Source organism: Anomalospiza imberbis, chromosome Z (assembly GCF_031753505.1).
Source record: "Anomalospiza imberbis isolate Cuckoo-Finch-1a 21T00152 chromosome Z, ASM3175350v1, whole genome shotgun sequence".
Classification (NCBI taxonomy): Eukaryota; Metazoa; Chordata; class Aves; order Passeriformes; family Viduidae; genus Anomalospiza; species Anomalospiza imberbis.
The window spans coordinates 53,275,531-53,345,153 of record NC_089721.1 but is presented as its reverse complement, the minus strand read 5'-3'; the positions used below and the strand labels follow the sequence as shown (position 1 = coordinate 53,345,153).

At 42.1% G+C, this 69,623-nt stretch overlaps 1 protein-coding gene across 1 annotated transcript; it reads left to right on the top strand.

Annotated features, from left to right (window-relative positions):
• The first annotated feature begins 62,510 nt into the window (after positions 1-62,510).
• On the top strand, positions 62,511-68,177 carry LOC137464553 (maestro heat-like repeat-containing protein family member 6). Its single transcript, XM_068175963.1, has 10 exons — positions 62,511-62,616; positions 62,967-63,114; positions 63,391-63,578; positions 63,666-63,803; positions 64,291-64,405; positions 64,588-65,144; positions 65,266-65,418; positions 65,576-65,677; positions 66,087-66,189; positions 67,804-68,177. The coding sequence occupies exons 6-10, from the start codon at positions 64,977-64,979 to the stop codon at positions 67,809-67,811; spliced, it is 534 nt and encodes a 177-aa protein (XP_068032064.1). The 5' UTR covers positions 62,511-62,616; positions 62,967-63,114; positions 63,391-63,578; positions 63,666-63,803; positions 64,291-64,405; positions 64,588-64,976; the 3' UTR covers positions 67,812-68,177.
• Positions 68,178-69,623: the final 1,446 nt, after the last annotated feature.

Sequence of the window (69,623 nt, the reverse complement as noted above, 5' to 3'; positions counted from 1 at the left end):
GACAACTCAGCAAACTCCCACACTGATCCCAAGTCTGTCCTACCTGGGAGGATCAGCACTGGTATATATAATGCCCCCAGCACTGCTCAGCAATAGGAGAGGAGGAAACTCTTGACCTGCAGATACCTTCAGCCTCTGCTAAGGATTGTGATGTCTGAAGCAGCAGCAGGAGTCACTTTGAGCTTCACTTGCATCATCACTTTTTCTGTGGCCTACTTCATGATCCTTCAGAAAAAAATGAAATAAATTAAAAAGAAACAAGAAATTCAAGGGGCAGCTCACCAAAGGCTGACCTCCAAAGGCCTTGTGGCACACAGTGGGAATTCCTACTTATGTCAATGAAAAAAATTGAGAACATACCTGAATGCAGTACAGAATTCTCAGGGAGAATGTTTCTTCATTATCTGTATGTTTCTCTGAAACCAAATAAATCTAAATGCCTCAAAATCAGATAACAATCTTCTGCTAATAGAGGTATTGCAAAGCTAAAAATGTCGTCAGGGAACCTCACACAAAATCTAGCCCCACTTCTTTCTTTCCCTGTGCTTCATGCTCTGTGAAGATATATGAACTACCAAGCATTTGTACTTGTTTGATTTCAGAGTATAAGTCAGAAATTAATTAGCAGAGAGTCTTTGAAAAGTTCCTTGTTGAAAAGCAGCAGCATTAGTTCAGAATAAGAAGGCCTCACAGTAAGTTTTGTAGCTTAAACCCAAAGCAGCTTCCCATATCAAGAAATATACAGATAATGAAGAAGGGAAGCATTTACCCTGACAATTCTGTGCTGCATTCAGGTATGTTCTTGATTTTCTGTATTGACATAAGTAAGGATTCCCACTATGTGAATACTTGGGCTTGTGACTTTAATCTGCAGCACACATGTGTGATGATTTAATGGGCCTCCTGTTTAGTTTATAGCCTATCTACTCGCCCAGAAGCAGAGAGTAATGATCACAACCCAGGACAGTTGCAAAGCATATGTGGAAGGCTTTTCAGCCCTAAGGCTCTAATCTCTGCTGTTAATCACCACTGCCATGTGGCAAGGCTGTTACCATCCCTGACTCTGAAGCACAATTCACAAACTCCTTACACATGGTTTATGAGGCAAACCTCAACAAGGCTGTGCTGCTTTGTTCTGCAGGCAAGAAGATGCATCAGCCTTTACTTCCCCTCTTTTCTTGCTGTGCCCAAGAGAAAATTATTTGTCAATGCTCATTTATGAAATAGTAGTTGAATCCTTCTTCTGGTGATTAAAGAAATTACAGATGTTGACAAGTACATCTTAAATGAAAACAAAATGCTGACCAAACCAGAGTCATGTGGAGGGACCACTGTTACCTCCTGATGCAAACTACAGACTCCAGATGAATCCCAAATGCTTGCTGGAGTTTGCACAAAGAGGACTGTGTTTATTGTCACTGCATGGTTATCTCAGCGGTATGTCCAATATAAAATGATGAAACTTGCTTTTAAGGTATTTATCAGATGAAGAAGCAAACCAAAAAGCTTAGGAGTCTAGAAGGTGTCTTGATTGACAAATGAGAATTTTAATAGGAATTACATTGAAAACTCTATGAGTCTAGAATAATTCTTTTTGATGAGGCTTTTTGTTTATTTTATTTACTTTTTTGTTGTTGTTGTTGTTTCTGTTCATTCTCTGTCGGTCTTTCTAACTAGGCTCTAGCATCCCATTACAAGAAGAGTATGACAACTGTGAGGAGGAATCTAAGTTGTTATTTCTAAGGCGCACTAACTTTTAATGTGAGATGGTCACTTTGAGGAGAATTCAATTCTATTTCAGTAAAAAATAGTTGATTCTCTAAGTTTGCACAGGAAATAAATGTGTTTAAATTTAAAACATTATTAAAGCTAACGACTGATTTTTGTCCTATTAAAACATAGCTTTTATAGAATTACAACCTACAGAATCTGGGCACATTATTGTGAACAAGTCAAATTAATTATGGGAGCTGTAGTAAGTTATCTGGAAAACAGGATTTTTGATAATATAAGTCAACAAAACTTAAGCAATACAGGGTCAGGCCTCCTCCTTGTTATGACTGAAGAGATCTGCTGATTTACACTAGCAGGGAATGTGTTCTGTAAATTTCTCAGTTATTTTTACTAAACAGAGAAAACAGTCACAATTTTTTCATTTTTATTATTCTTTTTTTTTTTTTAATTAACACTCTACACAGATCTCCACCCATGTCTTGAAAATCTGCTGGCAATACTTAAGCTGGAGCACACACTTAGGCACCAGGAATGTATTTTGGAGAGTGAAGCTTTTATACAGGAAAGGCTGACATACTCTAAACTATTCACAGCAAATGCAGTGGAATAAGGAAAAAAGAAATCATGCAACGAACAAAATGTATTCTTACAAGAAACTCCATGAGAAACTGCATGCCAGTTAATACTGGGTAATCCCAAGAAAAAGAGATTTGGTTTATTATTCTCTTGCCCACTGATACTTTAAAGTTAAATGTCACTCCAATGTTTGGGGTTTTTGCAGAGATACCCTTTAGCAGAATGATCGTCTTAGGGTTTATTTTCCATTAACAGTATGCCTGGAATTTGATTCTTTCTTCCTGTTGTGGGATTTACAATCAAGCTGCGGATTTTAGCCCAGTTAATCTTCCAAGATTTCTGGAGTAAACCTTACCAATAAGAAGACTGGAATGCTTTCTGGCTATGTTTTATCTTATTTCATCTTCAACTCCAAGGTGCTCATTCATCGGGTAGAAAACTACAAAACTGCAGCAGTGTCCATTTAGAGCTTGACTCAGATTTTTAAATAAAAAATGTACTAAGAAGTAAGTGTGCAAATGTTTGTTGGTAGCAAGAACTGAATAATACTCAGAATCAAGGATTCAACCAGAAAAAATATTTAAAACTCCAGCCTTCTGTTCATTGGCTGGTTTGAGTCATCAAGACTGTATTAAATAGAATGGCAAAAATGTAAAGATTTGTAGATTTACTTACTTCATCCTCTGCTTCAGCCTGTGAGCATTCACACTTAGCCTGAGGAAGAGAGTAAGGGCTACAATTCTGTTAGAATTTTAAATCAGTATTTCAAAAATAATCATTCTGTATGTTTGCATCTTGTATTTTAGGATATTTTATGTGTATTTTTGGATATTTCAGTTTATTTCTACAGAGATCATAAATTAAATATTTAGTTTGAGGAATACATTTTGCATGTGCTAGTTCTTCCCAGGGGGATAGTCCTATTTATATTTCTACAGTCTTTTACTTCTATGAAAGGAGTGAACTAAATACAACAAGGGGGAAGCATGTTCCAGGCATTGTGGATCTTAGCAAATTCGCAGCTTCCAAATCATTGCAAACCCTTGGGAATGGAAAAGCCTGAGTTAAAGTCAGCCTTACATGGATGATTTTGAAAGCAGATTATGGGTCAACAGCCAACTACAGCTGCGGGAAAAAGAAATCTCCAGGAGTTTATAGGACAACAGAGTCTTAGCTGGAGAAAAGTAACATGGTAGTGTTCTGCCTTGCTGTGAGGATGGGACTAGACCTGCTGGCAAGTCACTGCTTGCTGATCCCCTCTTCATGATTGTGCTGTGTCCAGCTGGAGAGTCACCTATGCAGGGTTTTGGTTCTCCCATCACTGGCAGGTAACCCAGCCCACAGGATGTGACACCAACAAGCAAACTTGGACAATGCTGCAATGGCAGTGGGAAAGGAAGTCAGAAGATAATGGATTAGCAATTCCAAGGAGAGGTTACTCCCATCAGTCATAGAAACTATTTTCCATAGCATTCAAGGCCATTAATAACATTATTAATTACACAAATTAACAGCCTTCCATGGTAATATGAATTATAATTAGTATGAACATTTTGCTAATTAAAACTTGAGTTAACCCCAGTATCAGCTAATTAAATTAGAACCATAATCAGTTTACTTTAGAGAAAAACATATAAAGCTGTTTCTGCCCATCTGACCTTGTATCCCTCCTCCCCAGCTCACCCCTGCCCCTAAGTTTGTCACTAACCATGACTCTCCATGGTGCCATTTCATAGCAGACCTGTGCATGGATTTCTTATGCTTAGAAGTTGTTCTCAGATGATTGGTCTGCTTAGCTGTACAATCAGCTCCTTGTTGGGAATACAGGGCATGGCATGAGATGATTTTTCTGGTAAAGAGGGATATCTTCAGATGGAACAAGGTGAGCAAACAAGAAATGCCTTCTGTTGGCAGAGATACATTAACAATTCTGGTTTTGTGTTGGTTTACTTCATGTCATTGTTGTTGTTTTTGTAAATTGGAATAGTGGTGTTAGCCAAAGGTGTGTATTTACAGCCAAGATCAAACTTCATGCTATCGATGAACTTTGTAGCATTGTTTGGTACTGAGACCTCCTTTTGTTCATCAAGCCAGTGGGCACAGTTTCTTTTCTCTCAATACTTTTCCACCTTTGTGTACTTCTTCCTTTCATTGCTATCCTCTAGGAGCAGTATTCAGAAGCATCAAGGGAAAAAAATCATTCACGTTGTATTCCCATCCTGGTTCTGCCACTTACAGCATTCTCCCTCACTACTAATTTCATCATACTTGAATCAAGACAGTAGTGACAAACACATTTATAAAATGTATGAATTTGGACAAAAGTGTTATTTTCAATTTCTCTTTTCTCAACACTTTAGAAATAACCACAGAATAATAATTGCTCTTTATGTTGAATTAGATTTTTTTAACATTAAAAACTGCAGAATATTTGGATATGCTTATTACACAGAAGCAAAAAGAGCAGTTTGAGACTCATATCGTTAATATTAATTTTAATAATCATAATCAGTCAGCTTCCACAGCTGTTGGTTCAGAGAATTAATAGCTGTTGGCTCAGTGTCACAAATAAAACAAATTGTCCCTTTTTATTTAGTTGAGGTCAGTAAAAGAGTACAAGTATAGTCTCTAAAATACTGCAGCTATACTGCATTTCAAAAGAGTATTGGAAGTGGAGAAGTCTCATATTTTTCAAAGATAGATACTTTTTCCTTATCCAAAAGAAAGTAATTTCTCCCATTTTTAAAAAGAAAAATCAACTGATGTTCTATCTTCTTGTGATCTGACCTGTTCTACTGAGCTATAGTGCTTGAAATGAAGTGCACAGTGAGTGAAAGTATGAGGAAAAAGAATGTGTTGTTCCAGGAGCTCTGAAGTGAGGAAGATTTTAATCTTAGAAGCCATTTAGATGCCACGGAGATAGTTACCATAACACTGAGACAGTGTCAGGTGTAATAAGTGTTTCTCCTAGGTGATCAGGAAAACACTTATCTCTTTTCCATCATGCCAAGAAAGCACAATAAAATCACAGACATGCCTGAGCAGATCCCTGTGTGTACAGTCATGGGTCTATAAGCACAAACAGCTGCCCAAGCACAAAGTTTTCCATTGAAGACAAGGCCTTGAGGAGGAGCAAGGACACGGGACTGCTGCAATGTATTACTGGGGGAACTCGATGTGGAGGGCATGCTGTCCTTGAGGGACAGAAAGCTTCTGTGTCTGAGCATTATTCCTCTGTGAGCTTCACCCAAGTTTTGATCATATTAATGTCACCGTCATTTTGTTCAAGGAAATTTTTCATGGGATGTATTGAAGTAAAAGTCTCATCTCACACTGGGTGTACCTGAGGAATAACTGGCCTGAAGGTGTGGTGTTCTAGGCTGTCTCTCCCCTACTGACTTTGAGAAGAAATATTTAGAGATCATTATCAATGTTTGTCAGGGAAATTGCTCTGATTTCACATTGCACCAATGCATCATGGCTTGAAAAAAAAACAGCCTTGAAAGGATTTTTGTGTGCAGTTGCCTTTGCTTTCTGAGTTGGATAAACAGTTCAATGTATTTGCATTGGGATATTAATATCTTCTTTGTCTTCCTTTGCCCATTTATGCTAAAAGCAGTGGAATTTAGAGCTCTCACACAAAATAGAAACTCTCTCTGGGTGAGAACTGGCAGATCTGAGTATGACTTCCTTGTCATTTTGAGCATATCTCACACTGTTCATCCTGATGACAAACACAGGTTTTCAAGCAATTCCACTTGCTTCTGTCCATTGTCCAATTTAACAGCCATTAAGAAGAAAAGAAGAAAAGTCAAGAAGAAGAAGAAGAAAAGAAGAAAAAGAAGAAAGAAGAAAAGAAGACTTCTTCAAAAGAAGAAGTCAAGAAGAAAAACTCCTACAGATTTGACTGATCCCAGCACCCCAGCCCTTCTCTTGTAAACACCTACTCCCTCAAGTGTTTTTAATTCTGAGTTAAGATTCCTTACAGAGTGTTTAATGCAAGGACTTAGGCCACCTTAACTTTGGACAGCATAAAATTTGGGTCGTGATTGTGAAAATGGGCATGTAAGTTGGGAAATCAGATATATTTATCCATTATAATTATGCTCTTCACCAGCTCTATAAAGTTGGCAGAATCTTCCCTTAAATGATAAAAGGGAATTAGAAGTAAGTATTACTCAAAACAGTGAACTGTTTCAAAGCAAAGCTGAATTCCTTGAGCTTAAGAGGCAGAAAAACTGGCAATAGGAACACAGTTGAGAGGTTTAGATACACTTGTTGTTTTGGCTGGTGTCCAATTATAAAAAAACACTGAAAACTGAAAAAACTGAAAACTGAAAAAAACTGAAAACTGGTGTCCCTGAAACTTGGCAATTAGTGATGGTAGATGTAATTCCACAAAGAGATGATGAGATTTAGACAAATAGTGGGGAAATGGGGAGGAGTAGGGGAAGGTTTTGAGCTAAACAACCTGCAGACAGACTTCCTTTAGTATACAGGTATTTATTTTTTTGCAAGGATGAAGTAAAAAGTAAAGGACTCATTCACTTTGATTTACTTCTAAGAGCATATACAAAAGTTGTAAAGCTGTTTTAAATGTTCATGGTGGTAAAACACCCCGGTGCCTCTGTTTGAGACAGCCATAACTGCACCTCAAAGAAAAAAATTCATTTCACAAAATCTCAGGTAGTGACCAGACTGAAGAGTTATAGCACAAGTCACATTACTGTTTTAAGTTGCAGAAGAGGTGTTGAGAGCCATCATTAGTTCAGTGCAACCTGTCCCCTGGTGGGCAGGAAAAGCTGGGAAGCAGAGGGAGGATGGTCATCACAGGAACAAATAACCTGCAGGGAAAGGATTTGAGGATTTGAGTTTTCCAGCCCAGGGAGCCTGTCAACACAGTATTGAAGCATGCAATCACTTTGTTAGCCACTCCAGCAGCACCACTCGTGGGTACCATATTGTAAGATATACTATTAAAAGGAAAAATTAGAACCTGCTTCTCTCACAGGCATCAGTTTGGCTTTCTAAGTTGGCCTTTATAGAGCAAAAAACTTATGACTGCAAAGAGAGATGACTGGAGAGTCAGTGACAGTGTTCTCTTTTGCATCTCTTTATCATATGTTCAGTAAAATTACAAAATGTGGAAAAGACCTTGGAGTCTTTTCTGTCATCTGTCATCTGTCCTTTGTTAAGATACAGCCTCCCAGAGCTGGCTGAATTTAGGCTATTGGTTAGGTGAGATTGGAGGACTGGTTGGATCAACTTGTCTAAGAGCTGTCAAAACACATGTCTGTTCAGGCAATAGAAGGAACCAGATAGAAGCTCAATAGAACTCAGGAGGAAGTAAAGGGAAAATATGGACCTTTTCAGGTATTTCCATATTTCTTTTCCCATCATGGCGTCCTATGAAAGCTTTGTTTCCCTAGGTATGAGTGTTTGCCCAGATTTTAGTTCAGTTGTACCTTATATTAATATATTTTTCTTCCTGCCTGAAGAAAATTGTTGTTATTGTTATCATTATAATAGCTTTTTTTTCCCCCTACAAAATGTGCAAGACACATCAATGAGAAGGACCTTGAGCAGGGTGTGCTGTCATAGAAAATGTAGTGTGTGACTGCTGGTCTGCTGGGACTCAGGGTCCTCCACAGGACTGGACTCTGTCTCTTTTACCTATAAACATGAATATATCTGGATACCAGTATACAGCTGAAGATATCCAGAGACAGCAAACTTTACTGGGCAAGAGAAAAGCCACATGGATATTGAGTATTGGAAGCTGAAACAGATCAGTGAAGAAAAGAGGAACACTACATTTGTTCAGTTTTTAAAATATGCGTACCTAGTTAAGACTTGTCTCTTCTGTGATGTAATCTTCCGTCTTTCCTACATCTCATCTACTCTGATTTTAAATTCTATGAGAGGTTGTAACACAGGAGTGCAGGAGAGCCTGGACTACATCAGACTGAAGGTCCATCTACTCTGCTATCATTCAGTGGGGCCCTACATGAGAGTGAAAATAAATACAGGAGCAAAGGTCATTTACAACAGCAGCCTCCCAGGCAACATCTACTTTCAGCTCAAGTCAAATGCAAACTGTCTGCTTGTGGCAAATCCTCTGCTTCCATGAACCATGAACAATCTGCCCTTGAAACCCCACCAGCTTTCAAAAGCCATGTTTTTCAACTTTCTGTGTGCATCTCACAACTTCATGTTTTGAGGGAAGCCTCACAGATACCCTGGTGAGGCTTCTTTCATAGCACAGGTGTGTGCCAACATGTGACCTGTCTCCTCTGAGCCAGTCTGCCTGGGAAACATCCATTCATTAGTAGTAGCCTGAAACTGTACCTTCCAAAGATAAGGAAACATCCTGACATTGTCACAAAGCATGAAAGCGGAGATACTTTGATGCTGCTAAATCAATTCCCCCTATGCCAATGGTGTGTCATGTCTTCTACTCCAGATGGTGTGTCCCATGGAAAGAAAAGATGGGAAGAACAAATTCCTCAGACTGTGACAGAAAGGGTGTAAAAACCTCCTTGGTATCCTGGTCTTTGGACTTTAGGGACCTAAATACAAGTGGATGAAAAACTGCCCATTAGAGAATCTGGATCATTAGGCTTAGAGGCAAAATGGTGGAATCCACACAGGGAATTTTCTCCTATTAAATGACTCTTACAGGAAGAAAAAAGCAAAGCTGGATGCTGTGGATGGTTGTTGTCCTGGTTGACACATGCAAACTTTTTTTTGTAGAGAATCAGAATTTATTCCCCAAAAGGCTACTGGTTTTCATAGCTAAGGGAGGAGGAAGGTGTTGTATGTATGGCACAGCACATTCTATTAAGGCTTTGGGGAGCAGGGAAAGGCTAGCTATGTGCTCAAGAAGGGTCTTACACCTAAAAAGACGCAGAAAATGGGAGAAAATATATAAATGTGACTCTCTTCTAAGGCATAGCTACTGTTTGCCATGTGCTTCCAGAAAGGAAAGAGAGTGAAATTGCAGGAAGGAAGAGAAAGCAGGTCTCCTATTACTTATTTGGAAATTGTTTTAACTTTGTGTGTTCCTGGCAGTAGCCTGTCACATATCAGATCTCAGGTTTGAATTTCTTCAATGATGTGCTTCTCACGGTCTTACACCAAACTACACCAGACTTCTGGGTAAATTTAGGCTGTAGGCTTCCAGTGCTGTCAGCGTAATGGCTTTCACTGGCACTGATTTAAATTTAAAATATCACACTCGTGATTTACACACAATTTTATACATCTGTATAGGTTGAAGAAGTCCTTATGTTTAATAGAATGCTGTATAAAGTGTATTTATGTGAACTATTATGAAGCTAGTCCCATTTTATGACTTCAAATACTTTCCACGTTATCACATATTTTGGACTGCAAATCCACAGGAAATTAGTAATTATTTTTAACGGTTGTAGTTTCCCCTCTTCTTTTCTTTTTTTTTTTTTTTTTTTTTTGCAGGGTAGGGGGAGGTATGAGAGGGGAGGGGGGGAAAGAAAAAATATATACTTCCCCTCCTCCCCCCCTTGAATTATATGTAGAAAGCTTTTACATTGTCCAGGAACATAGAGCAAAAAAGAGTTGAAAAGCGTTAAAACTGCTACTGTGAATTCAGCACTTATATGCTAAAATATCTGGCAGAAATATCAACATCTGGAAAGAAACATGTCTTTTTTTTGTTGTTAATCCCTTTGAAAGAAGTCATTACATTATGTATCTTTCCAAAGATTTAATATAGTTCAAAAATGAATCAACACATGATGGAGAAATTACTAAATTACTTAGGTTCAACATCTTATGCTGCATGGAAATTTGGACTACATGATCATAAAAGCTCTTTCTGGAATTCAAAATTTATAAATAGCTATCTGCTTCTAGTAATTTCTTAGGAGTGAAATTTGGCTTGTTGAATATGTGTGTCAGCATCAGAGTAGATGGCCTATTCAGGCAGACACATATGTATCTGGCACTGATTGAATATTGGCTCAACTACTGGGCTCAAAAAGAGCTTAAAATAATGGTTTTGGTCTGCTTGAGGTTCTGTATAAGTTAAATGCCAATTACATAAATCTGTACTACTAGACATTAAATCTGCCATACTGTGCAGTGTATTCTATGGTAATAGTTGTAAAATTATATTGTATTCTATGGTAATAGTTGTAAAATTAGACACTATAATCACGGTATGGTATGGTATGGTATGGTATGGTATGGTATGGTATGGTATGGTATGGTATGGTATGGTATGGTATGGTATCGAATGGAATGGAATGGAATGGAATGGAATGGAATGGTATGGTATGGGTAGAAAAGCATGACTAGAAAAATGCTGAGTATATACATATATTTTCTATTAAAGACATTATAGCAGTCTTCTCTTAAAAGCCCAGCAGTTAATTATGGTTATAGTGTCTTAAGTATTCTGGGATTACACACCACTCTGGAGGGGAAGACAGCTTTAGGTGACTTTGCTTGTTTTTCTTTCTCTTTCCTGGCGGCGGAGAAAGGATGAAGCTAATTTCTTTAAATGCTGTAGAGATAACCAAGCTATGATTAAATTTCAGAGCCATTTGCCAAGCTCTGCTTATGAAACAGTGCAAACAAGACTGACTGCAAATTAATTCTATTTATGTTTTATCACAGAGAAAAAACATTCTTAGTAAGAGCAGAGTCAGGACTGAAATAATACTTCTGGTCTTTTAGAAAACAGCAAATATTTTATTTCTTCTCCATAAGAAAATTTTTAAATATAGTCATTTTGAAATGCAAGAAAATTTTAGAAGGAGATGTAAAAATTTTTGTGGCTTTGCAAGTGAAGAAAACCTTTCAATTCTTTTCATATATGTATTTTCCTGAAAGTGAAAGCCCAGTTTCCATAGGACTGATGTCACCTACATCTCTCATGACTCATACTTCTGCAAATACAGAGGTTAGTTCAATTTTCCCATTGATATGTATCCCCATATTGAAGTTCTGGCTTGAAAGTGCCTTCTTAGTAATAAACCACAACTGTTCTTAATACCTGTGGTTGAAACACACCTAAACTTAGAAGAGCTCAGACACCTGGAGCAGGAGATTATAAAGCTGCATCTAAAGTTTGCAGTGCACCAAAGAGTGAAACTGACTATTAGAGGCTTATGGTGGAGTGTAGGAAAATGTTTTGCTTCCAGAAATTGCACAGAGATGGAAATTCACTGGCATGTAGGATTGCCTTAACCTAAATACCTTCACCACTCTTTTCCTGTCTTTCTTTTCAGTTTCAGAGGATATAATATTCCTCAGATTTGGAGACATTTTGCTCTCTGTGTGGATACTCAAGAAAGATTTAAAGTTAGTCCCAGAGGCAATTTGTAGCAGGCTTCCTGAATAAAGAGACAGGAGCAAAGATGAACTGAGCTAAAAATCGAAGTTTGTGCCTCCTCTTCCTTTTTATGCAAAATGGAAAAAATAATAGCTGATTGGTGACTGTAATTTCACCTCTGAAATTCACTTGGATTTTATATAATTTTAGGAATGGGATTACTGGTTAAAATTAATTACCTTGCTGATTGGAGAGGAGGAATTTCTCTAGAGATCTGGAGTAATGCGTCCCCTCTGTGCACTGTGACAGAGTCAAGCCTGAGTTTTTCCACTGAAGTTGGGCTGTGTTTGTTCTGATGGGAAGCACTTGTGTCTTGCAGGCTGCTAGACACACTGGAGGTACAGGGCCAGGGAGTAGTGGCAATTAGGGAAGAGGGCTGCTTCTCTTGGGAAATGTTTCACTGAATGAGAATGTTCTGTTCAGCCTGCAGACATTTCTCTGAGTTAGGGCTTCACTGTTACATTAGGATGGAGGTCCTGGCAGAGATCTCATGTCCTGGCTCTCTTTAGGTGCACATTTCCTGGGGCAGACCAAGGATATGATGATTTCAACTCAATCTCTTCTCAGACTGTGACTTTTCTTACTGTTAGTGTCCAGGAGACTGCATTCCTTGTCCCTAATCAGCTATAAAACCTGTGACCCAAGATAATTGAGAAGGGAATTTATCTTCAAACTCTTCTGTTACATACCTACATTTTGCTACAGGTTGTGGTGAATGTTTTTAGTGGCTTTGGCTGTTGGGAAGTTATTTTTAAAATACATACCAAGCATGTCACATGTTCTCAAATAAAACCTTCAAGCCTCTTCTGTAGACCTGAACATTACTCTGGAAAGCAACTGTGACCTGCTCAATGGAAATCACAGCTCTTGGCTCTGCCTTGAAAATGGACTCATTGAGAAACAAGACAGAATGCCAGTGTCTGTGTGTGCAGGCACTCCAAGACTCCCCTGGTTTCTCTTTACCCCCAGGTTCTCAGATAAGTGCTTGTGCTAACACAGAACTGCTTTCCCAAATTACTGGCTTTTTAGGTAATGCAGCATCATGATCTATGCATACAGACCAGCAAGACACCATAAAGTTAAAGGAGCACCTTGCTCTGCACATGGATCTGACCTCTGGATTGCAAGAGAGTTTCTCACATCAAGCCATTTCAAATGCACTGAGAACAACTTCAGAGGAATCTTCTGTTTGGGCTCTCTCAAAATGCTGTACAAGTAGGCCTGATCCTGACCCTTACTTTCAAGTACTGTTTGATAAGGTGCCATGCAGGTCTAACTGTCAAACTGTGATGATAATTAATCATATAATGGTATACTTCTAGACATTTATAACAGCCATGGAGAAGAAAAAGTGAATATGTTGCCTAAATGAGACAAAGATTAGTGTACTGTCAGGCTTTCTAACCAGTTATCCCAAAATGCATTTAATCTTAAACAAAATAATCTCCATTATAAATCAATACATACCTCATTAGAACAAAATGAACAATTGCACTAATGACTTGCATTTAATTGAAGTAAGTGGGTGAAGGAAATTAACAGTGTGCCAAAGAAATATTGGATTACCTAATGTCATTAATCTCTTTTTTTTAGAAAAGGAGCTTTGGAAAACAAATTTTTTAGGAAGAAAAAAATTACCATGTTAGGTTTACTCACTGTTCATACTAATATAAAAGATCAGGTTGATTGGCCATTATTGTTAAATAAGACAGGCCCAGAATTCCTGGCAGAAGTGATACATAGAGGGGTTAGATGGAAAGATTTTTTCTGTCTGTGGGAAGAGCTGGGATCGTGACACATACACAAAAAGGCAGCTGCCAAGCAAACCGTGAGTTTAACTCTGCACTGTGGGCTATCCCCAACCTTAGCCGTGGGATTGCTCACATTGCATCTAGTTAAGGTTTTACTTTTGCCTCTGTGGGAGATGGTAGTTCAAGTGTTATTGATGACATAATACAGATGTCTGTCTGAGGCACAGGAAACTCGTGTTTTACTTCTGGGAAGTATGAAATCCAGTTTTAAGCTGAACACTAGTGGGGAATTCTGCTGCAAGTGCATTTTAAAATATTTTAGCACCAGTGGTCTGGAAAGTTACTAGTAAAAGAGTTAGTGGGACAATGTCAAGTAAGGAATTGCATTTTAAAAGTTTTTTCTTTAAGTTTTTCTTTATCCCACAGTAGATAATCCACCATAAAACAAATACTGATGTGGCTGACAAAACAGTTATAAATATATTAAATATATTTCCTTAAAGATCATCTATCAATTTAATTATTATTTTAGAAAGCTTTTTCTCTAAATCAGCTCACAAAAATTGCTCATTTTCACTTCCTCTCAGTGGTACAGGTTATACAAGCTTTGTGAGCAGGAGGCTTTTGAGTTTTCTGTCTGACAACCTTAACTGAAATGTACCTCATAAGGAAATGATCCCTCAGGAGATATGCTTCTCTGTCAATGGCCTGTTTTACATCCCAAGCTCATGCATTGGCCTTGCAGTTGTGCAATTGTTTACATCAATGTGGACATGTGCAATGTGTTGATTAACAGGAATAGTTCGTTCTGGCCCTCTCCAACTCTCCATGTTGATGCAGCTACCATATGCTTGAAGTCTTAGCAAGGTTAAAATGATGGATAATTAGAACATTGAAATTAAGATGTATATGTTTACTGTTGGACTCAATGATCTTAAAACTGTTTTGCAACCTAAATGATTCTATGGTTCTGTAAATCTATATTCCACAAAGTGGGAAAGGGTTTGGTGCTGCATTCCCAGCCCAATCCCACTCTTTTACCTCACTTCCCACCCATGCCATACTGCACATGGCAGAGGGGCTGCACAGCACAAGCTGTTTGTGGCCATCCTGCTATGGATGCAGTGAAAGTTGAAGTCACTTCCCTGCTACTGATCCCTAACTACAGAGCTACTGCCTGTCACTCACCGCTCTACGCATCACGGTGGACATTTACTCTTAGTTTCAGGGAATGCTAACCCATCTAGCAATAGTTGTACCGGATGTGTATCGATTATAAGGAGATGGAGTAAAAGCCACCGAGGAGAACACCTGAGAGCCTTCATGGATGAAGTAGATCCAATGTGTGCTACCTGATTTCAGGCAAGCTGATTGGTAAATGAGGTTGAAGAGCAGGGAAGGCAGAGTTGTCCACACAGGTTACCACCCATGCACCCTCCTCTTCAACACTGCCATGCATACTCCTTAACAGATGTAGTTTGCAGACCCCTTTGAACTAGACAAGGGCTCCTTAATCCCAAAGAAAGACAGTAAATGAAGACTCTGGCTATGCAACTGGAAGGGGTTTACAGATGCATGTGGAGTATACCTGACTTGGGGAAGAAATGCAAAGAAAGGTAAAGCAAATTGTGGCAGGTGAAAGTACTACTCTTCCAAATTTAATATTAACATGGGACAGTGAGTTTCTCGAATTTATTTCATTTATTACCCCAAATCCAACCCTACCTGAATTGCATGTGTTACTATTATATTGCAAGATAAAAATTTTGGTTTTGATATTAAGAGGTTGTTCTATTCTTTTAAATTATTTGTGTGTTGTGCTCATGAAATACCAAGATAAACAGAGTTGCAGGCTGATAGGTAGCTGAATCTTTTGCTATAAAGTATACCAATGTTTAATTCCATTAATTCTTTTAAAAATTAAGTTAATTTTAAACAGTAATATTTCAAAATATTTTACTTCCTGTTTTCTATTTCTTTTTAATTGTTAAAATAACAATTTGTTGATACTTTAAGAATTTGGAATTTGTGAAGTTTTTTGGAATTTGTGAGGTTTTAAGAGCCTTCATAATTAAAAAGTAAGATTTTTGATGCTTTCATAAAAAAAAATTGAAACTGAAATAATTACTGTTTATGATACAACAATGTCAATAACAACTGTATTTTTCCATAAGCATTCATCTTAATTGAAAAGGGTGTGATGTTATTCTGAGATTTGGTATTTAAAAGAAAAATGTAACAGGTGTGGTTATTACAATACCAGATCAAAGATTCAGAAGCCTAAAATACCACAGTATGGTCCTAGGAGATACAACATTACAATATTCAGTTAGTAAGGCAATCATTAGACAAAATCTTTGACTGCTGAGAATTTCTTACCTATTATATTACATTTAGGATGAATTTTTTCATCATCTGAGGTATTAAAAATGCAGGCTCTCAGCAGCACAGAGTGAAAAAAATTATATATTTTTGTCTAAGTGGATGAAGTCTACATCAGGAAGTCTCTTCATGCACAAAATTAAGATTTTAAAAACTCATGTTTTTTTTCCCTCTATGTATCCAACACCATATCTCACGCACTCTAACAGGTGTAGACAAACTTTGCACAATTACAATTTGGTGAGTTTGCATTCTTGTTAAAAAGAATGCTTACTCAAAGCAGACTTCTTATTGGACTGCTGCTTACTCGGAGAGCTCCAAAAGAAATATATCCTAACATGGTCTCATAGTTGATGTTTTATAACAGTATCAAATGGATGAAAAAAATCCACTGTTTTGATTTGATTACAGTTCTTGAAAATAAAAATACCCCTAAGACTTCCCTGTGTTTGCTAATCATGCTCAGAGCTTTGCCCAGTTTACCAGGCCAGACTGAGACAGGCATTGATTATACTAAGTAATTTGCAAGTAATGCTGTAGTTGAAAGGCAGACAGCATGTGAAGCAACCGTCACAAAAATGACACTAATTTAAAACTGGAAAAAAGTTGAAAACTAAATTTTATGATCTGTGACTAACTCAAGAAGAACCTGAAACATGTTTCTCAGCTTCCATTGTGTCATGAAATTTATATCACTAATAATGTAAGTATAAGGAGATCTTTAAGTAAAACTTCTTTCTTGTTTATCAGGCTAAAAAGTTCTTAGAGCATTGCTGTTACTTTTTCTGCCATTCACCACTTCCAAAATATCATTAATCACGGCCCTGGTTTTATTTTACTGGAAGACTGATGGAAAAATACGCTAGGTATATTTATTCCAAGCATTGGCATTTAAATAAGAAAGGACAGAGGGATGCAAATTTTTTTGGGGTGACTATCTGGTGAATAGGGAATGGCTTTTTATATATCCAGAAATCAATTAAGCAGATCAGCTAAAAGTGTCTTTCTCTCTTGAGGTTTTTAGACTCTGACTTCCAGTATTTCTCCCACTCCCCATTCAGCAGAAACTACACCCAAAGAGCCTCGAAAATTCTGCCTTCCACAGCAGGGTCAATGCTCAAAACATTTGACCAGTACAGCTATAGTGGTAAAGACTGGGTTTGTGTACTGACATAATTTGGGTAGCAAATCCCATCCAGTAAGGCAGGATTATAGTGACACAGGGCACTCCTGAGAGCCAGAGAGCTTAGTGATCCCTCTATACTAACACATGGAGCTTGACAGTGTGCTACCATGCCTAAAACTGGTATCTTTTTGGGGCTAAGCTCAAACTTACTTTATACCACAGACAAAACACAAATGCGAATGAAGCAGCCTCTTCCTAGAAGAGTTCCAACTAGCTGTAAGTCACTTTTTAGTCAAGAAATTTTAGCAGCTACTCACTTATAAGACATTAGATGCACTTTGGCATATAGCAGGCATATAGCTTCAAACAGAATATTAGAAGATATTTAGGGCTATACCATGCAGAAATATCAAAATCAGAAGAAAATTCAGGGGGAATCAAAAGTTTGCATAGCTTAACCCATGTATGCAGACAAAGGTCTAACAAACAACTTTGCCATCACTGAAAATGTGCTTAATTCAGTGTATGCTGCTGTTAAGATTTTAATGGCACTACTACAAGGTCTAGGCTAAATTTCCAACAAACTAAGTCAAGCAACCTACAGGGTTTAATTTCTGTGTATTAATGAGCAAAATTACCAGAAACATTGACAGAGCCTTCCGTGAGTTTTTGAGTCATGGTTATGTGGTACTTTGACACCTCCCTGCAGAACTGGCCTGCATAACAAGGCTAAAATGGAGAAAAGTGGGAAAAGTTTCCTACACCCTCCTACACACAAGAAGGCCCATATAGAAAGGGCTGCAAATAGAAAGGATGTAAGCAGAAATGGATGGCAGGGTACCAATTTGGGCAGCAATGTTCAGCCACTGTAAAGCTGCTCCAGATCTCTGTGTTCTGTTCTGTGCATTAGAAAAGGTGCAAAGAGGGAATATGCATGCCTTTTCACACACATATATATGCTTCTTCACCTCCAGAAATATTTGGTAGTGCACATACTTCTGCAGTATTTAATTCTGAGGAAAAATATTAGTTAAAAGATAACTTGTCAATGATTGACCACCTCCCATGTGAGATTGGGAAACAGTCATGCTTCCTCATCCTTTTGGAATATTTAGGTATTGACTACCATTGCTAGGCCAGCAAAAAGTACAAACCCTCAATCTTCAGCAAAGTTAGCTAGTCCAATACAACCTAGAGAATTTTTTCCACAACGACTGCGTATCTACTTTTAACACACTTTCAGGCTCTGAAAAATACTGGATGAATAGTAACCATATGAAAATAAGTGTCATGAGCAGCCAAAAAGAGAGGAAAAAGTGTGCAAGATGCAGATTCACTGGGTGTTCTGGAACAGTCAGTGTATAACAAAACCAGCCTTGGCTGTCTCATCAATATCCCACTGCAAATTAAAAGCTTGTTTTGCCATATTTACTGAAGAATTCTCCTCTTTACCATGCGCAAGGCATTTGTACACAGTAAACTTTTTTCTGAGGTAGTTCTCATTCATCAGTAACAAACCTCAGTGCAAATACTTTTTCCCCTCTGGAAAGCAGGGCTGGAATTGTAGCCGTTTCCTTTTTTTCCAAGACACACACTCAAAAACATGCTGGAAATTCAATGCTGTGTCAGATGACTTTTAAGGTTTTTCCAGCTCTTTCCATTTCCATGCAATAATACATTAAATAATTTATTTCAAGATAAGATCAAATGTGGTTAGAAGCTAAAATTCTGTGTTTAAATTAACCCTGACCTCCTTCTCTTTTTGTCTTCAAACAGTCTGCCAAATTCTTCTGAGTCGTACATTTAAAGGTCCATTTCTCATCAGTATAAAGTGACATAGCCATGAATTTGTACTGCTTTCATCTTCTCTCTTAAAGGAGACACGAGACTATGCTGATACTGACAAGAATATGTGTGCAATGTAAGACAAGGGGGGAAAGCTTGTTATCTGTATAAGACAATTAAGAACTATTCTCTTCAACAGATTGAAAACCCTTATGTCATCTGAGGGTGCCAATCCTGTATAACATATTTTTTCCCCTAACTTTTTAAAAATTAGTGTGTTTTCCTTTTCCGTAAGTCTAAAAAAGATTTTATTGCTTTTTAAGGGTTTTTCCTTATTATTTTTTTCTCAAACCCTGCTAAGTAGGAACTATTTAAGGTTTTGTGGAAAATTTCCTAGAAATCTCAGATATATTTGTCAATGAGATATTGCATCTTATTGAAGAAAGTGGCAATTACTATATTTAACAATCTCCTTTTGCCCCATATTCTCTTGTTACAATGAAGGTAAATAGAGAGCAGCATCAAAAAAAAACCCAAAGAAAACAGTTAAAAATTGCAATTTAAACCCTTTATTCTTCATTGCTTAACTCTTGCCCTCATGCTTTCAACAAATTACAACTTAAATGATGAAAGAACACAAACCCACACCCTTCCTCAATCCTCTCTCATAGCTACGATAGAAAAAGGATGGAAGGTACAGTTTGACATGTAGTTTTAAAAGTCAATCCTGGAGAAAAGAGACCAAATGATACACATCCCAAGGGAACTGTTGAATTTGTATCCAGCAGATAGCTGATACTTAATGCAATGAGAGGTAGATCCTTGAAATCAAAACTTTCAGTTTTAAGAGAAAATCTTCATGTTATCAAGCTTTCTGGTAAAGAGTTGTGTGTGTTCATGACAGCAGAAGTGGCAAAGGTTTCTACATAATGTAGAAATATTTTGTTCGATTTAAATAGGATGTTCAGATCTTTCAGCTAAAAATGAAAATGGAAAATTGTATTGGGATAAAATCAGACGGTTTTAGATCTTGAGTGCATAAAATTTGAGGCCAAAAGTAATAATTTTGTATTACACCTTTCTTACTTGCAGGGCAGCTATTTGAGGCTCTACAGCCTGATTGATAAACTAAATTAAATTCAGGGGTAACTGAGAGAAAAATAACTGACTTTCATTTCTGCTTCACAGATAGTTCAGTCACTGCTGTGAAAATAATGCCACCTGATAGGTGCAATAGTTTTGCTAGGTATAGTGTTGTTAAATCATATGTAACATTCAGAAAAGCAAGTGTTCTTGAAGCAGCCTCTCTTCTCCTTGTTATTATCCATAGGCCAAGCCAGAGGCTCTTTTACAAAAGAATCAGAAATAAAACATTTCAAAAAAGAATCAGAAATATACTTGAGAATGTAGAATAATGTGCTATTAAAAGCTAATAGACAAAACCCTTATGTGACAGAACTGGTCAAAAAGAGCATTGATGCTGCAATTAGTTATTAATATTAGTTTGTCATATTATAGGAAATAGTGTAAGTTGCTTCTTTTTCATGCTGTCTTATATCTACTTTAAACTTAAGAGGCCACTTCACGGACCCACAGAACTCCAAAAGAAAACATCCCAACCCCATCTCTCTGCATGGAAAATGTGAAACTATTGAGAAGAAAAACCTCAAAAATTTATCCCAGTCTTCAGATAGATTCTCTTTGTAACTCTCCCTGGCTACAAAATTATGCTTCTTGGGGACTGCAGTGGGAAAATCCCACAATTAATCTTCCCTCTCCCTTCTAGCCATTTGTGTCCTCTGTCTCTGACGGGAGGAAGGCTGAGCCTTCATCTTTGTCAGGAAGAAAAACTGGTCAAACTAAGGTAGACTCAACATCCCCTTCATGTTCTGCCACAGCTCAACAGCAAGGCAGCTCCTACATAAACTGAGGCTGGCCTCTATTCTCAAAGTGCATGCTAGAAAGGGTTTGAGCTTTTAATTTTTAAAAACTTTTTTTTTTTTTTTTTTCAGGGGAGCAGCATTTTATCAACATAAAAATATATTCTTTACCACTTGCATGTTTTACCATTAAAAGTACATAAAATATGCCTGTATACAAAGTCAAAGTTATTTCTTACAGATAATTTTATTGTATTATTCAAAGTGATATTTATCGTATTTAATGGAGAAGGAAAAAGAAAAAAGACAAAATATAAAAAGGAGAAAAGGGAGTAAAGAGAGAGGATCAAAGCTGGGCAAATATCCTTTGGAACCCCATTTAAGTAATACGTAATAAAATTGCTCTTCTGGCCACCTTTACAATATAAGCATTTAAATCTTGATATTTTCTCTTGGGACAAGAAATCTTTCTGACCAGTTCTAGATGGGATATCTTGAACAAGGACTGTAAGCCCTGGTGTAGAACAAATCACAGTAAAGACTCTGTAAAAACAGATAAGGACAACACCCTTCAGAATACTCAAAAATTGTGGAAAGTTGGGCACACCTTTGAACACCCTGGCAAGGAGAATAGAAAGATTCTGCAGATGCAAAATGGGAACTGAAGACCTTGTGGAAGCTTTAAGGCAAAGTGCTTCAGAGCTGTACCTTATCTCAAAAGAGAAAAGTGCATCTACTAATTCTTTCAAGCCCATGAGAAAATGAAGGCTGCATTCCTCGCCAAGTGCAGAGGTCTCCCCTGCAAACACTGTACACAAATCCAGCTCCCTACCTCACTCACTCTGGCCCCAGAGCAAAGCACAAGTTTGAGTCTGGAAAGACATTACCATATGCTATTTCTCTTACAACATTACCATTTGTGTCTGCCTGAGCACAGCTTTTTGGTCTCTTTCTCTTCTTGATGATACTTGGGAAGCTCAGAAGTCATTTTGCAGAAGAATTTGAGTCCTTTGAGATATATTGCTGTCATGTCCTCTGTACGGCAAGACAGAAAGCCGATGAAATGAGGTAGAACTGAAGCAGTAATCATCAAGAAAAGGGAGGACTGAGTGAGAACAGAGAAACCATAATCTACGGAGTTAATTTATCCCAAAATACTTTCCATATGCTTATACTTAAGTAGAGATTTACAGCATTGTGTGCAGTCCATTATTTAAGTACTGACCCTGAAAACAAGTAACATCATTTCCTTAAAGTGACTCCTGCCCTTTATTGGCCTATTTCTGTTCTTTCCCAGCCACTTTTAAGCCACTGCATTCCTCCCCCACCTTGGCTTCCCACTCCAGCTGCCTAGTGATGGGGGCAGTCAGGAAGGATAGCACAGCTGCAGTAGCTGCAAAGCCACATGTCCCGGGAAAAGGCCAGACAGGGATGCTGGGGGGCTGCAGCCCTGCTCCAGGATGCTCTATGTTGGTAAACACAGGGCTAACACAGGAGTGAGGCTTAGCTGGAACAATTAACTGAGAAGCAAACATTACTGTATATCATCTATCAAAGCAATGATTGCTATCTCAGCTGGGTGCTCACATCAAGCCCTCCTCTTACCTTATCTCACAAAAACTGCACCAAGCTTGCCTGGTGTGTGGGGTTTTGACATGGAAATCTCCTTACTTCTGGGGGAAAAGAAATTCTTACACCAGCATGCAAAACCCCTCAGAGATCTGCTGTGCAGCAAGGAGCTAACACTGCTAATCCCACTGGAATACATGTGTTATATTAAATTTTTAGGGGTGATGTTGGTGTTTGGTGTGAAAATTAGCATTGATGGGTGTTATGGGTAATAGGCATAATTCGCGCCTATAAAGTGATAAATGAGTAGGAGTTTTTATATGATTAAGATATGGACACAAAGCAAGCAGACCAGGGCAAGGGGAGGAGGGGCTATCTCGTGTATGTCGAAATCACTGTAGACAGGGCTTCATTTACAAGTTAATACATGTGGCTCGCTCGGAGATGGGCGGTTTCTTGAGATAATCTAGGAAATCCCAAGCGATGATTGTCCGGACAACTACCCGAGATTGGGAACACTGGAACCTCCAGAGGATGCATGTCACTGCCGGTTCCCGTAACTCCATCATCGATGTACATTGCTTCCCGGACCTCGGATTGTTCAACCCGGTGCGGAGAAAAGAGACTTTATAAATATATGGGACTTGGAATGGAAAGAAAAGGCTGATCGCCGAAATCCTGGCCTCCAGCAAAATAAACTGTATAAAAACTGCTCGCATAGAACGGATGGTGTGAAGCATAGGAGACCCTCTGCTAGAGCGGTCAGACCTGTGTCTCACCCAGACTGATCCCGGGCTCGGCACTGTCCTTTTCTTTGTGGCTGGCTCAGATAGAATTTGTTCGCTATAATAATTTTTTTTTTTTTTTTTTTTTTTTTAATTTGGTTGGGTCAATTTTTACATGTAACAATGGGTAAAAATAGAGCATGTTACACCAGTGATGAAAAAAGTGTCTGGGGACACCAGGGTAACCTACTCCTCACACACGAAGTCATCTCCTGCTAGTCCAATGCCTTTGTCCCATGCCCTCTCTCACTTTGGATCACAGTTTCATAGCGTTTCCCCTTCATGAGTTCAAGCAGGTTTAATCAGTCTCAGACAACACTAGCAGCTTTCAGGATCTTAGAACCTTGCAAAAGTCAGCTCTCTGGAATACTGGCAAATAGTAGATGCATTGAATCTTCCCCTGATTACAATCACAGTAACTAAGACATAGAATCGGTCTCACAGAGGCCAGAAAGGAGACAGAACATTTGTAAGATCTTCCTGGGCCTCATGGCACTTTCTAAAAAGGCTGCAGAACAAGAAGAAGAACCTGAAGTATAGGTCAGGTTCAAGAACAGTGCTGTGCTTCATCATTCTGCTGTTGGCAACAGTTCTATGGACAAACAGCAGGCATATAAGAAATATGGGATAAGCCCCTTGAGGGCTTGACTTCTAAAACAGAAGCTACCAAGACCATGGTTCTCCACAAGCCTGAATATTTCTGTTGTGAATGTTAAAAGACGCTTACTGCTTCAGCTTTGCTAAACTCGTGGTCACAGTGACACCCAGTGGAAAGTATTTCCATGGCCGGGTTGTATATGCTGTGCTACAGGCTTTTCTCTCTTCCATGTCCTGCTCTGCCTCACCACGTTTCCAGAGGCTGTCACAGCAGCCAGAAGCAGAAGGAGGCCCCTCATCCCTCAAAATAAATGTTTCTCTGTAAGTTCACAAGTTGCAAATGCTGCACATCTCCTCCCGTCTGTGTCAGAAAAAGCCTTGTGAGGTGGAGTTCCCAGGCTTCTTCTTTTATTTGAATTCTTCTTTTTGATCTCAACCTTCTCTCTGAAGGATGTGAGGACTGAATGCAAAGGGATGCCTCAGTACTGCTCCAAGCAGAAAGGGAGTGCTTTCTTTGAAACTGTAACAAAACTCCTGCCCCAGGCATAGCATGTGGGTACCTACACCAGGCTCAAGCACTTCAGATCAGCAAATGAAAATGCAGCAGAAGCAGCCAGGAACAAGATACTGCACTGTGTATGCACTGTGAGCACATGACTGCATGCAGAAGTAGTACCAGTGCAGTATCCTCCAGGAAGATTTTAAGTGCTGCAATACCTGTGTCTGTTCAGTATATCAGCCCTAAACTATGTAGCATATAAGCTTTCACATTTTGCAAGGATTTGTGTCCTGCCCATCTTCAGCCCTGTAAGCTGTGCTTTGTGTGTGCTTTCATCAGCCTCCTGTGATGTGCGTATCACCTGCTGCCTACCCTAGTCAAGAAAGAGAGAGTAAAGGCCAGAACTTTCCAGCCTATGACTGGGGAGACAGAAGCTGATATGGAAAAAAGGAAACCAGTGCTTCCAGGAGAGGTTTCTCACTCACCTCAATCATCCTTCAGGAATAAACTGTGAGGGTTGGGAGGGGTTACAGTTCACGGTAACTGAAGCTGGAGGGAGTATCAATCACCTGTGGACTCTGCCCCTGCCTCTGTCTTTGATTCTCCTGATCCTTCCTTTTGTCTTTGGGCACTCCAAAAGGATTTTTTTGAGCAAGATGCTGCATTTCTTGTGGGATCCAAAATCATCAAATTGGTTTTTCATCCCCATTAACTTGCTTTTCCTGCTCACCTCCCTCTATGACTGCAATACTGGAGTTTCAGCAGAGATGGGACTTGAGAGCAGTCCCTGTGCAGTCCCACCACATGAGGTATGGTGGGACCATCCTGTCATAATAGAGGTGACATTCAATATCCAGCACTGATTCTCTGGGGCCCAATGTGTGTAGAGCACCATAAGGAGCTTGGTTGCCATCTGCAGCAGGGAATAAAGTATTCCAGTAACCTTTGCTGCCCAAAAGAGGCTTTGGTTTGTCTGGGACAGGAGCTCACAGTGTCCACCCGTGCTGCTAAGGCACAGTAGCTGGCAATGCAGTCAAGTAGTGTCCTTCCCAGTAAGCCTGATGCAAGCATGTCATTAAGCACTCTAAACTGCAACTAATAGACTGTAATGATTTCTTCCAGGTCCTGTAGTGTTTGCAATTTATTATTTTAATTTGTGGATTATCACGGAGGCATAGCCTTTTAACTAGTGCCACTGCCATCTGAGAGAAAAACACAATCCAGGATATTTTTATAGTAATGAACAGATAAAAAAGTGCCATGACAAAAAGTTTGAACAAGATTTGAACAGAAAGCAAGCCCACTGTTAATGAGTTCTACTATCAGAATGGTCATGTATGATATTCAAGCACTCATGCATTTACTTGTAAAGCCACTACATCCCTGAACAAAAAAGAAACTATACTAAAATATTCATGTGACTGAGAACTTCTCAAAGCAATGCCAAATACAGCTTTTCAAAGTATAAAGGCTGCAAGAAATTTTACAATGAACTACAGTATTAAGAATGATGCTGATTAACATTAATTAATATTGATAGCCATTTTACAGAAACTTATTATTTAATCCTCATAATAATAATCATTACATCAGTGATTAACATTACTTCATTGCAGTCCACATATTCATCATTCTTTTTGCATCAATTCCCTGGAGAGAAATTGCAAGGCTGTTTCTCCATCTGATTAAACACTGCAAAACCTGCAAAATCACCTTTCTCATCCAGATGACTTGAGACAAACAGATTTTGGGCAGCTACACAGAGAGTCTGAATAACTCCAGCCAGACAGTCTTCCTAGACTAGCAGAAGTTGACGTGATGGACTGTCTCAACTCCTCTGATATTGACACCCGCTGCCTCCAGAGAGACACATTCAGTGGTCTGCCCATGTCCCCTCCCCAGCCTTTTCCAAGATATTCTGGCAGAAAGACACTCCCTTACTGAGTCCTGTCCATGTGGGGAGCATGCTGGGCAAAAAGGGGTGCACATATCTATTGGTCTGGAGCACTGGACATCAGTTGACCATACTGTGCTTTCAGTAGCTACCTTTTTTTATACAGTGCTTTATAATATTTTATTTCCCCATTTTTGAATGACTGCCAATATAACTGATAGAAAGTTATACAGAAAAGTTAAAGATTCTAAATGTAAACAATTGCAGAACACAGGAAATAAGACAACCCTTCTAAAGGTATTCAAACCTTGACATCCCAACTTCTCAGAGCTTATGGAAGGACACCAGAGCCATGGCACAAACATGCTCAGTCAAAGCCTCTGGTGCTCTGTGTATCCTTCTGCTGTCATGATGAACTCTATTCTTACTTTTTCTTTGCCCTTTTCAAAGTGCTTCAAAAAATCAGTTTTCAAACTACTATGCCACACATAAAAACACAGTTTGTCTTTCAAACACAGTTTGAGGGGTAACAGCCAGAAAGCTCATAAATGAAAGATGTGATATAGGAACAGATATGTAAATACACATGTTTAAACATATATTGTTTACATATATATTGATCATGGACACAAAAGGACATATATATGTATATTTGCTTGTTTCTGTTCATTTAAATGATAACCAATACCTTATAATCTGTAATTCATTTACAGGAGTTTCCCATAGTAGCTTTGTTTTCTATTTGGATAATGATTTGTTCTACAGGCATATCAAACAATCTTTGGCTGTTTCCCACACATTTAAAGGCTGATTTGAATGGATTACATGCCTTTTGGTGTTTTGTGCTGCAAGACATACTGGGCTACTCTTTGGAAAGGTTGGACGGGCGAGACAGGTGGCTGCCCAAGGATTTTATGATGCTTTGACTGTTTGGTGTGGACAGTAATTACATAATCAATGAAACCTTCTGAGTGCATCATAGAAGCTTAGAAGCAAGGATAACCCTTTGTGTCATTTCCAAATAAAATTGACTCCTATTTGAGTCTCTGATTGGACTGCTTTCCATCTGAACACTCAGGAAGACCTTATATTGCAATCTCAATGTTCAGGCACAGACTTGCCTCAGGAAAGGGAGCAGCAGGATGGTCTTTTTGAAGTCACCAAGTTGTGGTTTGCAAGGAGGCTTAGCAGTAACCTACAGTGCAGACAAGAAGGGGCTGGCAGCACTAGGAAATACAGTGAGATGGATGGATGAATGGATGGATGGATGGATGGATGGATGGATGGATGGATGGATGGATGGATGGATGGCTCCTCCTGCTTTGCTGCAACCCTCTCTCCTCCTTGTTGTCCAATGTTTGTGTCCATTTGCTCTCTTCCCCCAACACTGCACTGCCTGTTCCTACCATCTCGGCCTCTGAAAGGATCCATGGTGAGGCACCAGCAAGAGAACTGCTGTGGGAGCTGCGCAGAATTGGAATGCTCCTTATTTCTCTGTTGGTTGAACCCTTGCCAAAAGTGCCTGTTGTGATGCCACTGAAACAGGCTGTGGGAAGAGAGGGGTAGAAGCAGGGTGAGCAGAGGGTACAGCACAGCATGTGCCTGGAGGGGAGGTGAGTGAACAGCCCCTAAATATTCAGTAAGTGCGGTGATGGGGATTGTATGAAGGAAAGCAAAGAAGAGCAAACATGCTAGAGCTGTGAGATTTCTTTGAAAAGCTGAATGTCCAGCTGCCTTACCAGTCCTTGACTGTCAGCACCTGTGGCTACCAGGAAAAGAACTGAAGGTCAAAGGCTGCCCTTTGTCCCTTCACCCTGCTTCACATCAGGCCTATGGTTTCCAGAAATTTCCAGTGCAGCTTGAGATGAAGTGTGTAGAAAAGATTTTTTCAACTGGATGTAGAACTGAGGGAAGGCAATTTATATCCCTTCTCTGGTAGGAAAGGGGAAACAAAGGCTCAAGCATTGCTTCATAAGCATCAATATGGAAGCTGATGCTAGACCTCTGCAAACTGCCCCATATGTCTTATTCAGGGCAAAAGGGAGAGCCTCAGGACTCCACAAGTAATCTGGGACCTTCATAATTTGAGTCTGAACATCTGGAGGACATGGGATTAGACAATTCACATGTCTAAAGGCAAAGACCAAAGGAAAAGTAGGAGTTCACAGTCCTCAGGCACACAGATTCAGGATTTCTGAGGTGGTTCATTAGTAGACTGCCATGCTGTGCCTCATTTCCCTAGGCAGGAAATGTATTTAAAGTCCAAAATCAGACACCCCACACCCTTGGCTATGTGGACTGTCAGTGCTTCTTTCTTTCTCACCATTTTACAGTGATGCTGCATTGCTGAAAATTGGAGTCTTTAACCAGCCACATATATTTAGAATATAACCCGAGCTGTGGCAGCGGTAAGGAAACAATCACCTGTTTTAGCACATGAGAAGGACTGTGAGGCACAAGCACATCCCTCTTCCTACATAATTTTCTGTGGATTTAGTGATCTGAAACCTCCCTGAGTCGGCAGTCACCCATCAGCAGACAGAAAGCTGCATGCAGTGGTTGACAGCAAAAATCAAAGATCAGTGGATTCAGTGAAGCTAAAGGAATGATATTTTCTCTGCAAGACAGATAACAGTATCAAATGCCTGCTTTGCTTAAAGATGATTTCTTTGGTGATAGTCTGGAGGCTAAAAATGCAGACCTTCCTGAAGGAGTCTGTGGCTTATTGCACATGCTGTTTGCTCAGGAAAAAAAAAAAAAAAGAATTCTGATGGAGAGGGGCAACACAGAAGCATAGCATTTATGCTTTGGGAGGGCTCATAAAAATATCTTGGATGCTAGAGGTCCATTTCTGTGCTGCCAGGCAGAGTCAGGTAAATAAACGGAAAGATTCCTGACTTGAGTGCTCATGTCTAATGTGACCCAAAAGCCTTCATTATGTGGGCGCTCTTCTGTTCTGCATTTAAATCTATGTCCACCTAATGACAGACAAGGTATGGACATGGGCAGAAGGAAATAGTAATGGCAAAATCTTGGGAGTTAAACATTTGGCATTTTCCATCTATTTTAGGAGGCTGCATTCTGAGATGGAGCCAAGGGTTTATAGACACAGACATTGTGCATTTTTTCCACTGACATTATCAGGCCTTTAAGGAGATAGTTTCTAGAAGTTATCATAGAACCAAAACATTTTAGATTGAAATTGATTTTAGGGGTACTGAATACATCAATGATAGGCATTAACGCAACTTAGAGAAGTAATGTGCCTGTGATGGGCTGAGGATTACAAAAACTGGTCCTTTGCTACTTTCCACAGAGTTTTCCAGACTCTTCTGGCTCTGTTAGGCAGCTCCTCTGCACTGAGCATGGCAGAAGTATGCTCAAAGACCCTCCAGCCCCATGCTCCCACAAAGTAAATTCTGACTGTAATTTCAGAAATACAAAGTACATTCCATGTGTAAGTAACCACTCACATACAGTACATCTTCATGAAATTCTGTAGTGTTCCCAGATACAGTTCTGTTCTCAGGTACAGTTTTCCTTATCACTTCTCTACCTCCACAATTGGTACAGCTTAGGAGAGTCACCCTCCTATATCCTGTAGCATGTCTTACTGACATATAGCTCCTTCTTCCACTTTTCCATCTGCAAAGCATTTGTGTCTGCATAACCATCATCTGAAGACCTTTCTCATCTACATACATATTAAGCAAGTTGCATGCTTATGGCATGTACATTACTTGTGATGTGTCTGTCCTTGTCTTAAAAGGCATATCAGCTGTTCCAGCTGCCACAGTTCCTGGGCTTCTAACACTGCCTCTTTGCAAAATACAAGAATAGAACATGTGAACTCAAAACCCAAATGAAAGACAAAATCTCTGACTGTGATCAGCAAAGCATATATGCACAGGCTTGGACTTAAAAGTGAGCACATGCATTAAAGTTTTATTGAATAAAGATGAACTTTGTGCAATTTACTATAATCTCTGAAATTCAGTGTCTGCCTAGAAATCAGTGAGGATATACTTGATAAAACATAAGAAGCACTTTGCATTCAGAAGCAGTTTTTTTTGTAGCAAACAATGCAGGCTGTATTTTCTCTGCCTCCTCTTTTTTTTTTTTTTTAATGATAGTATGGTGCAAAATCTTCCTTAAAAATAAAAAAAGTTAAATTCAAATCTTAAAAAATATCTCCCAGTGAAACAGTGGACATTTGACAACAGACTTCATTTCCAGGCACTGTTTTGGGGCGCTGCTTAATCAACTGCGCACATTGTTGTGTGAATAGACTCATTGAAGTGACTTGGATGGCACCCTACAGTGAAGAGAGAAGAGACTGAATATTTAGTAAAGCACTGAGGTCCTGAAGCAGTTTTCAAGAGAAGGGACCTAAAGAAAAGAGGAAAACTGACTCAGTAATGCACTATGGGAATGTGGAAAAAAAATCAACAGTTATATTGTATTATTTTAGACCTCAAACAGAGATACTGTATCTTACTCTTAGTTTAGTAAAATCTAGATACAGCTCTTACCTACATTTCATGAGACAGAACTGTGTGCATTAACACAATCTGGAAAAATCTAATCTGAGAACTGTATCTAGTTCTTGTTTTAATCTAGAACTGTATCTACAGAACTGCATCCAGTTCTGAGGAACAGTGGCTGCTGCCATTTATTCAAATGATGGGGAGAATGTAACTTCTGCCATCAACAGGGATCTGAAGGTATCTGTGTCATTCTGCTAAAGGACAAATAAAGTGATTTTGATCCATTTCAGTTTTATTTAAGTCAAAGAGTAATGGGCAGCTTGGTACCAGTGACTGAATGTGACTGGCTTTATTTGCTATGTGTTTAGGAAGCTGTGGGAGGGGGTGGGTGTGCGTTGCATTCTTTTTCCCGGTTCCACGCAGCTCCGGAGAGCCTGGAATTTCGCTGCTTCTTGGTGGGACCCAGGGTGCCGCTTTCTCCCGGGCGCTTCTGTGTTCCGTGCACCGGGGTGGGCTGGCTGCGGTCTGCTGCTGGGCGCAAGGGACGAGGCAAAGAGGGAAGGAATTGTCCACTCTATCCACGTGATTGGCTGGAGGGCTTTACTGACTCATGGAGCTGCAATGGAGAAGCGCAACTTGCTCCCCAATGCCGCGTGGACAAAATGGCCCTGAACAAAGGAGGGAGTAGGGTTTTATAGGGGGCGGGCCAAGGAAGGTGGAAATCCCCCTCTCCCAATGGGGGCAGGCTATGAGGGAGTGACGTGGACCAGGGTGACCAACAGGGACGCAACAGGGGCAGACATGGGGCTCCGGGGTGAATGGGGTTGCGGGGCTGGGGTAACCGACAGGGAAGTCTCAGGAAAGAACAGGGGGTGGTTACTGGAGTTGACCCGAAGTGGACCACCGCGGGGGGAACAGGGGTGTACAGAGAAGTACACAGAACCGGCTAACTAACATACATCAGAATCCCTCATCTGAAACCAACCCCGGGATGCAACAGGTGGGTTCTGTCCTTCAGCTCCACACATACACAGATTGCTTATTACTTGACATATTTTGGTACCTTTTATGAAGGAAAAGGGTGGAAAGTAGATCAGAATTGGACCTGCTTCCAAAAAATTCCCATCCATTCTAAGTAAAGTGGAAATAATTTCTTTTCTGTCTTGCAATGAGTATGGATGCAGTGGGATACACAGAACCTCAGGCAAGACTTTTCATGGTGAGGATAAAAATAAATAAAAATAAATGCTGAAAAACATGTCCCTGGTTACCAACAAAAGCCCCTTCCATGATAGAAAGTTTGCTCAGTCATGAGGTTTCAAGACAACACATAAATTTTTGGTACCCTCAAAAGTTGTTTCTGTCAACTGACAGCAGAGCTGGGCTTTTCATTTGGAGTAGCTGAGCCCCAGCTGGTGCAGGAACCACCAGGGACCATCCTCTGCCTTTGGGCTGGTGGTACCCATGGTTCAGTGATGGCTACACAGCGGTTTTGCTCCTGTAGGTGCTGACATGAGACACTAATGGCACAGCACCATTTTTTTTCCCAGCATCACCTTGTGATGTGGATTGCTGGATTGCTAAGATTGACATCAGTAGTTTTATTGACTTCAGGGAGGCAACCATGGAATAAATCTCCTACAGCACACTATCATGAGGTGCAAAACAAAGGTTTCTTCTTGTTTGATCTCAGCAAGCATGGGAAAGTGCTGAGCACTGCTGAAAGGCTTGCAAGAAAGTAAAGATTTTCACCCAAATGGCTTTTAATCAGAGAGATTTATTCTCATTGAAACAGTTGACACAGAAAAAAGGGAATTGTTTTTCACATAAAATACCATTTCAACATTTTATCAAAAATATCAACTAGAGTTTTTTAAACTCTGTTTTTTATCAAACACAGGTTATACTATGCTGATGAGCTCAGGCAGCTACAGAGAGACAAATGAGAGTAAATATCCTGGTGTTTGCTCCTGCACATAAGACTAAACAGAGATTTACATGCCTTGTAGTCAGAGCAAGCTTTTCCTCTCCAACAGTAGGACCAAGGGAGACAGAAGAAACTAATTAAGTAAGATGAAGAGAAATCTGCATACATCACAAATGTTGCTTTCAGTGAATGCTGAAATATCATTCTTACTCAATGTATCTGTCAGTGCAAGTGGCAGAGTTCAAAAACAAGCTCTGTTGACACAATGGGACCAGCAGTGCTAAAAAAAAAGTAAGTGGTGGTCCCCAGCCAGAATATGAAATGGCTGTTAAAAACAGCCTGTGAAAAACAACTGAAAGAACTAGGGTCATATATATGTCAGGATGGCAAGATATGGAGCTAATAGATTTACAGAAGTGCTACTGGCCTTCAGAGGTATTAATGCTGCTGTTGCCACTGCCAGAGAGCAGGACTGGCATACACTTTTTACCAGAATATTTTCCAACAATGTCTCAAATACTTTGCATTTGGATTTTGTATCACGGAAGGATGAAAACATTTAATTTGTCTTTTAAAAATATTTTTCAACTTTATGAGTAAAAAATGGGAGGGCTTTTGTGCTTCAAAATGTGTGCTTTAAATAATTTGTTTTACATCTAAAAAAGTTTCATCTTTTTGTTTCCTTTTACTTCACTTTCTTTCAAGTTCTTGCTTCTATTTACTTCTTCCCAAAGAAAAGGGGGATCAGAAAAATAAGAAGGGACTTCAGAGGAAATTGCTGCTCCTGTGTTCTCTTATTTTGTTTCTTCAAAGTGCAAAATGATAGAGAAGTAGAAATTACCTTAGTTTTGAAAAATCAAAGCTAAAAATGGGGAAAATGGATTTAAAATCTTTAAGAGCTAAAATGGAATGCAAATGTAGATAAAAACTAAATTAAAATATATATATTTTTTCTGGAATGTCTGGTAGAAAAACTTAAGGCCATTTCAAAAAGGAACTTTTGTTGCAATACATTTTCTTGAGAAATGTGTTTGATTTTCTGTCTGCCAGAAGGGGCAAGTTTTCCTTACCTGAACAGCCAGAATAAGATTTAAGTAAAATCTTCAGAAGCAGTATAGTTGATGCAGAAATCATTACTGACAAAAAATAGGGGGCCATTTCTGCAGACACATTTTTGAAAAAAGAGACTGAGTACCTTGGGTACCTTTGCTCATGGTGCAGTAATGCCCTTTTAACTTACTGCATAGTCTATTTAAGTACTACTTCTTCTGAATCTCCTTTCCATTTAAAAAGAGACTATTCAGTGACAGGCTCATACATTTTCATTCTTTGGTCTTGCCAAAGTGAGCTGCTTGTCCACCAGCCCTGGCCTTCAAACTTTCGCATGAGGATGTCTGCTACAGCTCATTGCCTCATCACAACTCCTTGTTGAGCCCAACTAGTGCATGGCTGAACTTTGATGATCTCACTAGAATAACAAAAACTGCAAGTCTCAACCTTATCTCATTCAGAAGTATGTTTTTAATTTCACCATATACTAAGCTCTTGTGTCCCACACTGGTTATCAGACACTCTTAATATATGTATGCAGAAAGGAGACTTGAATGAATTAAAGTTCTGCTAATGTCAGCAACCATGATTTGCACTGTGCAAAGACAAGTGCCCAGGCTGTTATTTTGCTTATGTCCATCCACTGAGTTAGTAAAACACTGGATTAAAGGACAAACCACTTGGCCTTCCTTGCTTCACTGCTTTTTCTGTAAGCTGTGTTATGGGGAGTCAGGCTGCTAACAGAGTCAGCGCCTGTCTGGGTGCAGCCTTGGAGCTCGATTGCCACTGCCTATGCCTCTCATTAAGTCTAAATGTCTCCTACCCCTGCTCTGCCCTGCATTACCCCTTGCTCTTCAGAGACTTTTAAATTGTAGCTGTACTTGCTTCCTCTTTCATCTCCATTATTGGCTTCTGACAGTAAGAATATCTGTAGCAAAAAAATGCAGTGGATTAGACTAGAATTTTCTGTATTGGTGCTTAAACTCTGCTTATAACGTTGCAGTAATTTCTCTTTCCCAGGCCAACCCCATGCATTATCTATCATTGAATCAATATAAAACATCTCTTATTTTGACTTCTCTTTTATAGCTTTCAGAACTCCTAAGAGGAGTTAAGTTGCTGCAGTCACTCATTAACCTCTTTCTGACCTACTTGTCCTCTCTTCTGCATAAGTAGATTTACTTCCCCAATTCTTTTCACTGAAGTGTCTTTCAAATCTCTCTTCTTTAAGCTCTTCTCTGATCTGTAGCCCATTTCCTGGCATCCTACCACAACTGGCTGTAAGAACTGGACACAGCATTTCCATGGAGAATCGCCACTATGTGAATAGAGAATATAGAGTCTCTCCACCCTTGATTCTTCAGGCTACTGCCCAAACTTGTCAAAATCAGACAGGCACCTGTGACCTCAATATTGCCTACACTTAGCTGACCACATCTCAAACTGCATCACACTGTTAATATGTTTCTGCAGTATGAGTAACTCTTGTTCCTTACATGCAGGTGTATAGTTCAAGAACTTCTGTTACAGTATGAGCCACAGAAAGTCTCACATCCAGTGAGAGGTGACTACCTCAACTGCTCTGGACAGTCTCTGCCTTAGGACAAATTTCTGTTAATTTCAACTCTTTACTGCTTAGCAGTAGAAGAAAAAGATCCTTTTATATATTCCTCTTCTAGTTGTTGTTATTTGTCTTACAGCTCCCTGTATTTTTTTTTTTTCCTCAAAGTTGAAGACCTTTTAGAGCAGTTAGCCCACAGCTACAGCAGTTCAAGTGTTTGAAAGTGTGTGGTCAGAGCTGTTCATTTGCTGGGGTTAGACACACAGGTTAAATAGATTTTTGTAGTAGATTTATATAAAATCGATATATTATTATTATTATTATTATTATTATTATTATTATTATTATTATTATTATTATTATTATCCTCCTCTTGCAAGGCCACAGGAAAGGAGCAGTAATTTATCCCAACACATATAAGAAATTTGCAGAGAACTAGATTTAACTCATACCTCTTGGGGTAACCAGGCCCTCTTTTTACCCTTTGAATTTGATAAAGGCTGGCTGTGAACATGATACAATGAGGAGAATGGTTTGCCTCTTCAGAAAGGTGAATTTTTTGCCTTTTTTACAGTTATCATGGTTGCACCTTAAATCTGTATATATCTGCAAATCTCAATCATTTTTTCTTGGGATCTTGCTCCCAGGACACATTTTTCTTTTCCTTTTTGTGGGGAAACTTCTGTGTTCTATGCATGTGGGTGAACAATTCCCAGGAGATTATTATGCATTTGTTTCAAAGCAGACGTTGCTTGTAGTAGCTAAGAGGACAACCTTTTTTATACTTCAGGCTTCTTAGCTATTGAATGACAAGAAAGTACATGCACCACACAAAATACACATAAGAGTATGTACCGAGAAGCGCCATTACAGACTTCCCTTCATACCAACAAGGCATTATGAGTAGAATGGGGTTTTAGCATTGTGTATAATCCAGTTCTGGGTTATTCTGTAAGTCATTCGGTGGCAAAAAGAGGAAAATGTATCTGAGGTGACAGGCCAGGAATGCAGTTTAAATACAGGATTCCTAGTGAGTATGTATGCAAGCAAGCTGCAGCGTACTACCTATCTTGTCTTCAATAGAAGAACAGCGCAGTAGCCGGCCATTTACTGACATCCTACTTTTATAAACGTAGGATGTGTTTTCACCAGCCTGCTCCTGTGTGAAAGGTGGTAAGACTTCAGGTTCATGCTGCTACAGGATGCAGTAAAGAAGATACTATTTTTGATCAGAATAAATACAGGTGTTCAGTTCTATAGCACACATGCCAAACTTTCTACTCATTCCTGGTTATACTGTCTTTGCCAAGAGGGTGCAATTTGGTGGTATTTATTCTGGTGTTGGTCATCAACAAAGTTGCTTTACCCTGCTTCTGGTTTGCTCTATTGATGCAAGGCAAGCATGCAAAATTTTGCTGAAGGACCCCCAAGGAGCACAGAGACAGGCAGCAGAAATACAGTCATGTCCTTTCAGCACTGAGATGGAGTCTGGGCCTTTCTACTGTTCCCATCTACCCTTTGTATAAATTGCTTCCAAATGATCCTGGCCTTGTGCTGTGTGCTGCTTTCTGCAACTCACTTAGCTCAACTCAGTTCATGTCACAGCAATGAACCAGAAGTAAAAAAACCCTCAGACTTCCTTGAGGGAAAAGAAATATCTTGCTGAAGACACTCATGAGTGTGGCTCATAAAGATTCAAAACTCTGAAGGTGTAGTGACTGCAGTGTCTACCACATAGCATGGCCATGTTTGCAGTGATCTGAAGTATTATTATGCCACACAACACCACTTCAGAGTTAGAATTTACATGGACATATTAGGACCCAAAAAGGTTAAAGATAAAAAATTGTTATTTGAAGTAAACTGCTATGTAACTCTCAGGAAATGCAATGAAGCGGAGCTGCAGAGTTAGTTTTTGTGCACCTATTCTGTGTACTGTGTGCATTAGAAATTATTAAATATTCACTGAAAAACAGTTCACTGAAAAAGGTTTAGTCTGGGAAAAATGCACACTTGGGTTTTCCACAGAGTTGCATTAAAATCAAGAGGAATCTATGCTGATATGTCTCATTTTCCTATCTGTTACTGGAATTATATATAAATTACGCTTGAGGTATTCTGACAGTACTTTAACACCTGGTCTGTATTTTAGACTTGCTGTGTAGAAACTAGCATAAGACGTTCTTAAAGTTTTGCAGTGGTTGAGAGCTGAGTTAGCCATTATGGACATAAGACACAAACAATCCAAATTTTTCTGTTTCTGAAGAGTCTTGCAAACACCTCCAAGTCTGCTGGAGTCCAGGGCATCCCTCTGGCTGCCCTGGCTGTCTCGAGACACTGGCAGGCATCTTGGAGACCCTGGCATGAACTCAAAAACATCTGGGACTTTGATTTTAGCCTGTGGAAAAAGCTGTCAATTTTGTTTGAGGAATTACAAGTCACAAGGGTTTTAGTAGTGTGATATTTGAACTAACACAGGGTGGAAAAGTAGAATTTTGGGATTTTTAGAATGGGGCTCAAGACTATACGTAACATTTGATATAAAAGGTAAGCACCGCCTGAGAGGGCATGCCAGAACGTTACGGCCTCCTTGCTAGCTGGAGCTCGGCAGGTTACAGACAGAACGTTTAGATAAGAAGAAATAAACAACCTTGAAAGCACAATCGGACGCATTCCAGACTTCTTCTTTGGCTGCCGGGCTAGGGGAACAAGGACTTTCACACTGTTGGGGTCTCACCAGCTGACCCTGACACGAGTAATTTTAATTTTGTCATTAAGTACACTCCCTGTGCAGCTTATGCACCCATTGAAGCCTCTGACTGGTTTGCATCCTTTGACTATTCTGGTACACTACAATACTAATTGAAATGAAATATATACCAATATCATTTACACTCAGTGTTTCCCTTGTGTGATGGTCAATTGTCTTCTTGATGAAGATATGCTACTGTTCCTGCTGCTGAGATATTTAAGAAAATAATTTGGAAAAGTAACTGAAGAGTACTTCTGGCTGTAAATGAACACCCTTATATTCACGCAGAAAAAGATTCTTTCTGAAAAAATACAAAATAAACAAAATCCAAAAAACCATATTCAGTCACTAAGGTAAACAATAACCCGTTCAAGGCAATGACCAAGGATTTCAGGGACCAAGCACAACTGCAGGCACAGCTGAACATTTGCAGAATAGCCTTTTGTCTTGGCTTAAGACAATTTATGGGGTGGACATTTCAAAATAAGTTACCTCCCTTTTTAGGTTTAGCCACTTCCCTTTTCACCAATAAAGAGAGATGAATGTGAGAAACTATAAATGAAAAAACAACAGTTTAGCAGAAAAAGGAACAGCAACAGGGAGAAGTAACAGTAATAACCACTAGACATAAGTATTGTAGACGCAGGTGAACCCGGTGGGAAGAAATTATGATGTCTGACTGCAGTTTAGTAGGCTGAATGATTTCTTTATTATAACTACACTATAACACATTAATATACTATTTAAAGGAGATACTAAAGCTACAAACCTACTTGTTCTAACTACCATATCTAACTGACTCACAACTTGTGACCCTGTTCTCGAGTGTCCAGACACAGGTGGATCAGATTGGCCATCAGGCTCAAACAATCCTCACCAGAATCCAATCAAGCAATCATCTCAGGTAAACAATTCTCCAAGTACATTCCACATAGGAAAAACAAGGAGCAGAAATAGAAATTGTTTTCTCTTTCTTTCCTCTGTGCTGCTCTATGAAAAATCCTGGAAGAAATAAGAATGTCCCTGCGACACACAAGGGCATTGAATGCCTCTGACTGCCTGGGAAGAAAAAACACAAGATGGTGGGGAAGCCCCTCCCCAAGATGGCGGCCCCCAAAAAACACCAGAAGGCCCAGGAATGGTAGGAGAGGCTACTTCTCCTGAGCATGTGGTGGGGAGAGAGAACAAAGGAACAAGAAACAATGCAGCAACTGAACTTCCACAATTACAAAATTCCCTCTTTCCCTAAATGACAACAGGGAACAAGAACCAAAAGAAAAACGGAGTCCAAAACCAGCAAATGCTGCCGATGTGTTTGCTCCACACCACCCGACAGGGTCTCCCCTGTGGCGGCAGCGCTGTTGACAGTGGTGGCTCAACTGGGCCAGAGGCTGTAACTTGTGGAGTGACTTCACCTTCTCCTCAGCAAAAACAGCAGCCAGCCAGCAGGGGCAACTTGGACTGTGCACTCTGTGCCTAGACCGGGCACTGCTGGCAATCTGGGGTGACCATATGGAGCAGCGCTGTTTCATTTTCCCTGGAAAAGTGGAAAAACATCCAATTAAAAATGTCCTCCCCTATCCCAGGAACAGGAGTTAGCCATGGCAACTGTGGCCAAAAAGATGATGCCAACTGCTCCAACATTCCAGGGGGAGAAAAAAAATTTAAAAAAAGAAAACAAACAGGAGCTTCTCCTGCTTTGCGCTGCCTCAGCTTTTCCCTCCATCTCTGAGAATGAAAAAGAGAGAGGCTCTGCATCAGTGGTCCCAAACTTCTAAAGGGACCCTGACACTCCTTGCCTCAAGAACCTGGGCAAGACACACAGTTCTTCTTCTGGCCCTCAGATCTTAAAGTAACAATGTTGGGCAGATTAGTGTAGGACAGATATGGAATACAATACACATTTTTTGGTTACCCAGTACACTGTTGTGCTAGGGCCAAACAAAGTCCTGGAGGCAAGAAGAGTCAGCATCCTGTTGTACAGGCTTAACCTGTATCACTGGCGGCCTGAGGCAGAAGCTGATGTGAATCTCTTTGCTCATAGCATTACTTTTAAAACGCTATTTACTTTCAGACATGGGAGATTACATTAAAAATGAAAGTCTAGTCCACAAAACACTGGAACTTGAACCCTTTGAATTTGAGATTTTTCAGCTCCATATGCAAGGAAAAACCAAGGTACCACTGCAGTTTCTTTGCCTGTTTTCTTTGGGTTTGGGCTCAGATACCTGTTATGGTGTTCCCTATATCATTATATTTTTATACTTAAGGAAGGCAGTATCCTGGCTAATGCTGTAGATGCTGTGTTTTGCATTGTTGATCCATTAATCCCCTGGTAATTCCAGGGCCTAAACAGCATAAAATAGTAGTGCAGATCTTGCTGTGTAGGGGATGTGACAGTCTGGAGAGGGAAAAGAAGAACTTCCGCTTTGAAAGACGAAGCTCCTGCAAATGAAATCTTCGGTCAAGGATCAGAATCCCACCACAAGTGTGATTTTACCATATCTTATTGCAAAAATTTTCATAGTTGTGAAAAACACCAATCACTTGTTTAAAATTTTTAAAAGTTTAACAGCAATTAAATAGTTATAGAAATAGTAATAAAAATTAGAGCAATAAGGATTTGGACAATCAGAGTTAGGACAATAAAGGACAGTAAAAGGCAAAGAATTATGGATATCTGGATGCTCTTGGGAACTAAGCCACAAAAGTATACCTTACTAACAAAGTATTATCCCTTAAAAGCAATAGCCTGTTGCATATTCATATATTTCATAGATGATTCGAAAATTATTTTTCAAACAAAGGATGAAAGGATGTCTTCTGCTTAGTTTTTGCCCCCCTCCCCCCCCACCCACCGCCCCCTTCCATCTTGTAAATTATTTTTGTGGCTCCTAGAAATCTGGAAGAAGTCTGAACAGTCCTGATAAGGAGGCAGTAAATCCCTGGATTTTGGTGTCTTGTTGCTGTTATCTGTATGTGAAGAATTTCTTGGTTATCTTATCCATTCCTTGAGTTAGTTACAAAAAGTATCTCACATCACATAGCTTCTTTTTTAATATTATGCTATAGCTTAAAAACTGTATGTACTACACTACTTAAAAGAGATTAATACAGCATAATTTTCCAACATAACACATATAGTATTAATTTTAATATTTGCGAAAGCCAATCATATAATATGCATCTATAACCATCCCCCCTCTTATTCTTTATAATTCATTTGGCTTGATGTTAGGAATGAGACAGTTGACTCACTCAATATATCAAGCAGCAATTCAATTTGTTAATTAATATGGTAACATATGAGCAAAGACATGCTGGGTACAGTGGTGGGGGTTTTCCCCTCTGACAGCACACCAGTTGTTGAGCTTGTTGGTATTTATCGATCATATTCATGCATATTCATAATTTTTTCCCAGTTTCTATGTGAGCTCTTGACAGTTTCTATTTCTACCTTTATCATCACAATTCTATACTCCAGGATCATAAATCTATGATGGTGATGTTTGGTTCCTTTCCAAAATCTATACCGTATTGTGTACATCCCAGGATGTGTGTCCAGATGGTGGGGTCCTACTTCTGTTTTCTGGGATCATTAATCTATGGTAGTGATGTCCAGCTTCCCCTTTTGAAGTCACTAATCAGCAATCTTGATGTCGATCTTCCTTCTCCAGAAGCTTGAGATAGGGTCACTTCCCTTTCTGTTTAAATCCTTTGTACATTCTAAAGCTATAGTTTAAAATCCTTAGTACTGAGCAACATTCTAAGGTTATAATTCAAAAGTCCTTATTACAAACCAGCTTAAAACTTATACATTCTAGAACTACAGTTTAATATCCTTAATACTAAGCAACATTCTAAAGTTATAATTCAAAAGTTCTTATTACAGAACAACTTAAGACTTATAATTGTTATTTGCACACAAAAGATTGTTTCAAAAGCCTTCTTTCATGCTTTCCTCAGTTGTTTATTAGAACTCATCTTTATAGCTGTCCCATGGCCATGTTCCACACATTTCATAACCACAACTACACAGATTGCCTTTATTTACCTGGCACAAAACTCAGCTTTGTATTTCACACTGAGCAATATTTCTTGTCCACTTGCATACTTTGGACTATGCTGGTAATCAAATAAAACAGGGGATTAAACAAGAAAGAAATATCAAACAGTTGTAACACATAAAAAGAAGAATCCTGATTTCTTCTACCATCTTATCCCCAGTATATTACCTTACCAGCTAGTTTTTAACATTGTTTTCTAATTTTGGACTGGTACCAGGGTTATTTTTCTGATTTGTTTTTTCTAGGATGACATCCCTTTTGTCATCTATTTTCAACAATCTGATATATTATATTTTCCAAAAACACCCCCTTCTTTAGTCAATAAATAGTCTAAAGCCAACCTATTCTGATACACTACAGTATTTGTTTGGCTTTGCTGACTTGATATTAATTCTAATGCCTAAGCAGCTTTGGTTGTTATCATCTTTATAACTGCTTGAAGTCTTATAATATGATTCAGTATATAATTTGGGGCTAATACAGAGTTAGATTGCTGTGCTGGTTTTGCCTTTTTGTTTACTAATTGCTTTTTTACAGAATCTTGGACTGTATCTTTAAGATCAAGTGTAAAATAAATCCATCTCTCTCTTTTTGGATATTCAATTCCTTATTTATTGCTACTTTTTCTTAAGTTTCTTGTAATCTAATATTTTCTCCCATTTTGTGTGCAGGTACTTAATTTGGATGGGTTATAACAGTGACTGTTGACATGGGTCTGTATAATAAAAAAGGAACTTTGGTCTCTTTTCCATGTAATGCTTTTGGTAGCATTTGGACACGATCTTGCTGGTATCCTGAAAGAGAAAAGCCAACAAATAAGTGAAAGAAAAGGGAATAACAGAGGTCTAGTATGGCTTATACCCTCACTTTCCCTGCCTGTAGGGTTGCAACCCATAGCAGGTGTATATGATCTTCTTGGTTGTGAGTACAGCGGCCAACCTACGCTTGCACACTTTTTCCCTTGTCACTTCTTTTTTACTAATTTCTAGGTAAATAGTTTTTGACACTCTATAACTGTGGTTTCTTACCGTTCTTTAGGTATCTCTCATTCAGCAGACACTAATAATTTCCATCCATAAAACAAAGTTATTACTTCAGTTGTTTTGAGTTCTATCTGGATAGGGGATAAATTTAGTACTCAACACTTCTTGCAGAGAGAGCATAAATTTTGTGAACTACAATACTAATTATTCTCACAATTTAGACATTTACTTATAACTCAGCTAGCATGTCCAGTATTGGGATGAATCAAACAGAATATACGGTATGGCACTGATGGAAATTGTAATTCCCCCTCTTCTTTGTACAAGTTATAGGCTAATGCCAGAATATTCTGGCCAAATTCTTTGACCAAACCAGTCCTGATCTTCTTGTTTGAAGTCGCAGTATTCCTCCCCAAGGAGGTGTGAAAAATGCATATTTTATGATTGGCTTTTTGCAAATATTAAATTGAATACTATATGTATTATGTTATATTGATTAGAAGTGCTGTATTAACATTTTAATAGTATGGTAAATGTAGTTTTGTAGTTAAAATAGAAACTATGTATGTGAGGGGTTTTTTTACTAGCTCAAGCAACAAACTCTTCGCACAGAGACACTTCTAGCTTACAGTGAGTAAGTACCTTTGCCAAACTATTGCTGCCTCAGTGCCCATCAGCTGCACACTGGAAGAAATGAAAACAGAAACCACTGTGCTCAGTTCTGAAACTCTGATTTCCCAGACAAATATCAAAGTTTGCTGGAGAGACAGTGAGCAAAGAATTTTCCAAGATAAAAAGCAAAATAAAAGTAGTGAATACTATCTGAATCACAGACAACTCTTCAACTAAATAAAGTTGAAAGGTGGTATGTTTATTACAGCGCCGGGCACAAGCAGAATAATTTCCAAAGGCATGTGTGCTCCCCAAGAGAGTCCAGATCCCCCTTTTTTCCTATAAAAAAGAAATCACTACAGAATGATTCACACATCTGAGATAGGTCTCTTTATAACAGTTGTCTAATGAACAGTGCTGATGCCAGGGCAGTACACTCCAGATAGGCCTGCACTAACAATTCAGAAGATCAGAAACTTTAGAAATGGTTTCCCTGCACCCATGCTTTTCTGTTGGCTATGTAGCAGAAGTCAGTACAAGATCTATGATGTGATGAACATATTCTTCTCCTGTCCCTGAGAAACCACTGTGAAAATATAAATGAGATCAGTTACTAAGGACAGAACTTACTTCCACTGCACCACGTATAGCCCATGAAAATGGGTGGCACAATCAGCTATGTGAGGCAGACTATGTGGTCATAAACGGCAAATTTTAATCTCTGGTGTCTAATAAGGTTAGGTTTTGGATTAAGTTTTCTTCTGTTCCTGTATCATGGTGTCCTAGGTGATAGTTTAATTTCATGCTATTTGACTGATCTGATGCTGACGGAAAACACCTATTAGAGGAGCTCAGGTCCACAATAATATCTTGCTAGACTCCAGTGCAGTTAGGATTTCCTTTCATCTTATTCCTGAGGAAACTGATAACTATAAGTTCATTTGAATTCATCTCTACTAAGTCATTGAAGTCTGCTATACATAGGAACTGACTAGATAAACTCAGCTATCTGCACATATTGATGGCATGACACAAGAGTAGCAATCCTTGGGCAGTTTTCCGTCGCACATACTGGAAGAAAAGTTTATGTTTGGTATATTGTCCAAGTGCAAAATAATAAAAAGTTTAGGAAAATAAGTTTTTGATATAAAAATGGAAGCTCTGCTGATGTGTGATATGTGATATATTAGTGATGACATCAGTTGTCATATGTACAGAATCCTTATTTCAGATAGGAATGATAAAATGCACATTTACAGCAGTATGACAAAAAAGATCTTTTCTGACCTGAACAATTATTCTATGTCCAAAAATATTTGCCTGAAATAACCATTAAAAGTGCAAACATGAAGAAATTATTTTTAAGAAGAAAAATATAGACTTCCCCAAATGAAGAAAACCTAATTCTGAATATTTCCCTTTAAGTAAGTATTTATTAATTTTTGTTATAGATCCATTTAATAGTATTGATAACAACATTTTTAAATGAAAAAAGAAGCATTTCACTTGAATTCTGAGGAAGACACTTCAACATCTTCAAATTCTGATTGCTATTCATAAATAGAAAGTGTACTAAAATGAACTATTTCTTATGAAATTTGTGGTTTCAATGAGTCAAGTATGATGTCTGAATAACTAAAATCAATGACAGAACCAAGGCCCTTGGGCTTTTTGGGAGCTGGACACCAGTGGCACAGTGGACAAGGACAGGTCCTAGGCAAGAGAATATTCTGCTCTTTACATGTAAGGACTAAGTCCCACATCAGGGAGTGGGGATAATCACTGAATAACCACCATAATAAAAAACACCTTTCTCTTGATAAAATTACTCTTGTCACATACATTTTGTAACTACAGTCCTTGGAAGCTGGCATAACTGGCAGAGGTACAGTGCTAAGCAGGGCCTGCAGGGCTTGCCAGCCTATTGCCAGCGCCAGCAACTCTGTACACTAAAATAGCAAAGGGAGCTCCAGGGCTGCCTCAGTCCTGCCTTGCCAAGTGCTACAGCAGGAGCTAAAAGTAGTGATGCACCTTTCTGTGAATTTATTGCCTTCCCTTTTGCTCTGCTGAACAGAGTCCTCCATGGATTGTAAAAAAATAGGTTAGAAACTGTTGTAAAATAGTTGATAATTGTTAAACATGTACTGTTAGTTTGGTTATTGTAAAAGAGGTTAAAAGGGTAGTTATAAAAAATATGGTACTCAACGTACCGTATTACACCTAAGTAAAGTGCACCACCCCCGCCCCAAGTGAAATGAGAGTCTGGACAGAAATGTAATGGGACAATCAAGCACCCTAAACCTTCATGTAAATGAAGGATTCAAACAGAAACCAATCAGAAGGAACAAAAAACAGGATAAAAAGTGGCATCTGATCCAGTGAAGCCATGCTGTTCCACCTGGAACATCAGGGACATTGCTGCTCAAGAAGACCCAGCACCAGTGCTGCAGCATCCTCGATGGGAACACTCCTGCTCGACCCACGGGCCCCCATGCTTTAGGCCATTCTTTTTTATAATAAATGCTGAAATCACTTTTAGTGTGGTCCCATTTTTAACATGGATGAAAAGTCATCTCCCTGTGTCATCCTTAGCACGTCCCATGGTCTCCAGTCTGGGTGAATACACCACAGAAGTGGTGACAGGGTGGTCTCCACATTACCTCAAATGCACAAACTTGCCTCATTGATAATCTTGAGTTCTGGTGATCTGAGTTAGACAGTTCTTCTTATGAATTGAGACTAGAAGGAGTAGGTAAGATCAAAACAGTTTGCACTGTCTATCTGCTCATACATCTGTCTGAAGTTTAGCTAGGAAGGTATGCTGAGCTCAGGTCCAGCCTCTAAAAATACCTTGTATTTTAATATATTTTGCCTTTTGTCTTTTTCCAACCCTACAACATCCAGCCCAAGCCAGACAGCAGATCACAGCAGATAAAAAGAAATGGCTGGGGATTTTTCTTGCTTCTTGTCATTTCTGTACCTGGACACTGATAAATATGCATATTTGCAAGTGGGCACATGCTTCTTTTCTGAAGGAGACACATATTTCTGCAGGAACTTCCTTTTTTTACCCCTTTCCTTCCCAGAATAAGAATTAGAAAACTCAGATCCCAGCTTTAAAATTAAAACAAGACATAGCTGCTTTTTTCTTCTATGCTTTCCCATGTGATTCCTCAAGGATTTTTTGTTCTCATGTAAGCTGAGTATCAGGGAAAGGTTCTTTACCCAGAATGTGGTTGGGCACTGGAACAGACTCCCCAGGGAAGGGGTCATGGCACCAAGCCTGACAGAGCTCAAGAAGTATTTGGACAATGCTTGCAGGCACATGATATAATTCTTGGGGTTGTCCTGCTCCCAGCCAGGAGTTGGACTGTGATGATCATAGTGAGTCCCTTCCAAATTAGGAAGTTCTAGGACTTTGTGAAACAGACCACTTTGGAAAATATGATGCAGCCCATCCTTCTCCTCTTTTGTGTGTGATTGGACCCAATTCTCATTCTTCAAACTCAGTCTTCAGGAAACAGGGACTGGTTGGCCTCTATTCCTGCTTCTGCATTCTCTCCGTGTTTCATTCTAATTGATACATGACATTGATAAGAGTTCTTTATTCTCACAGGCTGAAAAAAAGTAATAATTTAGAAATATGAGATAAAATAATATCTTTAAACTAGGAGTGGAAATGTTTGGTAGATTTCTTTTTTGAATGTGAAAATAAAAATTAATGTGAAAATATTTAATTCCTTCCCAAAAGAGAGAAAAATCACAAAAACTTTTCCATTTGTTCTCAAGAGCATTGCTTTTGTGCATGAGTTACTTTCCTTCCTGTTTACAGCAAAGATGACTATTTTCTTCATCACAATCATCATACATCTGGCCCTTCACATGACATTGGGGATCTACAGCTTCCCACAGTTCTCACTTTACTTTGCTAGGCTTTGAGTGATACGTTTTTAATCTAAAGTGGGGATTGTATCAACCTGCTCCTGGCTGTACATGTTGTTACACTCCTGTTTAAACCCAGAATTAAGTCTCTGTGTATAAAACAGAAAGAACTTTGAAGGTTGAAAGTATACCCAAAAATCAAATGAAAACCAAACAAGGCTAAATGTTGGTGCCAAAAAATTGATGTATTTTATGTAATAGTAAAAGGGGCAAAGAGAAAGGAAGAGGAAAGAAAGGAAATAGAAAAAGAGGTGTGCATGGGGGTTGAGGGGACAGGGGGAGAGCGACAGGGGTTAGGTGGAAGCATGTCACCCATCCGAGGGTCCCAACGACATCTCCTTGCTCCCCTTCATCTGGTCTTGGTGGTGAGGGTCCCCCGTGGCTGCCACCACACGCCCAAGAGTTCAGACTTCCGGGGGTTAATCCATGCTTTGGGCAGGTGGGAACGCCCAGGCGCCCCCCTTGCAGGGGACCAGTTTGACACCGTCCCTTGCAACCCTGAGGGTCTGTGCATCATCTGCAGTGCTCTGGTGCAGGGTCTGGGGGCCCCTTTGGGGAGGCCTTTGGTGGGCCATGACACCCCCTCTGCTGGGGCAAGCTTTTCCTGGGGTGAAGGGGCCCCTCAGATGAGCTCCTTTGCCCAGTGGAGGATGGCAGTCACTGCCTCTCACCAGAGGCTTTCCAAAACACAGCCAAAACCTCTCTTCCCCTGCCCTTTGGTGCGAGGGTCTGTGCGGGCTTGGCAGCTGACAGCCCCGGGGCTGCGGTCTCCTCTCCGAAGGTGTTAGGCTTGATTCCTGTGTGAATGTATTCTCGCCGAAGAGCTGAGTTCACTGTGTCTTATCTCCATCAGCGAGCAGTTCAGGGCTTCAGTCAGAAGGTCTATTCAGGGTGTGGTGGTCTTCTCTGCAGCTTTTGTAACACAGTTTTATTACAATAGGCAAAATCTTTTCATTATAATGTTTAAGTCATAAACTAAAATATTTCAGTCTCTGACATGTGTCCTGTGTTAATGTTTGTGGAGCATCTGTTCTGAAACAGAATGCCACATGCACCAAGTAAGCCCCAAGAATTAGAACTGCTGGGATCAGTAAAAATGAATTATTGTATCAAATTTTGGCACATGGACTCATAGAAAGATGTCTCGTCAAACAATAAATTCTATCAAAACCAAACTTTATGGTGCAATTATGCTGCCACACCTGTCTGGTCCAGATTGTACCCAGTCCAATTACCACCAGGTATATTATTTATTTGTCGGAAACCAGAATGTCCCTTGGACACTCTTGGATGTTCTGGGCCCAGGTCAGAAACATTTGAGACCCTGGAATGCAGCCACAGACCCCTGATTCATGGAACAATTTACCAACCTTGCAGGAAGAATAAGAAATCACAAAAGTTTAGATATTATAGTAGAAGTAGTCACAAAGTGAAAGGAAGAATTTTTGAGGGCTGTACAGGGGGGTTTTAGGCCTTGTACAGAGGGGTCTGAGCTTTGTACATGGGGGTCAGAAGTTCTAAGATGGAGGGATTTGGGTGTGCCCTGTCCTCCTTCTTTCTTCTTCCTAACCTCCATGTTCATGGTGATGTTGGCACTCACAGATTGGTTTAGAATAGAAAGTCGCTATTCAATATAGGTGATGGGCATTGGGCAAAAACGATAAACATTTAACACCTAATGTATGATATAAAAGAGGGCACCAGCGCCTTGGGCGTCGGAGTGTGCCTTTGCCTGACTGCTGAACGGACCGCAGCAGTTCAGGGAGAAAATCTTTTAGATAACACACAATAAACTACCTTGAGACCAGACAACTGAAGACTACTGAGTCTTTCTTTGGAGACATGGGTTGGAGGAGAGACTTTTCCACCTTCCTGGGTCACCCCAATCAGGTAATGAGCCCAGACAGGTAGGGTGGCACATCAGAACCATAAGAATATGAGGCTTTAGTTGAAAGCAGCACACAATGTAACCCTGGTACCATCAAGATGCGTAGAGGCAGAATCTTTCTCTCTTTTGGAGGTGACAGGGGAACAGTAACAGCTGACTGTAATGAAAGCTGAAGTGAGCTTGACTGAGAATGAGTAGCAAAACAACGCCATTGTGACTGGCCCTGTGCATTCTTGGCATAGATTAGCTCAGAAGTGAGTATTTCAAAGACCCAAATGGGTATTATTGGGCTTTTTGGAATAGCTGCTATGGAGACAGAAGAAGTTAGACAGTTGAATACCTTGCCTGGTCTCTCAGAAGACCCTTCTGCTATGGGACTGCTGAAGGTTGAAGAACAACAGGTACTGATGCTACAACAACAGTGCAGTGTTGGCAACAGCTCATCAACTGATGCAGTCACTCTGGCAGATGTCGATGGAAGTGGCCGCCTTCCAAGAGTGTCCCCTGGAAAGAGCGGATAGCTCCATGAACCACCAGATGCTCCGGCAGCCAGGTGTAGTATTGTGACCCAGAGGAATGTGAGAGACTCTCTGTGTAAGGTTCCAACTGCTGTTTATTCTCCGAAGGGTAGGAGGGTTCAGGGATAGGAGGGTAAGGCAGCAAGTCGAAAGGTCTCAGTGACAGAGAGCCCCAAATAGGGGAGGGTCCAGGGTATATAACAGGAGCAGGGTAGGCGGGGCATGGAAACCAGGGAACCAATGGGAGAGAGGGTAAGAGGAGGTGTGAGGGTGGAGTGATGAGATAACAACCAATGGGGACAAAGAGAAGGAGTGACATATAACAAGAACCAATAGGGAAACATAGAACAATGAACTTTCCAGAATGGGGGAGTGGGCCACGGTTGATGGGGACCACAGATTTACATAAAGAACAGTGAACCATGGGAAAAGCTTTCAAATCTTCACCCTAACTTAAACAAATGTATCTTTCCAGGGCATTCCTGCCTGCCATCTTCCATGCGGCCTACTACAAACTGAGACTGTGATTCTGTACCACCTCACATCATTTTCTGGGGATGCGGGAAAGGGGTCTCTTTCAAAGAGAGGGGGTTCCTTTCAGTCAAGTATGCATGGTGCTTGTTCCAAGCTGGAGAAAGCAGATGGGGTGGTGTAGCCATGGCTCTCTGATGAACATTTTGCCTGTGAATTGCTCTCTCTTTAATACACTTTTGTTTTAGTATTGTTGCTGTTATCATTTGCTTCCTTATCTCATTGCTGTTTCCAGTAAATTGTTCTCAACATGTGATCTTTACCTTTTGTGCCTTCAATTCTTCTCCCCAGCCAACCACAAAGGGATGGGAAGGGGGACAGGAAGGGAGCGAGAAGCAGTGTAGTTTAGGGCCTCAGTATAAATACTAAACTGGGGAGTACCATTCCTAAACCACAACATTTGTGTACAGTGGACATCATATGGATCTAGACAGGATTGCTTGTTATTTGAATCGTTAGAGATTACCTCCAGCATAGCTAATTCTCTCACGTATCAGGTACCTTTGTCCATGGCATTCCACCTGCTTGGGTGTACTATTAGATCATCCTTGAGAGAATACCTTTTCCTCATGCTTGACAGTAGTCACCACCAGAGGATGAATGTTTCTGACCTATTCCCAATCCCCTTGTCCCCTGTTCTGGGATGGGTGCCGTGGCGGATGAGTGGTGGTAGGAGTGCTGCAACCTTCCCAAAGAAGTGTTCTTATGAGGATGTTCGGGGGTACAGGCACGTACTCAACTTTGCCAGTGATTATGGCTGTCTTCTGGCTAGCTACAGGCCACATGGAGGAAGGAGAGACGAGAGCTTGTATTACGTTCCACAGAGAATTTGCCTTTATTAAGAGCAGGGTGTGGTGGTTTGCTGTTTTATAATTGCTCTTTTGAAGCATTTCTCAAATGTTTGTTGTTAATCAGTTTATAATGGTTTGCTCCATGTACCCCATTTTGTCCCCTTAATGGGTCAGCCCTGAGTTGTTTACTTCAGTATTTTCCCACCAAACAGTTGTCAATCCCCATGTCAGTTTCCCCAGTACCTCCCTTATGTCCTTATAGGCCCTTGTCAATCCCCATAGTGCTGCCTCCTACCCCTGTCTGTCAAGTTGAGCACACCTCTTTTGTTCTAGAATGTTCCCCATCTGTTGTCCCTTCCTTAGTAAGCAATTGGACTGTTAGACTTGCTCCCTCCCCTGGGTTGCCCCCATTGGACATCCCCAGTTGTGTTCTTCTCCCCTAATGCTTCCCCATTGGTCAAAGGTTGTTTCCGCCCCCTCATACCCTCCCTCTTCAAAAGATGTTGCAAATCTTCAGTTGGTTGCCACTTGTCACTGACTCCTCCTGGGTTTTAAATGGCCTTGGAACTCACACAAGTAGTCCCTCTCTGTTTCTTTGCCTCAGATCTCCGTACTGCTCTGCTGCTGTGCCACCCACGCCACAGCTTGCTACAGGGTGCTGCAAACCCCTGTAAGCACCGCCACCCAAAGGAGGTCTTGGAAGAGATCTGGGGGCGGCCACTCTTGTAAGTGCCCATCAGTCATGGGGAGTGTGCTAGCCGGGGAACTTCCACTCTGTGGCTGCAGCGTGAGCCTTACACAGGGCCCTCTGCAAAGAAGGCCAGGGACAAGAGCTCCGGGAAGGCAGTGGAGACAGGGGTTTATATGTGGAAAGTGAGGGGCGGGACAAAACTTGGGAATCAATGGGGAGCGGGCACAGGAGTGGAGAAAAGTGGACAGGCCAATGGTTTACAAGGGATTAACATAATACCGTAAAGGATTCTGGGATGATCTTTCTACTTGACACAACCAAAAGGGTTGTGGCTTAGAGGTCAGCTCTCCAGGGGAGTGCAGCAAGCCTTTCCCTGGCTAGTTCTCTGGCTCCCACAACTCCCCCTTCTTTACTTAGTAAAAAGGCTTTCCCCAGAGACTTTACAAGCAAAACATGCACCAAAAAAAAAAAAAAAAAAAAAAAAACAACCAAAAGGATCCAAAGAATGTTTTTCAGAAGGGAGACAACCCATCTATTAAGTCCTTAGTGTCCAAAGAGGTCCTCAAACCATTTTGGGTCTTTTTCTTCTTTGAGTTCTTTTACCAGGTCCTGGATCTTCTGGATGTGGTTATGGATGCTTTCGCTGTGAGAAGTCATGTTAAAGCAGCACAGCCGATTGACCTCTTCACATGTCCACGGGCCAGCAATAGAAAATCGATGGTTGCTCAATTTTGAAGGGTGGCATGCCTGGTAATCTCCTTGTCTGACAGGAGATCACTTAGCACTGCAGGTGTTAGGTTGACCTGCTTACCAAGCTAACACTCTAGGTGAAAAAGCTCACCGAGGGCCTTTGCGGCAGCAACCCGTGGTAGAAAAAGGGACATCACCACCCTCTTTTTATGACAATAATCAACAATTTTGCTGTTAAAATTTTCATCAAATTGTACAAGTTCTCTTTTTTGGTGGTGCAATTTATTTTTGTTTTTCCAATCGTGAATTTTGGTTGAGTTTAGGGTGAGGATGGTAAGCTGGCTAAGGGTGCAAGGACCTCCCTGTAGATGGGAGGGGATTCCTGCCCATACCCTGTCTCTACAGATCAGGAACACACCCTGGGGAAGAACTCTGGGATGGCAAGAGGACACAGATAGTGTGTTGCTGGTGTAATTGCACCAATTAACTGAATTATAAATTTTGTTGGTAGGTGAGACATCCTTTAGATAGATAGATTTTTTTATATTCTGATGCAGACCATGGTTTACTCAAGGGCCTGTAATAAAGTTTAACACAATAAGTGGACTCAGAGGACCCCAAAAGTTCCAATTCCTGGGGTTCCTCTGGTGCATGAGGCAAGATCCTTGTCCATTCGTCCCAAGTGTCTACCGGGTTGGGTTCCTTCCCCATGAAGGGGTATTTGTTGGGTTTTAGGAGAATCCCTACTAGGCACGAGGCCAGCAGATTGCTGTCACTGCCCATGGAGAGGCACATGTTGTCTTGGCAGAGAGTCTTGGCGAGGGTGACCCAAATGTTTTCTTTGGGCTATGCTATTAACCACGCATCCACTGTTGGTGTTCTCATGAGCATCCAGAAGACCAGGACTGGTATTTTTCTCCTTGAGCCAAGTCTTATGAGCTCTCAGAGAACTTACCACAACTGATATAGCTCAGCTGCCTTGAATGGCATAAAATTAGCAGGATGGCTTCTGAGGTAGTGTTGGAAACAGAAAAAGTTTTAATAAAAGGCAAAATAATAAAGCTCTTACAGAGAAAAACTGAGCCAGGGGCAAGAGGTTTTTGCTATGCTAAAACACCCCACCAAAATGATTATTTCCTTTGTTCTCTCCTTTTTCTAGTGAATTACCTAGGTGGGACCTTTTGGCCTCTGTCCAATTGGGTAGCTGCAGGTTTGAGGTGAAGTCCCAAAGGTCCTATGAGGTGTCTTTTTACCAAATTGAGGAGATAAACTTCTGGGCTTTTTGCCTTTTTAAGAAGACAAAGGATAATTTGGTCACTCCGTCAACAGGGGGCACATTCCTACACAGGACAGTCAGAAGGACCTCGCTGATGTGGGTGTTGCCAGCCATCTTGGTGGTAGGGTGATGTTTGGGGTGTTTCTGTTGGGGGTTTTAAATGGGAGGTTATTAGTTTTAGGGAAGTCATTCCCTTTCTTTTAAAGCTTTCCTTTTCCCTCCCTCCTCCCTCTTTATTTCCTCTTTTTAAAATAACTGTGAAAAGTGGATGGAGAAAGGGGTTTGAAGGAATGTTATTGAGGTAGATAGTGGCAATGGAACCATTCTATGCAGTGGGGATATTCAGTTGGTCGCTGGCAGAAGCAGCATTGAGGCAGAACATGGGAAGTTTGGGAAAGCCGTAGGGGCTGTGGGTGTGGGAAATAGTAAAGGTAAGAAGATTTTTAGAAAGGTGGGAAAGCAGGTAGAAACAGAAAACTCAGAACTAGCTGCAGCTGCAAAGTCTGCAGGTAGAAAAGGTTACAGTGGTATAGCAAGCAAGGACATTAAAAAATATCTTGAGTTTTAGGCTTGGCTAAGATAGATCTTAAAACAGCAATAAGAAAATATGCTTAGCAAGACAGTAGAAGGTTTTAAGCTTAATAATGGTGTATTGTGTACTGTTAATAGAAAGAAGACAAGCAAGCATTGTGTGAAGCGGATGTGCGTGTCCTTTTAGTAACTGGCTGGAACAACTGTCTGTAAGCTTTAGCAATACGCTATTGGCTAGAAAGTTTTTTAAATGTCCTGTAACAAAGAAATCTTTGGCTGCTGCTGGCTGTACGCAAGCTTTTGCCATCTTCCTATTGTCTCAACCATGTAATGAAGCTGATACTGCAATAAAAGCTCAAGGAACGCACCCCAGCAGTCCTGTCCTGTTTGTGTCCACAACACAGTGAGGAATACAGGTAAGTGGGAGTTTTCAGGGTAGGAATGAGGGTGTGCAGGTAAGTAAATATTGAGGGTTTTGGGGGTGGGGGGAGGTGAGGAAAAGGGAATCAGAGAAGGAACTTTGTGTAGCAGCCATTTATGCAGTGCCAGATTTTCCCTAGCCAGCTCCTAGCACTGGGCTAAGAGTGCGCTGTTCCCAGAAAGCAGCTCGCTCTAGGATATAGCTGCAGGGCTAAAGTTCTACAGGGTGGATGGTTCAGTGTCAAAGGCAGGGGCAAGAATGAGGGAGAGGTCTTTTCTATAGGTTCCAAAGAGTTTTATTCTATGGAGGGTCCCGAGACAAAAGAGACACTGAACACAGGTGTGCAGGGATTCTTATACAGGGGAGGTTACCAATTTCCAGCCAATAGGGAAAGGACTGGGGAGGAGAAGTAGTAGGTGGGGTTTAACACTCAAACCAATGGGGTAACACAGGTGGAGGGGAACAGTTTAAACAAACCAATAGGGCTTCAAATATTAGGGGATTTCCAAGGGGATTTCCAGAGCTGGGGGCAAGTACAAGGGGATATTGACAACCAAGTAGGACGAGGGGCAGGGAACATTCTACAACAAGGGGCAAGCCTTAGGGTAAGATTAACAACTAGGTGGGAGGGTGCAACTCAGACTAAACCAACAATGTAGGGGGTTGTTTGGGGACTTGTTGTGTCTGTGACCTGGTGACAGGATGGCTTGGTCTTTGGTGTATGGGTGTTTGATGTTGTCTCCATTTCCAAGCAGTCATTCTCTGATGCTCAGGTGTCTCTGTAAGGGTCTTGGAAGTATCTGAGTTATTTGCTGCAGGAGCAGTGTTTGCAGAGCCAAGGTACGGTTTTATGTTTTTTGCTGGGAACCATTTGGGGCTAGATGGTATGGACAAACAGGCACACCCCCTCCCCCAGGTAAAAGGGAAAGGCCCTGATATTTGTTGTGTTTCTGGGTCCTTGATGAGTGCTTTGGCTCTGAGACTGAACACTTTAGGAAATTAATAGCATACAGAGCCTTACAGAGCCTCTCAATGGGAGGCATAGTTTCTGTTCTTCCCCGCTGCTAATAAAGGACTCTCTTAAGAGTCTGATGGGTCCTTTCAATGATTGACTGACCCATAGAAGAGTGAGTTATACCTGTGGTATGCCTTACCCTGCACTGATTAAAGAAATCTCTCTGCCTGTAGGCAGGCCTGTTATCAATTTTTACCAGTGCAGGGATTCATGGTGTAGCAAACGCAAGGAGAAATGCCAGATGGTGTGCTTGGCAGTTTCTCCCATGTGGGCTGATGCAAACACCACTCCTGAAAATGTGTCTATGGACACGTGAACGTATTTTGTCCTTCCAAAGGATGAGATGTGAGTCACATCAGTCTGCCATATTTGGCATTTACTTAGTCCCCAGGGATTAACCCGGGATCCTATTGGAGGTATTTGATATAATTGGCAATCGGGGCAGGTGTCCACAATTGCTCTAGCTTGATCCCTTGGTAACTTGAACATCCACATGAGAGCTGGTACATTCTGATGAAAAAAGGAATGTGATAACTTCTGTTGTGTGAAAATACTGGGGATGTTGGCAGTCCCAGTTGGCATGGCTAACATGTCTGCTCTCTTGTTACCTTCTGCAATGCCACCTAGGAGGTCAGTGTGTGACCTCACGTGCATCACATGATATATTTACCTTCTGTGGGAAATGAGGTATATTAGTTTAGAAAGCAACTTATACAAATTTGGGTTGGAGACCTCTTTAAGAAAAGAATGTTCAGCTCTCATAGTTACACCAGTGACATATACTAAATTGGTGAGCAGATTGAAAGGTTCTTGAAACTTCTTAAAGGCTCTAATGATTGCCACTAATTCTGAAATTTGTGGTGATTCTTTGACCGCCTGGACATCATATTCCCACTCCTACATCCTGGGATCCCTCCAAGTCATCACTGACATGTGGGATTTCCCTGAGCTATCAGTAAAAACTGTCAGGGCCCTGAGAGGTGTTTTGCTTTGAAGTAATTTGGGGACCAGATTAAATTCTGATTTAAATATTTTATGTCATGATAAATGAATTGAAATTTTGCCTGTATAGCTATCTAGGTTGAACTGGAGGCTCTCCAGTTGGTTTGGCGCAAATGCTCCAAATCCCCAGTTTTCAATGGAAGGTAAATGCATGTGAATTCACACTCTGTAAGAGAGCAGAGACGAGCCCTAGCCTTATTTATTAATTCAGCCATTAGTTCCTGTGGTGTCATAATAGTCTTGGAAGGTTGATTGTGTGAGAAGACTCACTCAATGAGGACTGGGTGTCTCAGCATCTTGTCCCATTGGAAAATTAGCGAGTAAAAGCACGGTACCTTATCCAGGACGGCAAGCTGGAAAGGCAGGCTAGGTTCAAAGTCGTGGGCTTGCTGTGAAGACAGGGCTTCTTGAACCTTTGTAATGGATCCCCGGGCCTCTGATGTGAGGGTGCATGGTGAATCTAGGTCCTCGCTACTGTGAAGCAGGTTGAAGAGTGGCACAAGGACCTCTGTCATTATCCCCAGCAGGGGATGTACCCAGTTGATGGATGGACCCGCAGAGTTGGTGTAAATCTCACAAGGTCTTTGGGTCATCCCAGATGGTCAGTTGCTGGGGCACAACAATCCTCTCATGAATCCGGAGTCCCAGGTAGGTCCAGGGGCAGGTGTGCTGGATCTTGTCTTTGTGGATTTCAAAGCCTGCTGCTTCAATGGTCTGGATGGTTTTTGTTAGTGTCAAGTCTAGATAAATCTGCGTCTCATCACAGATGAGGATATCATCCATGTAATGCAGAATTATAGAATGCAGAAACTCTTTCCTCACTGGGGACAGAATGTGGGCCATGTACCACTAGCAGATTGATGGTGAGTTCTTCATGCCTTGCGGCAAAAGCCAGTGGTACCACTTGAGTGGGACTTGCCTGTTGGGGGAAAGCAAAGAGAGGGTGAATCTTGGGGTGTCTCGAGGATGGAGTGGGATATTGAAGAAGCAGTCTTTGATGTTGATGACTGCTAGCTTCCAGTCCTGGGTCCATATCAATGGTGAGGGCAGGCCAGGTTGCAGGGAGCCCATGTTCTCAATGACTTTGCTGATTTTGCGAAGGTCGTGGAGGAGCCTCCACCTGTCTTTTCCTGGTTTTTTGAGGACAAAGACAGGGGAGTTCCAAGGGCTGGTGGTTCCTGTGATGTGGCCCTTGGCAAGCTGCTCCTCCATGAGGGCCTCTAGCGCGTGAAATTTTGTGTTGGAAAGGGGCCACTGATCAACCCACACTGGATGGTGTTGTTTCCACCTGAGTGAAGGGATGAAGGGTGTGTGCTCTCCAGTGGCCCCTGGAATTAAAAATCCCTGGGTGAGACAAATAGAGAGGCTCCTCACTGGAACAATAGGTCCCTGCCCTATTGTGAGGGTGAGGGTATAATAGGTGCCCTCACCACAAATGGGTGGATGGTGACCATTTTGCCCTTGGAACCTTCAACTATGATGTTTCTCTTACTGTACATCGACACAGCCATGCCTCTGATCCCCGAGATCACCCCCACCACTGGTTGTAATTCCCAGTTTGCTGGCCACTGGGAGCGAGTAATGATGGTGACATCTGCTCCAGTGTCCAGCATCCCTGGACAGTGGACCTTTTCCCCTTACAAAACAGCCCACACTCAATGATGGGTTTGCTGGTGCCCACAATCTGCATCCACATGATGGTCAGGTTGAGGGGAACTCATTCCATGTTGTCTTTTGGCAGGAGGAAAGCCTGCACAATTGGTGTCTCTTTTGAGAGATAAAAAGGAGGGTCAATACACAAAATCTGTACAAAAATCTCTTTTCCTGGGCTGACAGTCTGGACTTTGGGAATAATGTAAATTTGTTCACGCCCATGATAGGTGTCTCTGATAATTAAAATGCTGGAAGGACCATCAGATGGCCCAAAATTTCTGGTAGGAATGTAGTGTATGCATTCATCGGTAAAGTTGATGGATAGGGAGGTTACCAGCTGGTGCCAGGTTCCCACCTGTATCACTCTGTGTGTTGGATCTTGGCAATGTGTTCAGGGATACCCCACAGTGATGGTGTTGCTTGCGGTCCATTTCCCTGCTCCTGATGGTCAGCGGTGGACCTCACAGGCAGGACAGTGGACCTCACAAGTGGGACAGAGTGATAAAGCATTTGATTTAATGTCAGAGCGTGGGGCCATCCTGCACTCTGCTGGGAGTTTCCTGAATGTGGCTGGAACCTAGGCTGTCTTTGGGGCCTCCGATTGACTGGTTGATGATCCTGGAGAGAGGGCTTTTCAAGGCAGTCTATAAAAAAAAGTCTAAGCTCCCCACAACTGAAGCATCTGGAGTTTCCCCTGAATGATATGGCTGTGAAAGCTCCAGAGACTCCTTCTGCAATTCCTTTTGCTACTGCTTGGGCAACTGTGTTTTCTGGTGCATGCCTCAACCATCTGGTCAATGGTTGGTTCTGTGTCCATGGGGAGAGCTCTCACAATCGACCTGCAAACTCATGGTTTGCATTGGCCATTGCCATTTTTACTAAAATTTCTTTCCAAGCCTACAGGCTTTCAGTCTGTTTTTTGAGTGTGGTCTTTAATCAGTCAATAAACTTTACAAAGGTTTTGGTTGCCCCGTTTTTTATGCTGGCAAAACTTTGGGTGGGAGTATTATCGTCAGACATAAGGAACAAAGAGGTCTTTCCTGCTTTAGGAATGTCAGCTAGAGCATCTTCAGGAAGGTCCTTTGCTTGTTCTAGGGGTTTTTGGAAGTCGCCTTCTCTGGTAATCTGTTCCACCAATAAATTCTGCCTGTTGGCATCTTTGGCACATTTGTCAGATGAGGATTTTAGATGTTTTTTTCCACTGCCTCTCCCTTAACATGTATTTGGCAGGGTAGAGAAGGCAGTTCACAATATTTTTGATGTCATGTGGAACTTGAACGTGCACAGAGAAGATAGCTTCTAGTAGGTTTTTGAAAAAGTGGGATCCCCAACCATGTTCTTTTGCCACCTTACTAAGTTCCTTTAACTCCCTGTAGGGGACTGGCTTCTAGGTATTGGTGGCAGTCTCCTTCCTGCTGCATTTCCAAATTACGGGGAAAGCCAGGATCTTTTTGGCCAGCTCTGAGTCACCCTCCCAGGTGGCTTCCCTTTGTGTCTGGGCCCAACAATGCTCAGACTTGGGAAATGAGGAGTTGCTGTTCCCATCCTCTGAAGAGGATGGAGGACGCTTGATGATTGCGATCGGAATCTGCCCACTAGTTGGTGGCAGTGGAGGCCAGTATTGCCTCCTTCTGGCCACTGTCATTACATCTTCTGGTCCCAGTGTTTTGGGAACCGGGAGTGGAGGGACCATTGGGGGAGGAGCTCAGAGTGGAAGGGGTAGGGATGGGGTCCACAGTGGGGACCAATGCTACTGTTAATTGTTCCTATGATGTTGGTTATTACTGCATGCTTATTGTTATTGTCGATCGATTGTTCATTGCTAATGGTGCTTGAAGAATGGTCCTCTATAGTAGGCATTGCAACTCAGTAACATTGCATCTGTTTTGAACTTTGGAGGCACCACCACTCCAAAGACACTGGTCAGATCATTGCAGTTGCGTGGCAGTAGCTGTTGAAGCCACTGCCTTCTCAAGAGCATCCTCTAAGAGAAGAGGATAGCTCAGCACATACCAGGCACTCGCACCACGTGTTGTTATCCGAGGGTCGATGAAGAAGCACAGGAGGGGTTCTTTGTATGGTATTCCAGTGGCCTTTATAATCAGCACACTGAAGGGGACCAAGAAAAAAGCAAAGAACAAAGAAGGGTCCAGTATTATACATGGGACAAGGGAGGCAGAGCATCAGGTCTGAAAGCCAATGAGTAAAGAGAATAGGGGCAGTACAGAGGCGGGGTTATAGAGTAACAACCAACTAGGATTCAGGGGAGGAGCTGTGAGGAATGAGGACCAATGGGGAAGGCAGGCGTGGGGAACATTCTAGAATGGGGGAAAAACGAAAGGAATGACAAGGGATAACTTGGGTTATTAACATATAACAGCAAGGAACTGTGGTAGAGCAACTCTTTTTGTCACCCTAACTTAAAGGGGTGTTTCTTCCCATGGCGTCCCTTCCTCAGCATCCTCCTGTGTGTCCCAAGGATGCAACAGATCATGACTGTGGTTCTGGGGTAAAGTGTGGCAGAGGCACCCACTATCCACACTCTTGGCATTGTCACCAGTGTTGATGCCTTGCTGAGGTAAAGGTCTTCTGGGTTGTGCTTGTACTGACCTTTTATTGTGAACAAACAAGGTGACTTTGATGTGCTGTGTTTTGTTTCCCTCTCTCTTTGGACTGCAGGATGAGAGGCCTGGAAGGCTGCAGTCTGACCCACTGGGACAAACATGAGAACCCTAGAGGATGAAGACATAGGGGCTTGAGAAAGGATCAGACAGAAAATGCAGGTAAAGGGCATTGGTGGAGACATCCTCAAAGCAACACATGCCCACAGTTCTGCTGTATGAACACCATCTCTCCATCAATAAACATATGTTCATGGCAACCACCCACCATGATATGGGCACTGCCAATTGGATGGCACATGCCATGGACCCCTGTGTGACCCACTGTGACACAGGCACTGCCAATTGGATGTCATGTGTCATGGGCCCCTTAGTGACCCACCACCATTTGGGCACCTTGTGGCCTTTTTCTGGCATCAAAGCATTCACCCACATAACCCTGGAGTACACAAAAGAACAGGAAGGAACAGAGCGGGGCTGCAAGGAGGCCCAGCATAGCCACCTCATGTCTTGCTGACCCCTGTCTTCTTTTCCAGGGTATCTCCCATCCCTGTGGCTGAAGCCCTCAAAAGCCAAGCTCCAGCAGTATCAAGCAGTAAGAACTCCCAGTGGAGAGAACCCCAGGCATGCCCAGATTGATCTCGGTTGAAGGGGAGGGAAGAGGAGGAGGGGGAGGAGGATGAGGATGATGACAAAAACCCTGGGGCTGCCCCAGCAGAGCAGCCTGAAGAAGTGGAGGGAGACCAGCTGCTGCAGGTGGGCTGAACTGGGCCATCCCATGCACTGTGGACATCCTCAGGGAAGAAGGGGAAATGGGAATGGGGCTGATTCTCGCAGTAGCCCTGCTCCATCCACTGGGCACCCTAAGCCCTAGGCTGTAGCCAGAGAGACAGGGATTGGTGTCCCCACAAGGTGTTGTCTGAGAGCTGGCCATTGCTGGGGAGTGCAGCAATGCTCTGTGCAGCATTGCACAGCTCCAGCTGTGTTGTCCAGCCTCTCCTGCACTCCCTCAGCTGTGACTGTGCTTGCGTTTTGCCAAAACCAGTTGAGAAACTGCCAGAAAAGAAGAAGCACACCCATTGCCACTTCCACAGAAATGCACAGATACTTGCAGACTTCCCTGCCTGTGCTGGACTTGCTGTTGCGGCTCAGCCAAGCACTGCTGCAGAGCACTAGATTTGACATCCATCTTTTTCCTGCCTTAAGATATTTTTGAACTTCCATATGCCTACTGATCCTGAAGACAAGACCAGCATGGCCCCTGAGGACATGGCAAATGCTGAATCCTATAAAGCAGAGGACTGGGCCATGCTGGATATAATCATGGGAAGTGGCACGTCCAGACTGAAGAAAGTAAATTGTCTATAGCAAGGACTTGGCCAATGAGCAAATGTGTACATTCTCAAGCTGGGTCTGCTGGGTGTCCAACAGACTTTTAGGCCAGCACTGTGTGCTAGAGAAGAAATCACTACTTGGGGGTAAGCTGGGGAAATGGCACTCTGCAGTGGCACTCCAATTCCCTCCAGGTGCCGACCATTTTGAGGGACATTTACCAATGGAGCACAGACTAGATCAGACCCTGCAGGAGATGACCCCTGCACAGCCACATGATATGGTGGTGACCCTCCTGTGATGTGCCCCATCATGTGACAGGTATGAGGCTCACTGGCCTGGAGGGCTCAAGATTCTTCAACCTGAGAGCCCAGCAACATGTAGACACTGCCCCATGTGTGGTGGCAGAAAGATGAAAATTTTCAGGCCCCTCTGATGCCATTGTTTCCCAGTCATGGCATGCTGGCCCAAGACCCTGCTGCTATGCTCCTTCCCTGTCCTTCAAGGCACCATCACTTGGCTGTCTGCTACTCACAGTAGCAGTGTGGCTGGGTGCTGCTGGAGAGGGGCAGAGGGCAGGGGCAGAGCTGCTGACCAGCTGGGGAACTGAAGCTGGCCAGGCCATGATATTGTGGCCAAAACCCCACTGACCCAGAGTTCTGGGCCTGCAGAGTTGCTGTGACCATGTGGAGGGCAATTATCTCCTCACATAGAACTGTGGAGAAGGTGCTGCCAGAGCTCCTCTGTGTGCTGGAAGACTGGCTGCTGCACAGCACATCCACCTCCAATAAGGACAACTCAGATGTCTTTCCTCTGGCTGTGAGTTTCTGGACTAGACCCAAGCACATCCTCAAGGGCTGCCTCTCTGGCATCTCTCCATCCTTAGTCCCCTATCCACCACTGCATCCCGTGCCTCACATGGTGCTCTAGAAACCTGGGTTCATGGCAGGTGCACAGGCAGCCAGGGCAGATGCTGCTCCCCCTGCATCTGCCCTGGCACAGAGCAAGGCCTGAGCTTCATTCTCCCATGGCTGGGCCCTGCCACAGAGTTGTCTTGGTGTTGAGCGTGGTCTCTGGCTGTTTTGGTTTTTGCAGGCAACCAGAGCACTGTGAGAGATCATTCACCTGCCTGAGTGCCCAGAGAGGTTGATTCTGTATTTCCCCCACCTCTTTGTGGTCCTGCTCTTCCAAGTTTTCTCCAGCACAAAGCAGATGTCAGTGAAAGTCAATGCCTTCTGGAGGCAATGCCAGCACAAGCACTTCCTGCCCAACAATCCCAACAGGTGCTCCACTGGTCCTCCCATCTCCACAGTGCCCTTGGATCTGGGGCCAGGATTCCAGGCATCACTTGGGCTTTGCTCTGCACACAGATTTGCATTGATGACCATGAAAGCACTGCTCTGTGAGCTTGAGTATGATGATGTGGTGTCTGAAATTGAACGTGAGTGTGGCTGGGACGCACTCCTCAACACTGATACCCACCACCATATAGTGGGTCTTCTGGCCAGGTGAGAGCCCCATTCTCCCCACCCCAGCTGTTATTTCTCCACAGTGTCTATATAATCCCTGTGATCATGGGTGAGAGGGTCTTGTCATTGAGGGATGGTGCAGCAGAGTGACAAAGCCTTGAAGGGCTTGGTGCACTGGAGCAGCCAGAACCCAAAGTGCCAGCATCTCTTTCCATGAGGAGTGCCAGTGTCTCTGTGCTGATGGTGCAGAGCAGGAGCTGTGTCTGCAGGCAGCCTCACTGAGGCCAGCCTGCTGGGAACAGGGCGGTTGCATTGAGGGCCACTGACAGCCTGGGGGACAGGACTGCCCCACGGGCAGAAAGGGTGGTTTCTCAGCTTCTTCATTCCTGAAATGAGCCTGCTGGTGTTCAGCTCCACCTTCCTCTTTGCAAGAGGTAGTGGTGAAAGAAGAGACTTCTGTGAGTCAGTCCCAGGAGAGGTCTGCCTGCCCTGCTCAGAGTCAATGATGTCTTTTTTCCCCTGCCAGAGCAATGCTGAGGATCTCACAGTATTTGTGTTACTGGATTGCAAGCTACCTGTTCAGGCTGCTCTGCAGAGAGGAGGCACACTGGGAGGTGGCTGCCATGGCCTTCTTTGTTGAGGTGAGCCTGACGGTGAGCACTGCCTTGCTGAGCTGTGTCCCACCACTCTGCCCTCTTGGAGATGCAGCTGCAGGGGAGTCCAGTCAGTGAAGGAGGGGCAGAGGTAGGCTCTGCTCTGTGCCCTTTGTCCCTTGCTGCTGGCGTGACACTTAATGACACTGTCACTGCAGTGTGTGTTTCAGGTCCTGCCTTGCCTTAAGTTAGAGAACTGGGGCGAACGCATCCTACAACTTGTCCAAATCTACCTATTCAAGGAGTGCAGAGCGATGCAACTCGTGGTTGTCAGATGCCTTATGTTACTCTGCAATAGACCGTCGATGGTGAGAAGCAGGCTGCCCAGATGAAGCTGTGCATGCAGTGTGGAGCTGAGTAACACAGTAGCTTGCACTTGGATGGACTTCAGAAGATGGGCAGCTTCTTCCAGCTCTCCTGATACCCCATTTGCCTGGCCAAAGCCTTTGGCTTCTGGGCTCTGAGGCATCAGCATGGGATCAAGCTGCTGGAGTGGTTTTGGCAATGCAGCCTTTCATGGCTTCACAACATTGCATTGTGATCCACACGGGCTGTAAGCATGCAAAATCTGAATGAAAGCCTCACAAAGGTGCTGAAGGATGAAGACAGGGAGGTGGTGTGGATGACACTCTCTGTGCTCAGTGAGATGCTTCTGAACAGAGATGTGCCATTTACCAGGTCCCTCGCTCTGCAGCTGGCTGAGTCACTCCGGCCACTCTTTGACAATGTAAAGCTGTGTTTTGACCTTTTTTCCCACCCCCTGAGATGCTTCCAGGAAACTGTTCCCTTGTGGATTTTCAGTTCCATGCCCAGTTAGGCCTGGAGTAGGCTGTGCTGAGGTTCAGTAGGATATGAGCCATGTGCAGCTGCTCTCCATTCACCTCCTTCAAGCAGTGATGAAGTTGGTAGAGAAAGGAGAACGGCCCCTGAAGGACTGCGTGCACCAGAGCCTGCTCCCGCTCTTCTACCACATGTATGATGAGAACCAGTTTGTGGCAGAGGTGAGGACACTGAGCTACTAGTGTCCCCTTGTGAGCGGGCTCAGCTGCCTTCTGCTCTAATGTCTCAAAGACCGCAGCACTCCGGCCTCCTCCTGGCATTTGGCTGGGCCTATGCCCTGGGATGCTGTGCCATCTCCCAGTCTCTGCTGCTTTGCAGGCCTCTAGGGAAACCCTGATTCAAGCAACGGTATTCCTGAAGAAGTGGAATCTTGTGCAGCTCCTGGAGACAGAAGAGCTGTGGAGGTTTGGAGAGTGCCTGGTAAGGGTGGCCTCAAAGCCTCAGACTGTGTCTGAACCAGCCCTCTACCCTCAACACCCACTGTGAGGGGCTGGCAGCTGTGGCCCCTGCCTACTGCTGCACTCATCACCAACAGCCTGCTCCTCACACACTACTCCCCTCTGGTGTGTGGCCCAGCAGGCTCTTCTCCAGGCTCCTGTGCTTCCCTGAGACAGGCTGCCAAGAGAGCCCAAGCCCAGCTGTGCTTTGGCATCAGGACAGCACTGAGGCTCCCTGTGGAGTTGCCATCTCTATACTCCCTCCAACCCAGCTGTTGGGCTGGCCATCAGGAGTGTCCATGCAGGGATGCCAGTCCTGGATGCAGGGGCTGCCTGTCCAAAGGGAAGAATCAATGTCAACCCTTTCCTCTGTTCCCTTGTGCTCTCTTCAGCTGGAAGAGGACAGAGACAGAGCAGATGGGTACCTGCGCCAGGCTGTGATGTACCTGCAGAGCCCACAGAAGTCCATGCGAGAGGCAGCCATCAGGATCACTGGTGAGCCAAAACCCTCAGGGTCCCTCGCTGCCCTACTGTAGCTTGGCCCCAGGCCCAGCAGCAGGCCTCAGCCCAGCGGCTGTGGTACTCTGACTATGCTTTAGGACTCCCTGCCACCCTCTGCCACCCTTGCCCTTGTCATTTATACATAGCTCAGCCCTGCCAAGGGGAGGAGGACACGTGGCCAGGCTGGCAGCATTGGTGCTGGGGAGCTGTGCCACTAGGGTGATGACAGGCTTGGTGTCCCTAGTGCTCAGCAGCTGCCACTTGAGCAGGCAGCAGGAATTGCCCCACGTCACCTGTGAGGATCAATGGGAGCAGTGGGATGTCAGAAGGGACAGGTGTGAATGCATGAAAGATCCTGGGCAGGGCTCTGCTCTGTCCACAAGAGGGGTGGTGCGGGCAGAGCAGAGATTTAAGGGACACATGAGGTATTCATGGCAAGCACCTTACTTGGGCTTATCCTCTTACTTTCAGTTGCATTCTGGGCATGGGAAGATCTGGGATTGGTCACGGTGGAACGGAATGGGGCTGCCATGACAAGAGAGATTCCTGGGGTCCCCAAAGGTCTGGGCTCTGACCTTGTGACCTTGGTGAACAGTACTGCATCCAGTCACCAGTGGCTGGTGGCTGCTCACCAGTGCTGTCCCTCAGGGGGTCTGTGCTGGGGCCAGTTCTGTTCAATATCTTTACTGATGACATGGATGAGGGTATTGAGTAAATTTTTGGATGACACAATCGTGTGTTGATCTGTTGGAACATAGGAGGGCTCTGCAGAGAGATCTGGAATGGTTGGATGGATGGGCAGAGTCTTACAAGATGAAGTTTAATAAATCCAAGTGCCGAGTCCTGCATTTTGGCCACAATAACCCCCTGCAACATTATAGGCTGGGGACGGTGTGGCTGGACAGTGCTCAGGCAGAAAGGGACCTGGGGATACTGGCTGACAGCCAGCTGAACATGAGCCAGCAGTGTGCCCTGCCCAAGAAGACCAACAGCATCCTGGCTTGTATCAGGAATAGTGTGACCAGCAGGAGCAGGTAGGTCATCCTTCCCCTGTACTTGGCACTGGTGAGGCTGCACCTTGAGTGCTGTGTCCAGTTCTGGCCCCTCAGTTTGGGAAGAACGTTGAGACGCTTGAGCATATCCAGAGGAGAGCAACAAGGCTGGTGAGGGTCTTGGAACACAAGCCCTGTGAGGAACGACTGAGAGAGCTGGTATTGTTTAGCCTGGAGAAAAGCAGCCCCAGAGGTGACCTTATCACTCTTTGCAACTTCTGAAAGGTGGTTGTAGTCAGGTGAGGGTTGGTCTCTTTCTCCAGGCAGCAACTGACGGAACCAGAGGACACAGTCTCAAGATGCATCAAGGGAAATATAGGTTGGATATTAGGGAAAAGTTTTTCATGGAAAGAGTGATCAAGTACTGGAATGGCCTGCCCGGGGAGGTGGTAGAGTGGTAGAGTCACCATCCCTGAATGTGTTTAAAAAAGGACTGGATATGGCACTCTGTGCCATGGTTTAGTTGAGGTGTTAGGGCATGGGTTGGACTTGATGATCTTGAAGGTCTCTTCCAACCTAGTGATTCTGTGAATTCTGTGAATTGTCTCTGTTCCAGCCCATTAAGACATGACAAATTACTTCAGCCATTCCATCTTTAACCTTGTAACTCAAACCCAGCACTTTCTAAGAACTGCAGAGAGAAATCCTTACTCCAGATTCAGGCTGCTGCAAAACCAGCTCTGTGAGGCATGGAGGAGACAAGCTTCTCTCTTGGAAAATGGTTGGTCTTCTCTCTGGTACAATGCTAGGTTACAAAGCTGGAGGTCCCCGCACTACTCATCCCAAGAACTCTCAGGGCTATCTGAATGGAAATATTCAGTGGCTTCTGGCCTCTTCCAACTCACAGGACAGCTTTCCTCTTAGATCACTTTTCTTCAACCCTTTTAAGGAAACTATTAAAATGCAAAATAAAAAGGCACTAGTTCACAATCTCTTTCCTTGGATTCCTGCCAGTCATAGCCCAATCTGCAGCTGGCACTGCAGCTGCACACTGAGCTATCTGCATTGACTATATCTTTTAATACTCCCACCCATGTTTTCATTGAGCTTACCTGCTAATATACTAAGAGGGAAACAAAAACATTTCAATGCGTTTAATCACTGCTCTTACATCCAGCATTATAACAAGTAACAAACTGAACAGTATGAAGGCTAACAAGAATGTCATAGGACGAAAATATTTCTTGATATGAAACCACAAACAATCCTCAAAATTCAGTTACTGATCAAGAGACTGATCCTTCTCTACATGTTTACATATTGAGTCAAGCATTCATCACCATCAAACAGGCCTTAACTGGGATGTAAGTTCACACAGTGAATATTCTGAATTGGAAGGGACCTACAATGATCATTGAGGCCAACTATTGAGGCCAATACATGGTTAATATAAGGATTGAACATGTACGTGACCTTGGTATTATTAGCAAGCTGATTGATTGTATTTGATAAGGATAGTAGAACAGAACAGCATAGCCTTGGAGAAGAAAAAATAGGATGTAACTTAATCAAAGTCATGCAAGACACAAGCAGGATGCCAGCTAAGCTCTGCAAGGCTGACAAAGCAGGAGTTATAAACAATATTGCGCTTATTCAAAAGCAGGGGTAGAGGAGCAGCCACCTAAAAAGGACACCAGATGTTGAAGACCACGGAAGAAGACCACCAAAGAACATATAAGGACTTCCGATACGGGGTGTAACAATGTAAAATAAAGTAAAACGTATCCATCAAGTAAGTGGGGATAGCTAACAGTTAAATAGACGAGTGTGTATGATAAAACCTCTGTTTACCCAACACTTAGGGCAATTAATTAGAGGAAGTGTCCTCTGAGTGACCAGCATGCTTCAATAAAGAATGCTTGTTTCTTATACTCAATACTTATGTAGAAAGTTTCTATCTGGAAAATTTTGGTATCATATTTGCTATAAAATGAGCACTGATTTCTTTAAGAAGACTTCTATTATTCTTCCTGAGTAAAACTTTTTTGTTGGAAAAAAAGGCTTCTGCCCAGCCTAACAGCTGGTCTACTACCACCCAGCCATAGGTGGCTTCCCTGAAAATGGAAATCAGTCCATGGTCACTCTCCTAACTGTGAGCTCAGTCTGCTACTTGAAAACTCATATCAAGATGGGCAGCCATTTGTGATTCTCTTTTGTGGTGGCATAAATTCCTGGAGCTGGCCATATTTTTTGTACTTGGATAAATATTGCCTGTGTCCCTCCATATATTTATCATGAAACCATCTAGCCAGAGTGACTAAATATTCTCTGTCAGAATTAGTATTCTGCTTTACTTGAAATGTGTACCACTTGCTCACACTGGTGATGTTTTTCTCCATCATCAGGTACTACTATTAGATTTTTTGATTAAAGGTG

Excerpts from the sequence above, each read along its gene's own strand:
- LOC137464553 (XM_068175963.1), top strand. The coding sequence starts at position 64,977 with ATGCAAAATCTGAATGAAAGCCTCACAAAGGTGCTGAAGGATGAAGAC. Across the intron at positions 65,145-65,265 it reads TCCGGCCACTCTTTGACAAT|GATATGAGCCATGTGCAGCT; the intron begins GTAAAGCTGTGT and ends GAGGTTCAGTAG. Across the intron at positions 65,678-66,086 it reads GGAGGTTTGGAGAGTGCCTG|CTGGAAGAGGACAGAGACAG; the intron begins GTAAGGGTGGCC and ends TGCTCTCTTCAG.